General features: G+C 57.3%; 2 protein-coding genes across 2 annotated transcripts; both read right to left on the bottom strand.

The window, feature by feature from the left end:
* Positions 1-16,090: 16,090 nt before the first annotated feature.
* On the bottom strand, positions 16,091-21,983 carry AAR2 (AAR2 splicing factor). The gene is made up of 3 exons (XM_082007266.1): positions 21,007-21,983; positions 19,315-19,544; positions 16,091-16,341 (listed from the first exon to the last, which is right to left on the bottom strand). Exons 1-3 carry the CDS (start codon positions 21,755-21,757, stop codon positions 16,174-16,176), a joined length of 1,149 nt encoding a protein of 382 aa, XP_081863392.1. The 5' UTR covers positions 21,758-21,983; the 3' UTR covers positions 16,091-16,173.
* Positions 21,984-26,169: 4,186 nt separating this feature from the next.
* On the bottom strand, positions 26,170-53,137 carry EPB41L1 (erythrocyte membrane protein band 4.1 like 1; the record flags this gene model as incomplete). The annotated part of the gene is made up of 22 exons (XM_082007200.1): positions 26,170-26,280; positions 26,905-27,021; positions 27,972-28,052; positions 29,068-29,163; positions 30,072-30,134; positions 30,329-30,409; positions 30,810-30,920; positions 32,316-32,714; positions 33,946-34,053; positions 34,611-34,679; positions 43,119-43,310; positions 45,947-46,095; positions 46,518-46,693; positions 46,832-46,929; positions 47,721-47,873; positions 48,208-48,295; positions 48,401-48,619; positions 48,921-48,996; positions 49,661-49,703; positions 49,782-49,886; positions 52,090-52,254; positions 52,961-53,137. The coding sequence occupies 22 exons, from the start codon at positions 53,135-53,137 to the stop codon at positions 26,170-26,172; spliced, it is 2,877 nt and encodes a 958-aa protein (XP_081863326.1).
* Positions 53,138-69,706: the final 16,569 nt, after the last annotated feature.

The following is a 69,706-nucleotide window of genomic DNA, read 5'->3' as shown; positions in this document are numbered from 1 at the left end:
CGAGGCTCAGCCTCGCACTGCAGCTGTGAGATTTCACTCCAGGCTCTGGAAAGCACTTCAAAGATATTCTTAAGCATTTTTCTGCTTCAGAGCTTTAATGATAGTGCATCACTTGGTTGGCAGGAGCTGAGAGCCTCCCTCCTCACTAGCGACGGAGCATTAGCAGGAGAAAGGAAGGCTGCATTATGGGTTGATGCTCTCCATTCAGTCTCCGATTTTCTGGGAGGAAAGATTGTTCAAGTGCAGCCATTAAGGAAGGCAGCAGTTCCTGCATTCCAACCTCAGAACTGGAAGGCTTACTCAGGTTTAAACAATTCAAGAGTTTCTAGAAAAAAAAGGCTGAGGTGCCTGCAGAGGGGAAAGGACAGGGAATGTCAGAGCAGGAGTGCCGAGGAGACACGACTGCTTCACCTTTAATCCCTCTGACAGAGGCTCTGCGCACAGGGACCTCCTAACGCCCAACCTCACGCGCTGCAGAGCCCTCTCCGTGCCTTCCTACCAGCTTATCTGCCGGTACATAAATATGTTGGAAGAGGCACCTGAGCACCAGTCTGGGCTGGCCTCCTGCCTTCTTGGTGTGAGGGCGGGCTGGAAAGAAGCTGGTGTGGTATCCTTCCCTCAGTCCCTCCTTCCCATCCATCTCCTTCCACACCACCAACCTCTCCTAAACTTTGATGGTGCTACAACTTGAGACGTCTTCTCCCCAGCTGCTGGGAGCCCATGTCACTGGGGATGAGGGAGCCAGAACTGGGCGAGTGTTTCCAAAACACAAGGGTGCTTCTCAGCAGGCATAGGCAGAGAGGTCGGTCCACAAGGCTCTGGCTATTCAGTGGATCAGGCTCCCTGGAGATGTTCTCAGAAAAGTTCCGAAGGCAAAAGCATCTGAGAACTGGCCACGATTTGAAGCAATTTCCAAAAGGTTATTGTCCCCTTGGTGGCACAGCCACTGGCACTGGGGTCAGGTCTCCACTTCCTTGGAACCAGCTCCTTTGGGATGGACTCAGGGCAGAAAGCCATGAAGGTCTCAATGGAGCTGAACATGGGAATGGAGGTTCATTACAGGAGACATCAACCTACTCTTAATCCCACCGCATTGGCTTGTACAGCATATTGTGCCAGCTGAGATAATTTAAACAGTGACTATAGAGAAATATACAGCTGCTACACAGCAGCAGGGTGGGAAAGAGGCATCAGGGTAAGCTGGGTCCAAGAGGGAAAAAACCAAACCCCCCAAAAAAGTGGCAAACAAAGCCACTTCTGTGAAAATCTACCCTGTGTCTGGAAGGAAAGGTAGGGCAAGGAGTCCTGAGGCTGCGCAAGGAGCTGTTAAAAGCTGCTTTTCATTGCCGCACGCGGCGCTGAGGCAGGAGCTGGGAACTCGAGCGAGCGCGAGACGGAAGCGGGAAGAAAGCCCTGCTGCTGCCGCTGGAAAAAGGACCTCCACACAGCTGCAGGAGCAGTTTTGTTGCTGATTGTTTTTACAAGGAGTTAGGCTACATTGATCATTAATATTAATGGCTTGGTAAATCATGCATATTATGCATTTGCACGAAGCGTCCCCCCAGGGATGCTCCCTGCGTTGTTAGCCAGCCTCCCCCTGCGCTCCAGCGGCCTGCTCACAGAATCGGTGTCTGCATGTCAAAATGTTTTACACTATTGAGAAAACAAAAACGCAAATGAAAACAGCCTGGCACGGGGAGCCGACCCCTCCCTGCCAGCAGAGAGCGGACTCCAGACAGGAGGGGCAAACCAACACCGTCACGGTCCTGCACGTGCGACAGGCAGGATCCCTCTCCCGGGCAGGCGGTAAAGGAAAGGGCCATCTTCTGCCCACCCATCCTCTCCCACGGTGGATAGAGCCACAGCCCTAACCTAGAGGCAACAATCCTATCGCAGCCTAGATCTCGTCTTCCCTATCTCCTTCCCACATCTCTCTCTAGTTCTTTTCTTCTAAGATGTTTGGCTCCTTGAATTCTGCTCCCGTCTCTTGTTACTGCTTGTATGAGCCCAAATTGTATCATCATATCATTATCAAGCCATGCACCTGATTTTCTGGTACACTGTGTCCTCATCATCCATCCTTCTTGCAGCTCAGTGCTTTATTCGGTACAAGCCAGACAAATTGTGTTGCAATGAGCAAAGCGACACTAACTCTTCTCTGTCATCTGCCACGCGTTTTCCGACACCCTGCGCAGCACCGCGGGTGTCTGGACTGGCCGCTTCGAGCCTTCGCTCTCCAGCCACAAACACGGATTTCGGGCAGCGAGCAGCGCCAGGCGAGCTGCCGAGTGCCGCTCCTCTGCTGCGCGTCCCACGCAGCTCTGCAAAGCCTCGTCCCGAGCTACCGGCGCCGTGCTGCTGAGCTCGCCGAGCAACCGGGAGCAGCAATGGGAACTTGGCTCCTTCCTCTTCCCCTCATCACTGCGACTGTGTCCGTGAGGGGCACCTGCAAGGGACCGGGACCAGAACCAGGGCACGCTGCGTGGAGAGCAGAACACCGCTGGGGCACCCTGTTGGCCCCCTGACCACATGGGGCCACCCAGCCCATGTGGTCAGGTGGCCACATCGGGGCCCTGGAGCTCCCTCCTTGCTTGACCTGCAGTGAGGATGGAGGCACGGACAGAAAGGACTTTACGGTTGAGGACGAGCAGCCTCTAATGGGCTGTGTCGGCGCTGAGCGGGGAGGGACTGCGCCGAGAGCCACAGCTTGTCCTCCACTCCTCACCCCAAATCCCCGAGTCAAGTGCACCAAGTGCCACCCTTTGAGCCCAAGCCCTTTGGCCAAGAGTCAGTCTCCAACCTCAGCGCCGTGTTCCCGATGTTTCACGCAGCCGTCTGTGGCAAAGGGTATCAAGAGACGACTGAGAAGCAGACAATGCAGAGGAAAAAGACACTTGTGTGGGACTGAGGCATCTGGAAGAACCTGCCTAGTCCAAAATGGACAAGCCACCTTTGAGAAACAGCCCTCCTGTTCCACCAGCTCCCATGAGCACACCTAGTAGGGAGGGACAAGGACTCGTCACTGTCACCTGCAAACCCCACAGACTCCTCTCCACCAGGGCACACAGCATGGGAATGAGACAGATGTTACAGTCTCCCTGGCCAGCCACATCTGGGGTGCTTCCTCAGCCAGCTGTTGCAGGTATGTGCCCACTTCTCTTTCAAATATCTTTTCATAGTTCTAGCCTTTACAACATCCTGTGAGAAACCGCTTCACAAGCAAACTGGGTGCAAGGAAGCTTTCAAGGTCATCAGCAGCTCTGTGGAAGCTGGCCCAGGTCCCACCTCTCCTCCACACCTCTCTGCTTTCTCAGGGAGGGTGTTCAGCAGTGGCCGAGACACGGGCACACCCCCACCATCCCCAAACATCATCCCATTGCCACCCACAGCCTCATCACTGCAGAGGGGGTGCATGGACACCGACGTCCATTGGGTCCCCTGGGATCACAAGGACGTGCCGGCCAAGCGGCAGACAGACAAACTGACAGCGCAGAGGGAGGGGGAAGCACTGGCAGGGCCACGTGGGTTGCATGGCCAGGGGCGGTCACGAGAGCTCTTAGAGGGGCACAGTCACCCAGAGCTGAAATCCTCCAAGCACTGAGGTCCCTCCAAGGCCCCGTGGAGGACGGCTGTCCCGCTGTCCCGGCTGCCTGGCCCTGGCAGCCCAGCACAGGCATGAGAGGGGCGGAGGGCCCTGGTCCCGTCCCATGGGGGAGAGGCCAGCGAGCACCCCCAGCAGCGAGCTCAGGCAGCCCTGCCCATGGTCACTGGGAAGGAAGGGATGAGTCAGTGCTGGAGGCCACTCACGCGTGGTGTGGGTGGAGCAGAGCAGCAATTTCTTCCCCAGGAGATTATATTCTTTGCAGAAGTCCTTTTTATTTGTTTCTTCTTATGGAGCACGGCAATTAGCTGCTCCTCAACTCCTCCGCACCTGGGGCTGCTGCCCGTGGGAAGGGGCCAGTCGCCGCTCCTCCCGCTGCGCCGGGCGGGCACGCAGGGACGGCAGCACGGCACGCAGCCAGGGTCAGGAGCTCCTCCCGGGGCCGAAGTGACGCTGAGGGGTCAGGGCTCGACCCCCCACCCTCACCCCTTGGCCACAAGCTGCTCCCATCTGCACCCCCGGTGCCACCACAGTCCTGAGCACATGTGGGTGATCCCACCACGCCTGTGCTGCGTATCTTGGCACTATCAACCACCACACCGGCTGTGGCAGACCGCTGGGTACCAGCGTTGCCCCAACAGCCGGATGCAGCCTTGGCTGGGGCATATGGTGGCACAGAAGCAGGAGAAGCCGAGATGTTTGGAGAAGCCTTGGGTATCCTCCCAGCTCTGTTGCACTCTCGCTGTACAAGCTGAGGTCACACCACACGGTTCACCTGGGTGAATGCAAGCATAACTCTTTTTCAGCTACAGGAAAACAGTACTTTCAGCGCTGGGGCCACTTTAAAGCACTTTCCAGGGACAGCTGCAAACGTAATAGAGCCCTAAACCGCAGCTCAGCCACCTCACTGGCTCTGCCTGTGGCCGCTAAAGGGGAGCGGCCCTCACCGGGCTCTGCAGGACCTCAGTCTACGCAGAGGTGGCCACCATCTCCTTCCAGCTCTGCCAGGCCTCAGCGTGCTGGGTGCTGCCTTGCCTGGTACCTGGGGGCAGATAAAGAAGTGAAGATGTTGTGAAGGCGCTTGCTGAAAGGGCTGTCAGAAGCGGTGCTGTTCACAAGCTGTGCTGTCCTTTGGGAAAAGGACCAGGCCGGGGACAGCACCCAACTCATGCTGTGCCTTACACCGCGCTAAAGTATTAGAGCTGGCTTCGATCAGCATCACGACAAGGGCGTGCAGCTCTCCGCCACTGAGCATCGTCGGGCCCTCTCTCCTCTGCGAGAGAACAGAAAATCTGACAGGTGCTGCCCGGGCAGGATCAGAAGGAAAGCAGAACTGTTCCAGGAAAGGTGACCTCAAGGAAAAGCTCCTCCTGTTGTCCTCCACACTAGCTCTCCTTGCTTGCAAGGACACAGGGAGAAGGATTATTTCCTGAAGCCTTTATAGGCTGCATGGGGAACGGATGGGCAGAGCACTGCCTGGGAGGACTTTGCTGCCCACCAAAAGGGTGACCCAACCGACAGAAGGGCATGGGGAAGCATCCATGCCCCCCATATGCTAACAGGAGGTGCCAACCCCACGGAAGGCTGCACGCCTCAGACCCAGCACAGCCATCAGCCTGCAGGACAGATGGGGAGTTCTTGCTTTTGCATCCACCCCCTCCGCAGTACACGGTGGCCAGGACGATACCGAGGTGCCCAGCGCTGCCGCTCGGGCAGGTCGCTCCTTGCACACTGGCACTCTCCAGCCAGGCAGCTCAGGAGCACATCAAGCTGCAGGGGCTGGAAGAGGGATGTCCCTGCAGCTCTGCCCCAGCTCCAGGCAGGGCTGCACACGCAGCAGCACGGGTTCCCAGCCACCCCTCGCCCTGCTGTCCTTCGGGGGGAACTCCTGCTGCTCAGAGTCATCTTCCTACCAGCGTATTTCCAACCCACGTCAAGCCGTGGCTGCTGGATGCTGGCTGGGTCTCTCGCTGCAGAACTGGGACCTCCCGTGGGCACCCAAGCATCTCCATCCCTGCTGTGAGCTGCAGAGACCGTGCCCCGGTCCTGGTCCCTGCCGAGGTCCTGCCGGGGAAGCCCTGCTGCCAGGGCACGGGCGCCAGCGCTGCTCTGTCCCCAGCTCACGGGGACGGCGCCCATCGGAGGGGCCTGCTGCCATCTGCCTGCATTTCTCCGCAGGGAGCGGGCCGGCAGCCTGCCTGCGCAGCCATGCGCGCACCGAGCGGCCGCCGAGCGCTCGCAGCCCCGATGGAGCTCTTCACTGCTTGGGCCCTGGCCCAGCATGGCACGGGGAGGAAGAGCTGCGGGGGGGAGAGGAAGAGCTGCGGGGGGGAGTGTGGGGCAGAGGTCTTCTTCCTCCGTCCCATCTCCCCAACCCTCCAGCTCTGTCTGATTTTGCCGTCCTTCCTCATCGTACCAAACACAACCTGTCTCACTTCCCCCAAAATCACATGGTCAGCTATCCATCCTACCTGCAGCACCCCCACCTTCTTCAAATGTGTTCCCAGTGTCCTCCTGCCAAATCCCAGCAAGCATTCACATTTCCATCCCCCAAACCCCACTGCTGACTCATGTCTTGATGACACAGGCCACCATCCACACAGGGGAAGGACTTCAGAGCAAACCACTGCTCTCCTCCCTAAATCTGCAGGAGTTCAACCAGCACAGTGCTCTCCTGAGATCCCACTGCATGTTTTCTTGGACCCAGCAGGGCCGCTGTGGCCACACGGGGACTCCCGAGCTGGGAGGGAGCAGGATACTTCCAGCACTGTCTCAGCTCAGCCCATGGCCCCTCCAGTCCTCAGCCCCCTGCACCTTGCCCGACCAGCAGACCTTCTGCACACCCCCGGTGAGCCACGTCTTGCCGGACCTCCTCACTAGCTCAGGCACAGCCCCCATCCCTGCCTCTGACCACGCTGGTTCTTCAGGGCAAGGAGCTCTTCCACAGTACATTGTGTCATTGCAGCGCCAGCCCCACCATCCTGGGCACTTGGCTCACACACGGGATGTCCGGTCACACAGGGCAGGTTCCTGTGGAATCTCGCGTTACAGACAGACAGCACGTCAAGCAGGGGCCAGCTCACAGCCAGAGGAAGGGCTGCCCTGCTGCTGGGGCAGGCAGCCAGCAGTCGAGGGCACTCATCCACCCGCTCATCCTCCTTCCCGTTGGGGAGCTACCGGGTCAGGGAGGCAGGAAAGGCATACGGAGCTCTCCTCCACTGCATTTTCCCGTCGATTCACAGTCGGGTCAGGAGAGGCCAAGATAAGTAGCAAAGGGGAAAATCAGTGGGGAGGAGGAGAAACTGCTCTGAAACCCAGGGCACAGACACAGGACTACGGGTGAATGGCAGTCGTCAGGCAGCAGCTGGGCAGGAGATCCTGTTCCTCATCTCTGCCCTCACCTCCACTAGCTGCAGAACAAGATGCTGCTGGCTTGGTTTCACGGACACAAGCCTTTGACATGGGCACCGCACCCAAGGCCATATGGGTCCTGCTCCACCAGCCAAGCTGGATGCAGCAGCCCGCTGCTCGCATGCCAGACCCACCGATTTCATTGCCTTGCAACGGCGCTGTGATTACCAGGACGTCCTCAGGACACCCCAGGCCTCAGTCGCACTTGCTCCTTACTCGGTGGAGCACTTGCACCGGCGCACGCAGGGGACGCAGGGCCGGCTGCCCTTTCCTAGGCACCTCCCAGCGCACAAACAGCACAGGCTCGAGCCCTCCCATCACCCGCCCTGCGACAAGAGGGAGAGAGAAGGTTTTGAGAGGTGTTTGCAGGAACCAGGGGGAGAAGCGGAACTGTCACTCGAGGGCCCAAGCCCACCCAGCTGCTCGGTAACCGCAGCTCCGCGTGCGTCCACACGCCTACGACTGCGCGTACACACGCCGTTCAGCCAGCTCCGAGCGACCCTGCCTGGTGGCACTGGTAACGCCAGCCAAAAGGTGCTTTCACTGAGTGGTCACCTGAGAGGAACATGGACAAAAAATTGGTTTACTGCTGTCACAAGACAAAACCCGACGTTTCCTTTCAGTACTGAAGCATGGGAAGGCTGATGGAGCTAAGTCACCTTAGAATTGGACTAGGACCCCTGACACGACAAGAGAAGTTATTTGGTCTTCTGAAGCAGCAATAAGCAGCAATTTGTCACTAAAGCAAAGGAAGAGGGAGAAAAAAATGTAAATCAAAGGTAACATTTTCTTTGGGAGTTGAAAAGAATCTTTGCAGAGAACAGCGGATAATAAGGAAGGCGGAACATCTTCTTGCTAATGCGGGAGAATGCTTGACCTGCCTGCTTCTGCTGAGGAATACAGGAACGAGAGCCCCAGAAGGAACATTAGATCACACTGGTTATTGGTCTTGTTAAGAAATAAGTCCATTAAATGAACACACTTGGGCAGCGTGAACTTCCAGCAACAACGAACACGCACAGCACTCCCCCGCGGACTCTTGCGGATGAAATAAAGCCATTAGAGGCCCCGAGTGACCACACACCACAGCCGGCTGATGTGTTTAACAGGTCCCTGCTGGATTGCACGTGGGAGGTCTCTCGGGGGTCTATAAAGCTCACCACAACGATCAGCAGACTCTCGAGTGATGCTTTTTAAAGCCTGAAGTGGCCGTTTGAAAAACAAAACAAAAATACCACCGGACAAGAGGCCGTGCTTAGCACCAATGGCAGAATCGAGCCCACGGGGCCACCCGGCACTTCTCCCGCCCGAATCGCCTCCTCTCCCCAGTCGCTGCGAGGGCTGCCAGCTCATCCCTGCTCCACCACCTCCTGCCCAGACGCCAGGAGTTCACTTCAGCAAGGTTTGCGAATCCCACAGCCGCGGTCAGGCGCGCAGGTGCTCCTGCGGCGGGGCCGGGCTGTACCCCGTGTCGCTGCCCTGCTCCGCTAACGGCGGCTCTCCCTGGAGAGAGGCGTCCCCCGCGGCAGAGCGGCTGCCTGTGGCTGGGCTCAGGGTCCCTCCCCGCACTCAGGGGTTCGGGTCACCCACCACTCAACCTGTCTGAGCAGCTCGCAGCAGTGTGAAGGGCACGAGAACTTACCCAGAGAAGGAACAAGCAGCACGGAGTGAATATTTCTTACTGCAGCTACAGAAAATCCTGCAGCAAACCTCCTCGTTACTATGAACGGTCAGCCTCCGCCTGGGGGGATCAACCGGCCCCGAAACGCAGGTTATCACAGGACGACACGGTGCAAAGCCCGTTTTGTTGCTCCGTGCAGCAGGCAATGCCGGGTACCGGGGCAGCCAGCCCCTTTCCAGACCAACGCGTGACTGCAGGGCCTCAGCACGTGCATGAAGCATCCCGCGGGCACAGTAGACAGAAACCATCCCAAAAGAAAAAAGAAAAAAAAAAAAGAAGAAAGAAATGACACTTTCACCACGTACTCACAGGAATTTCACAGATTTTTCTCTTGTCACTTAAGTGACAGGACTGAGAGATCCCAGGGTCATGGATGGCTACCCTGCAATGCGCTCCGTCCCAGCAGTTTTGGGGTGGATTTTTCAAGCCCTGGCGATGGTTCCCAGGAAGGCTTCTCCCATCTGCTCCCGGTTCCCGTACAGTGAAAATCTATTTCGTAGCATTTATTTCAGATGAGGCACTGATTTGCCCAACGCAAAGAGCAATTCCAAATCAATGCAGTTTCCATACAGTCCAAATTTGATGGCCTACAGTGCAATAACACATAAAATTAAAGGCAAGGCTTGGAAGAATAAACACAGCTTTAAATTTAAACTTAATATTAAAAAGATAAAGGAAACTACATTTTTCAAAAGCCTTTTTATTTTCCTTCACCATTGTTGTTTTACAATACAAATATCACCTTGTGAATACACAAAAACCCTACAGAAGATAACGCTGCTTCACATAAAATACAGAATGGAGATATATATATATTTTTATATATGTTTTCTCTTCTTCATTCTTTAAAAAACCTATTTTGTTCTGCACATTGGTAAGTTTAGGATAGAATACTTCCCACCTTCCCAGCTGGGACATCCAGTACTTGGGATACGTCACCAGCATTCGGTGATGGGGCAGCGCTCCTGGAGATAACCACCTGCTGCTGGCAATTCCTTGGACTGACGGGAGTAAGACTGTCTCCAGCCAGCTGCGTTAGCCAGGCATGAATATTCACTGCTGCCGAGTACTTAAAACATGAGGATGGATCAGGAAAATAAAGTTGTTCATGTTGTACGCGTGGAGAAATGACAATATCCAGTGCCGACCCTGTGAAGATGGAGCCACCCAGAGGTCTTTCTCCTTCACTGAAAACCCCTTCCCTGCAAAGGAGCAACTTTCTCGAGCCAAACAAATTTCAATGGTAAAGTTTGCTTTGAAGCACACGATGAAGCCTGTGCTCCTGCCAGCGATGCTCTCCCCACAGGAACCTCCACAACAGAACAGGCAGAGCGAGTGGCCCCTCCCTCCCAGGACACAAGTAAAGATATTTTTTGGGGAGAAGCTGTAAAAACTCACATCATTAACAGGACTGCTCCTGCAACATTAACTCACAAGCTTCTTACCAGTTCAGTAAAATTATGAGCAACTTTCACAGCAAGGGAGGAGTCCCACAGGTAACCTGTGCCACCGTGAACCTTCCAGCTACAGAATCAGCCTGGGGCACCCAACATAGGCTCCTGAAAAACAATTAACAGGAACTCCCACTGTTTAAACAAAGATAGCTTCATTAAAAAAGCAAGAAACCCACAGGATGAAACAGGACAGATTCTCAAGGAAATTCACGTCCCTTGGCGATCCCTTCCCAATAGACATGGGCACCTCTTTGCTTGCCTCAAGTGCAAGAAGAATCCCAAACTCTGTCCAGTCAAAAGAAACAGCTCTTGTTTCGTGCAACAGCTGATACCTCCAAAGCAAGGACAAAACCATGCCTACTTCGGCACTGAAAGGAAATGCTTTTTCCAAACCTAGCTTTCTCAGTAATAACAACCTTGATTATTATTTCCATTTCCAAACCTCAGCAGCAGCCTGGGTTAAACCTTCCTGGATGCCACCTGCTCTTCCTCACACGTCCAGCTGCTGCCCAGCTGAGGGAGAAATCAGGGACTTTTGAATATAAAACAATGACCATTTCCTTTTAATATTTTTTTTTTAAGAAACACCTTTAAACTTGAAAATTGCCATCTGTATTAGGGTTTAAATTTACTGTAATGTATAAAAATCATAGTAATTACCTTTATGCTGCCCTGTCATCCTAACAAATTCAAACACAGTGATGAGAGCTGGGGAGGAGAAGCAACTTTTGCTTTTAAAATTCAACTTCTTCCAAAATAAATCAAATGTGGCTAAACCTGTCTTTGTGGGAGAAAAAAAAAAGTGCTGAAACCTGCAGCACGGGACAAAACTAACTCCCCTTCTGGGAAGTCCTGCATATGCCCCTGACCTGCAGCCCAACCCAGGGGCTTCGAGCCGCTCCAGCAGCCAGCGCAGCCAACAGCCGACCTCCTTCCGCTCCCCGCTCAACACCTGCATTTTTCACCACTCTTCCTTTAGAAACAGCAGTTGATTTCCTGAACTGTTCATGACTGTGGTGGGAAGAGACATAACTTTTACAGGCAGAGAGACAGTAAGCAAATCGCAGAGGGGCACCGCAGGAGCGCTCCCGGTTGCTGGCACCCTTCTCTCGCCGGGTCAGCCTCCCGTGGCGTCTGTGAGAGAGTGGCTGACCTGCAAACTCCCTTGCAGAGGGGGAAAACATTCAGGCTTCAGGGATTTGAAGTCTGGGAAACTTCTCTGCACTTCAGCTAAGCTTGATGCCATGCAGGACACGGGAGTTGCCACCTGCCAGCCAGGCCACTGACACAGCCCTTGCCATGGCTGCACCAGCCGAGAAGCTAACCCTCTCGTCCTTTCCTTCTGCTTCTCGCCTCCTGCCTGCCCAAAGCCGAGACCTGGCAGGGGCTGCCTCGGCTTGCAACCACGCCACGGCGAGCATGAGCACGAGCACTGTTTCAAACCCACGGAGGCCTCAGGCTGAGGCGGACGAGCGCGGCAGGAGCACGAGCCCAGCTCCGCTGGCCACGGGCGAGGCGCAGACCTGGCACCTCGCTGGCTGGGCTGCAGCTGTGTGGCCGGTTTCTGCTGCGCCCCGGCTGCAGCTCCTTCCTCCTGCAAACACAGAGCTGGAACAGACCCACGAGGCAGGTGGAGCTGCGGGTCGGACCCACACATCTGGAGCAGCAGCTCCGACAGCCTGCGCGTGGATTTTCCCTCCTATTGATCAACACGTTTGGAGTTTGTTTATTTGTGGTAAGGCTGCTTGCAGCTCATTTTCGATATCTTAATGAGGCCTCTGCAGATTTGATGCCTCCTGTGCATTAATTACGGGCTCCAGCACAGCTCATGTTTTACCGGCGTCCTCCCACCCATGCTCCAGCTCCACTCTGTGGTTTGTAGGACGCTTGCCTCCGTGGGACGCACTCCTGCACTGCCAAACCCCAGCCCTGGTCTGCCTAGCAGACTGCAGCCCCACCGCCTGCAGCGGGAGAGGAGCTGCACGTTCCCGGAGGGGGAACAGAAATAGCCATGAAATAGCTGACCACACTGGGAAGGAATGACCATCCACAGCACATCCCTTTTATAGTAACAGGGCTGCAGAATAAGCCACTGTCACAGCTTTGTTGGACAATGAACAGCAATATCAGGGGAAGATTATTTCCTTTTTCAGAGAAAGGGATCAAGATGTTCCATTTAATCTTTTTCCATATTCCAGGAGCTCAGTGCCAGCCGCTCCCTCTGCAGCGGCTGGCATAGCCTATGTCCAGCTGTCAAAGCAGTAGCAGAAGCAAACGTTGCTCTAACCAAAGGTGGTGAATGTCTAAGAGACTCTGAAAAATCTCTCACTCCTGTTAGTTGTTAGAGGCACAAATGGCAAATGGATATCTATCATTTGTTATTTCTGGATTAGAACAATAAGGGTATAATACTAACAAACACTAGAAAAGCCTAATAAAAACAGAAAAAAGACTTGAACTGAAACAAGATGCACACAGAAAGGCTAGGGTTACCATAAGAAAAAACTAAGCAAATAACGAAAAATTCAACTTGCTGTTAAGCAGTAGAAGTGAAAGCACCAAGAAAGAGTTGCTAGTTCCAATAATAATTAACCCTGAGCTCACTTCAGGTTTAAAACCAGAGCACTAACAAGCTACACAGAGTCACCGATTACTTTCTACAGCTTCCCCACCTGCTCCCTTTCATCTTTAGTTTGCATTAAGAGGACAAGAGCTGTGGGAGAATAACACCTCTACGTGTCAAGGTAGCACCTAACACTGTATGAACTTGGTGCTGTTCAAGATCTCCAAGCATTGCTGTCACAGGAGTCAAAGCATTGGTGAGACAGCCGCCACACAAAACCAATTTGAACTGCAAAGCTATGCCATGGACGTTCATCACTGACATGATGAAGTCATCGGCAGCAATCCACCTGAAAAAGGACAGAAGTGATCTGTCTGCTTTTTTGGCAGCTGGGGAGGAGGTGGTAGAAATCGCAAATGGAGTTGCATGAACTGGCAGAGCAAGATGTGCCATTTTCTTTTCCCAATAAAAAAAAGGATGTACTAAAAGACTGGGACAGGAAGGCAGCTTTCTACAGCCCAGGCGGCACATTCCACATCTTTGAATTTGCAGGATCAATGAAACAAGAAGCAACTCTCTTTGGTGTGGTGTGGGACAACACGGAGGCCCCACACAGGGTAAACATCAGTCTCGGAACTCTGGTTTGGCTAACGTTACTGAGCCTATGGGGAAAGTGAAAAGCAAAAAAAGGAATAGCAGCTCTCAGGGTTGACTAAACTCACACTGGGCTTTGTATTGTAAACGCAGTGTGCTGGGCACCTCTGGGTGTATCCAGTGGTCAGCTCACGCCACTGCTGATCCACAAGTGACCAGCTTCACCCAAGGCTAAGCAGGGCCCATGCTCCAACACAACTTGCAGTGAAAGCATGTCACAGGGCAGGAATGACGCCAGTTTGCCTCACTTGCACAATTCTGGCAGCTGGACAACTCTCCACATAAGCAGGAAGCCAATGTACCTCATGCTTCAGCGCCACTTCACAACGCACCAAAAGCTGCTTGTCCTGACCCTAATTCATTCCTGAATCGGTGTTGCAAGCGCATCACATATTACACTTCATTAGCTTGCAGTAACGCATACTTAGACACACACACAATTCCTCTTTTGCTTTCAGATCATTATTTTCTTCTTAGCTGGAAGAAGGGGTAGTGTTATCATAGCCATAGGTGGCCTAAGGCTATATAAGGGCAAGAAAATATTCCTTCTGTTACATGTTACCACTTCCCTTTTGTATCCTCCTTCCTGCTGACTTCAACAGGAATAACAGCACCCTTTCCCCTCCCAAAACTTGTAAACATCCAGCATATGTTGCTTCATATGTGCCAGCTTCCCTTTTCCCTCAGAGTGTGCAATTGATTCATATAATGGACCTGAATTCTGAACACCTCAACCTGTAGTTAGCTGAAAGTTTGCTGCTTGTGTTTCACATCTAACAAAGGGACTGTGTCCCCAAAGGCCTGTTTCTTCCCCACCTATTTTGTGGCTCTAATACGAGATATTACCTCTCCCTATTACAACCTTGCAAAAAGGAAAAAAGCACAATGGAGGTACAATTATATTTTCTTTTCTCAGTTGCTAGAAGTGTAGTTCAATATGGGAACCTGATTATTACACACTTTGGAAGTTCATTTTCAGTTATTGTTTTTGAGATTTAACAAAGACACAGTCAAATTAACCCACCCATCAAACAAGTGGGAGCATTGCCTGGCCAGCCTGCTCTGCAGCCACAGAGCACTGTTCCTCCCTCCCTTCCAGGCAGGCAGCTCCCAGGCTCCAGGCTACCTTGGCCACTTACATCAACGACTGGTATCTCGCTCCAAAGCGACAGAACCAGTCACCAGGTTGGTGCAAAGAGACAACAAACCAAAAGGGTTTCATCGAAGCTGGGACCATTCATTACAAACAAACAAGCAGTTGGCAACTGCAAAGGCAGCAACTGCCTGTGGATACAAAGAGCAGGAAGACCAGAGGAGAGCATAAAGTGCTGTACAAAACATCTCAAGGATGTTAAGAAAGCATGGAAAGAGAGATTTAAGAACAAACACTTGCCAAATCAGAGTAACCTCCCCTAAGGGCTTGTGGTCAATACGGAGTGCATTTAAAGCGGATAAACCAAGACACCAGAGTAATGGAATGCAGAGCCCTTGAGGAAAGGGAGGAAACAGCACTGAGCTGTTTCTGAGAAGACAAGGGCTTCTGACAGCTGATTCCTGTGGGAATTTCACAATTGTCTGGAAACACCTCATCACATACCTTCTTCCCAGAACATGCTGCGCTTTGTGCACGCACCATTTTAGTACGAGTCCTTGGGTGTCAGATGTGATGTTACTTCTGGGGACACTGGACATCCTGATGAGAAAGAGCGGGCAAAGTCACTGTACCATAAGCTTTGGCTAAACAACTGAAAAACTATTTGTACAGATGTTTTCTGTAGGCAAGGCTCTCTTGAGATTTATTTCGAACTATAAAAGACTAACAATGTTATCTTGTTAGACATGCATACAAATTCCTTGAAGGAGTCTTAATAGCTGAGAAGGGAACAAGTGAGTGGTGGGATTAAGTCCCCGTGCAGCTCTGAACAAGTACCACAAGTTTTCTTACAGCCTATCTGTGGGAAACAGGGAGAAAGAAGAGAATGTCACCAGTGAAAATACATAAGATTTCCAATTATAACAAAACAGAGGATCTAGTTGTGTCAGATGTGGAAGTCTGACCTTTTGTCTCATGCTGGCTATCTTCTTCAAGACCTGGGTGACTACTGTGCAACAATTCTATTTCTTTTTACCAAACTGTTAATCTTGTTTTACATCAGGCTAACCTGTGTCTCAGCAGTAAATACAAAAAGCTTTAACAGAATGGGAGGAATAAGATACCTCAGTATTAGAGGTATGAAATGGGAGGAATTTTGCTGTGGCTTTGAGTCCTCCTCCACAACAGATCATTACAATAAATCACAGTAAACAGCATAAGCATCCAACACAGTTTTTAAACAGTTGAGGCTACATCCCTGTAACACAAGCCTAGGCAGAGCAGAACTTCTCAGTTCACAGCCTGGGTTCAGGCTGCAGTGACCTTACACTCCTCGCTCAGGAGGTATCAAACTGGAGCAGCAAAGGCTTCAAAGTGTAAACCACAGATGCTCCCAAACAGCGTGTCAGCTCCAGCCCAGGAGGATGGAAGGGACCAGGGATCTAGAGGTCAACTGAGTACAGAATGAGGAGATGCTGCAGAAGAGCTAGGGAAAAAAATAAGGTGTCCAAAGTAGCCATGTGACAATATTCAAACTCCCCCAATAATTCTGGTCTCCTCACAAACTTAGGAATCCTCCTGGGTTTTCCACATCTGCTTCTACAGCAGAAAGAGGAATCAGCTTCAGAAACAGACTTGAGGAAGCTGGCAAGGTTGGAGAAGATGTGGAGAAAGAGTTATCTGAAAAACCTGTTTGTTTCTAAGCGACCATTTTGCTTAGTCCACCTGCACACCCTCCGGAAGTTCTACCACTACAGGAGCGCAGTCATCAGGCTCTGCCTCAAAGTCCCATTTAAATTTCTTCGTTAGGTGAGCCTTGAATTTTTCAGCCTTCTTCCTTAAGGTCCCATCCACAGCAGCACTGCACGTGCAGGAAAAAAACACCTAAAAAGAACAGAGTAGTGGTTAGTAAGAACTCAGCCAGGGCACAAGCTGTGCATCTCTTTCCTACAAAGACGTCATCAACAGGGTGCACCAGGAAAAATTTCAGGTTAGGCCACTGGTAAGGGATGTAACCACCCTGGAAACCACTCCAGCTTTGGGGCTACCTAAACAAAGCCTACACTTCTCTCATCCCACAGCCAAGACAGGCATCCTGCCTTCACTCCACTGAGTCAGCGACACAAATATTTGTGCTAAGGTTAGTAACTTTGCTTCAAGCAGGAGTATGTATGTAATTAAAGATGTACTATGGAGTTCCGAAATTATCGTGTGTGAGCAAAGAAAAATATCTGAGCAGAAGGAAAAAAAAACCACAAACAACTATCAGTTTTCATTTGCCACATATCCAATTTTATAGCATGTGTCAAAAAGGCCAACAGGTAATTATACCCATCTTTTTCATGGTTGGGTGGACCAGGAGATCCCCCAAAGTATTTTTGTAATACGGTATCACCAACACCTTAGGATACAGAGGAAACTTAACAAAACAAAATTACCTTGAAGGTCAGAGAAGAATGGGAGCTCTATGGAAAACATCCAGTTATCGCCAGTACAGCCATTCCCTTGAGGCACAGTGCACTGAAATCTGGACTAACCTCCAAGGATAGCCCCCTTCCATCATCCAAACACACACAAATCTATCCACTTTTCACAAATTCACAGCTTCTGTTCACACTTTGAGAGCTAAAGCACCTGTGTATGACTAAACAGGGCATTTAGCCTCAGAGCCCATCTCTCATCAGCCTGCTTCTGCTCCTCTTCTGACCTCGTGATCCAGAACTCATTTCCATAGAATGAAACTTACATTTTGAAGCCAAAGGGAAAAAAAAAAAAATCATTGCATGATGGAATTGAAGGAAAAGCCCCCTGGGGAAAAAGCAGGCTCTTATTTGGGAGAGACACTGACAGCTGGATAAAACACTGACAATGAGTAGCAAAGTACCTCGCTTTGTTTATGATCGTTTCCCTTTTCCTTGTTCAGTCTACTGTGAAACTGCCTCTTTATAACAGAACTCCCTTACACAGCAAGGCTGCTATTAAAAAAAAAAAAAAATTTAAAAGATTATACTTCCCACTTCTCCTCAATGATTTGGATATTAAATTAGTTATTTCATCATTTTTTTTCCCCTTTAAACATTGTTAGGGCTGTATAGTCAGTGGAGGTTATGCTGTACTCTTCTTGCCTTAGATCAAACTCCAGAAATAAAGTTGCTGTATTCAAAGCTGAGCAAAAGCTAACACAGATAACACATTCCCCCCCCCCCACCATTTTGCACTTCTTCTGATCCACCTGCCCACATCCAGTTAAGACTCTTAACTCCAGCGGCTGTGTACATAAAGTGACTGGGTAAGGCAAGTCCCAGAGGTTCCCTGGCATTATTTCAGCACATCAGAGAAATCCCACAGGAGCAGAGAAACGGAGCACTTTTAGCAAGGAGAGGCTCAGTTCAACCATAAGGCAAATTTCTTCTTTGTTACTAGAATGTGGTGACTCCTGCTAGAGCTTAACAGTGATCGTTGAAGGCAGCACAGCCACCTAAAGGCATCAGCTTAGAGTGAAAAACAGAGACTGATGAAATCCAAGGGCATACAAGACTTCTGTAAATTGACAGTGCAAAGCGTCGCTCTGTGAGCATGCTGCAAACAGAGCAAAGTTTTCCAGTCCTGTAATGGGATGGAAAAAACACACCAAGAAAAATAAAAGAAAAATTTAAAAAAGAGACTTTTATGAATCCAAATTACAAAAAAGTGAAGAACGTCACTTGATTAAAGCAAATGCTTCCCATGACATTTTACCCAGCAAGTTAAAAACAAACACCTCCTCCCTCCCCAAATTTACAGCAAGAACTTGGGGTTACAAGTAGAGAAATGCAACCACCCTCCAAGAAAGGAGAAGGCATTACCAATTTGCATCAAGCACCTGCAAAATAACTTACTACCGTTTCTGCTCGGATTAAGTTTCCATTGCTGAGCTTCACCAGTGTATCTGGTTTTGGCTTTTTTTTTTTCCACCGAGTTTTGACTAGTTTGTTTGCTGAGCTGTTAGCACTGTTACAATCAGTGGGAGTAACTGGTTTTACCAGTGCTGAATTACATGCCTGTCTCAGTAGCAGCAGTGTTTTCTGCATTTTGGATTAACCATAAATTCCCTCTGGATAAGAACTTGATTATAGGAAATCTTCAGCTTTGCTTAACGCTAACAGGAGTGGAAAAGCTTCTTAAATACTATCACGGCCCTAAGCTTAATAAGGTTTCACTGCAACTTCTCTGCATAGTAAGCATACCATTCAAGCCTAGCAAAAATCAGCATCATTAGTCTTTCATGCCAAAGTTTTGGGTTTTTTTAAAAAAAGAATGAATGGCATTTGGGGGAAAAAAAATAAACAAACAGGCATCGTCTTGCACTTGCTCAGCCTCTGTCATAGCTGTTCAACTTAATGTCGTTGAAGGACTTAGAATTTTTTAGAAAAAATATGCTGGTACAGTCCTGTCACATTAGATGCACCACTCCAGAACTCTAAAACCGTGCCAGTGGGCACCTTCAGCAATATTTACAAGGAAAACATAATAAAAAAGACACGGTCCCATTCTCTGTTGCAGCCATCTTCAGTAGCCTTTCCTCTTGTTGCCTCACTCTGCTGGCCTCTCTGCATGTGGACTAGTTCAATTTTATGCTGCATTAGACTCTTCTAGGCATAGCTTGAGCAGATCAAACTCTGAGATGACAAGCAAATGGCATTTATTTGTAAATAACACAGGGAAAATGTAAAAAAATGGGTTTTTTATACACTCACTATCTCCCATGCAGCTCAACAATAGCTTAATTCTTTTTGCAGCTTCTCCCCAAATTAGCTCTGATGCCCTGCATGCCCTCTCCTCCCACTCCCATTTTTCAAGAGACAGGCGCAAACATACCTGTAAGGTGCTGGTTAAAAAGTTGTCCTGGGAGATGATGTCCACAAAAAAATCAGCTGGAATTTCACTGAGCTGGTGATACAGCACAGAAATGAGATTGACGTAAAGGTCTTGATACTTCCCTATGGCATCTTCAGATCGGCACAGGATGTTTAAGAGTCTTTTCCAGTGCTCAAATGCATCATACACATTCCCGACCAGAAAGCAGATGAAAGCAAACTGCAACTCAGCTGCGCATATTCATCAAAACAAAACAAAACAAAACACACATAAGACTAAAAATATAGCCAGGGTACGTGTCCTTTCAAAAACTCTGTAAACGATTGCCTAAACTCTGGGTTTGCCTTCTGCACATGCATTCTGCCCTTCCAGCGATTCTGCTAATAGCAACCAGTACTCCAAACACTGACTATTTCCTAATGCGCTGCTCTTCAGCTGGAGAAAAAGCAAAGCATAATCCGGCAGGTCCACCTGTAGCTGTAATTATCTTTGGAGAGTGACTTTACCGGCAAACGGAGCACACAGCCACCTAAGGACTTCCAGTGTCATCCGTGTTCTCAAAATGATGCTCAAGAAGGCAAACTGTTATCCTGCAAGCATTCACTTTGCCTGTGCCCGAGTTTCCAGAGCCACACAGGAGTGCAAATGCTACTGCCCTTGAACACAAGGGCTGTGGGAACGCTGGGAGAGGTGAGCAGTACATTAACAGATGCCTTTCCCTCGTTGAATTAAGAGCCAGGGTTCACCTCACTGGACCCTTAGCATCAGCTATTTTGCCAGAATGATGGCATCACCATTTCCTAAGGTAATTTGTTCTTTGTATCCTAGAGTTGTCTTTGATAATTTTGATAAAAAATAAATTGTATAACTTTAATATAGAAAAAATGGAAAAAGGGAAAAACAAAGGCTGATTCCAAACCTCAGCAGCCTTGAGGCTCCAGCTCAGCTGGGTTCCCAAGCCCTCCCTCCATCCTGCCACAAAACAAAACCATGTGTCAGGACCTCCACAGATTTGGTATTTATTCCTATCATAAGTTGTCCAAAAAGGCTGGCAATTAATTAAGACCCTGCGACCGGGAGCCAGGCCCTCGCTGCGGATGTCTCCTGCAGCAGGGCTGGCAAACCCCAAATGCTGCCACAGAGAGTCGCCAGCAGCACACAGCAGAGCTGCCACCGCGCCAGCCGGGGGGAACGGCCTGACACCACTTCACCTCCGAAACGGGAGCAGGAATGCGAACGTTACCGTGCTCAGCCCCATTCAGTGCTCCCAGGGCTCCGAAAGCTCCGTCCTCTGAGGTTCACCTGACAGGCCCCCTGCGAGGCTGGTGCCTGGTGACAGGGTCCCTTTGCAGGGGATGCAGCTCGCGGCCACCGGCGATGGCTGCTTTTAACTTAATCTGAGGCAATCTGGGCTCCAACCACAGCACCCAGCAGCGAGAGAGGCAAACGTGGCAGGCTGGCAGCTCCGGAGCACCACGTCCTCACACCAGTGCAACTGGAACAGGCCCTACCGCTGCTAAAAACGCCACAAACTTCTGTCCTGCCTGCAATTAAGAGACATGCCTCAGGGCGCCAGGGAACAGGGCCCAGGGAGGAGGCGCAGGCTTCATCCCGGGGTTCTCGTTTTACAGAGAAATGACTTTATTCCCCCAAAGCACCCGAGGATTCTACCAGGCGACAGCTGGGACTCACCAAGCAGATCCAGAGGCTGGCTGCCGTATCGCTGGTTAATCATCTTCTCTAGAGCGTAGCTGAGGTCCATGCTGTGCCTGGTTATCTCCTCCGGAGTGGCACCATCGGGGTACATCTGCTTCGGCAGCTCTGTGAACCTGATCTGGGTGCCGGCTTTCGGCTTCATGCGGGGCAGCCGCGCCATGCCTTCGGCATAGCTCCGGCACTCGGCGCCGAAGGGGGGCAAGTGCTGCTCCGCCCGGTCCCTGCTGTGTCTCCCGGCCACGGCCGGCAGCACCTCCGAGAAGGCGCAGATCTGCCCGCTCTCCGGCTGCAGCTTCTTCATCGCCGCTTCGCTGATGAAGCTGGTGAGGGAGACCCACTTCTTCAGGGTCTCGTAGGGGTAGGGCCCGAGGAAGCGGTCCATCTCCTGCAGGCTCTCTCTGAAGGCCTCAGCGTCCCCCGCGGCCGCCAGGCCCACCGTCTCGCTGGCGGCGTCCCACCGCAGGACCCGCAACTCCCGCCGCTGCAGGCTGAGGAAGAAGCCGGTGCGCGGGCCCGTCTCCCGGCCGCCGGCCGCCCGTCCCGCGCTGCAGTGCAGGAAGTGGACGCCCGGCGGGATCATCTTGACGCCGCGGAACCTGGGGCCCACGGCCCAGGTGCTGTAGTCGATGCCGAACTCGGTGCCCTCGGGCACACCCAGCACCACGACCGCGGCGCCCTCGAAGAAGAGCTGCCTGGCCAGCTCAGGCTCCAGCCGCGGGCCCGCCATTGCCCGGCCCGACCGGCGCCCCCGGCCCGCTCCTCACCGCCCGGAACCGCCGCGGCGCCTCCGTGCCCGCCCGGTCCTCTCCGAAAAGCTCCCGGGCGGCACAGCCGTTCCGGGCGCGGCAGTTCCGGGGGTGGCAGTTCCGGGAGCGGCCACCTCCCACCCGCGACCGGCGGGGGGAGCCGCCCGGGGTCCGAACTCGGGTCCCCCGGGCCCTCCCTGCAGGCGACCGTGCCCCCGGCCCCCGGCGGGCCCTGTCCGCCGGGATCCCCACTCATCACCCCCGGCTCCCAAGATTCCAAACCCGGCAGTTGCTCCCCTTTGCCCGCCCGGGGCCCCCCCCCATGGCCGGCGGCTGCTCCGCTCTGACCTGACGTCCCCCAAAGAGGGTCTCGCTCCCCCAGGCCCCCGCAGGTGGCAGCCGTGCCCCTGGGCCCCTGTCACAGACAGACAGGGGCCCCGCCGTGCGACAGGCGGGCCCGGAGCCCCGCCGCGGGACGGAGGCCCGCATAGCACCCCGGCCCCGCTCCCAGGAGGGCAGACAGAGCCCGGGACAGCTGCCGCCTCCTCCCTCTGCCCTTGGAGCGCCCTCACGACCCTCGCTGACCCACGCCTGCGGTCGAGGGTCGGCAGCCGCTGCATGAAGCCGCCCCCAGTTCCACCAGCCGCGACCCCCAACCTGGCGGTATCTTCGCTGTAGACGGAGCAGAGTCCAGTATCTCCATGTGCAGAGACCCCGGCTGCGAGATCCCGCCTTCGCTTCTCCATCCTGGTGGTAGGAAAGAGTTCACTGAGGCCGCCCGCTGATTTAGCATCAAACACATTTATTTCACTTTTATTGAATACAAGAACAGTGAGCACACACGCATACACCACTGAGCACTGAAAAGGAGTATGACCAAAGGGGGGAGAGGGAAAACAAGGGAAGAAAAAAGGAGAGTTAGTGAAGGAACAACAGAGCGTTGCAGTTGGTTGGTAAGGTGCTTCTCAAATAAAAATAAATATTATTATTATTATTATTGTTACCATTATTATTACTCATGCAATCGCAGGCCAGGTTTGGAATGAATTTGTGGGATCAGGTAAAAACAGGCACTCATGTCTCCCACTCCTTTCAACAGAAAGGCCCCTGGACGAAAACAAGCAGTGATCGGCGATCTGAAATGGAGCAAGGTGATGGGCAGGCTGGGGGGGCTGAGCCCATGGGGCCTCAGTTGTTGCTGAGCAGCAGAAACCCACACCTTGGCAAGCAAACAAGCAGTGAGCTTTTTTCTTTCCTTTTTTTCTTTTTTTTTTTTTCTTTTTTAAAGTTTTTAAGCACTACCACCCATTAAACACGCTGCAGAAACCAGGAACTGGATCTGCTCACTCCAAAGGTAACTTGTTTCAGTCCAAGCGCAAATCAAGTCTAACTCTGTAAGGCCACTAATTTTAACAGTAACCTTCGATTTTATAACTGTACACAACTTCAAAAGCAAGTATCTAGTTTCACAGTAGCCTCTGGTGGGTTGTAAAGGTGTCAAAGCTGGGTGGGCTCCGAGTATGAAGCACGTAGCGTGCTGATGGACACCACGTGCAACTGTCTGCCGCCACTGTCCTCCGCCACCCTGCCTCCCTCTCTGAAAGTGCTGCTGTCAATTACAGCTGGTTTGGGTGCATTGAAAAAAGAAAAGAGAGAAAAGTAGCCTCTTTGCTTGAACTCTTTTTTGGTTGGGGGTCTGGTCTCTGTAGCTGAAGGTGCTTGGATGGAAGCTGGGGAGACCCTCACGATCTGGCAGCGCTGGTGCCAGCCAGCAGCTCTGTCCGCTTCCCAAGCAGCCTGTGCTCATGCCCTTCACCCTTGTAGGAGAAATCTCTCTGCCAGAAGGAGAACAGACTTCACGGGGACATACTAGCAAGCAACTGTTGAACCACAGCTGCCGGGGAGCAAGCTGTCTCCTCGGCCAGCAAAGGCGGTGAGCGGGGTCTGCCTGCAACATCCTCACGGCGCAGGCTCTCCTGCTCGCTGTCATCCTCCGAGCCATTGCAGGACCTGGCAAAACGCACCTATTTCTGGGCACAGTCTGTGTGACAGGTGGGAGACTAAAGGCAAAATGGTGCAGAATCGTGGGCCCTTCTGTTTCCGCAGGAGCTAGAGACAATTCCAGGAAGGAAACCCATTTATTTCCTTTTCTTTCTGATTTTGGTTCCGAGTCTACCCTAACTGCCTGGTTCACAGTGTACGAGGCCCTGGGCTTGGCCCATGATCCCCTTCCAAAGGCAGCTGTAGAGGAAGCCTGTGGCTAAAGGCCGAGCTGGGATGAGTTGGGGGAAGGCAGCTCCACTGACATCTCCTTGACACGCGCCTTCTTACGCAGAGGGCTCGGGTTCCCTCATCCAGCCTGGGATGCTGGGGAGGCTCTGCAGTGATGGAGACAGCACGGTCTCTCCACTGCCCATCCCTAGGCAGGTCGGGGGAAGGAATGCCATCGCCCCGCCACCGCTGCCACCAGCCTGCAGCGCCTCAGGCAGCCCCTGCGATCAGTCCCCGGGCAGCGGGGCAGGCAGGGCGGAAACAACCCCTCTGCCTTTGACCCTACTACAAAGCTCGAGTAACTTCATTACTGGGATCTCAAAACAAAGCAAAACCACCCCAACCACCGGCACGGCTCAGTGGGCTGGAGAGGAGCGATGAACGTGGTCCTGCGGCTGCCACCTTGCTCCTAGATGACTCCTGTGGCTCTGGTGGGGGCCGGGGAGACAATCCTGCCTACAGCTGCCGGAGCCACAGCCTCAACCTCCCTCCCTGCCCCTCCAAGTCACCACTGACCCTCCAAATCCAACCACCATACACTGCAGATCAGCTGGCGGGACATCTCCCATCTCTCACCCTCTCCCCTTCCCCCCCAAAACAGCAGTGGCTGAAACCTTCCCCATTCTCTTCTTGCAGGACTGAGTCCCACTTAGTGTGATCTAAGAGTCTCAAAATACACCAACCACAGTCAATCAAAGAGTTAATAATTTAAAAATGTCATCATCATATTTACCAGCACTGTTGAATTATTTCAGTATTGTTCCCTCCCTCCCCCCTCAATTATATATAATAATATACATAACTTAAATGCACATCCATGTGAAACCCCTACAGGCTGCTTTTTTATAAGTGAGAAACCATATACATATCATTTGCTTTGTTTGAAATGAAATCCATTCTCAAATACCTTCAGAGAACAAGACGTTGGACAAGTGCACAGAGAAGAAGATAAGGAATGGAAGGGGAAGAGTTAACAGAACCCCAAAAGATGCAAAAGAACCAGCATGGAATGAGGAGAAGGGCTAAACAACACTTGTGAACTGGAAAATAACTCTAAGGTAATAAATTCAATGTTTTTCTCTCTTCTTTCCAGAGGGGGGAATGGTTTTGCTTCTGCTTGTGGTTTTTTATTTCAGTTTGCTTATTTCTTGCTTTGTTGCAAAGCAGTTTTCCTTTCCATTCAGTGTGCAACAAATGAACTCATGATTGTGTATCCTTTAATGCAACATGCAAGATGGTGGCTTATTGTATTGTTAACAATATTATTGTTGTTATTATTATGAATTTTTTTAATCTTAATTTATCACCAATCCAGTAAATTCTTCAATTTGTCTGCAGAGGGTTGGCTTTGTTTCTTGGTGGTGGTGTTTGCTATTCGTTTCCAGCATATAGCAGCAGTGCAAGGATGCATTTTGTTTCCTGTTTTTATATATATATATATATGTATGTATGTATATATATATATAATATATTTGCTATTCCTTTTTTAAAAATTTTTGTCTCTCGCCATGAACATTGCAGCCAGGATGTCTGTGTCTTGCTGACAAATCCAGCATGAAGGCTCCTTCTCCGCTGTTCTCCGGGTTTGAATACAGATACCGACTTCCATGAACATGGTGGTCAAGATTCCTGTACGAGGCAGATAGAGATGACCGGTCACGGGGGGCTGATTTCTTTGGCTATAAATGGGCTCCTCTTTGTATGAGGGCACTGGGCAGTAAATCTGCTAACACTTGGGGCCACAGTTTGCACTTAATTGCTAGGACCTCTGGTAATTAGCAGGAACTCTTAATTCACTGGGCTGGTGTGGGTGTATGGGGGAGATAATGGTGAGTCACTGCTCCCTTACTTTAAGCCATTCAATCACAATTGGGTGGCTCCCTAAGCAATGACAAAGTGTCTGGGCTTGCTTGTTTGTACTGCGCGTTAGGAGGTAAAAGATTAGGCAGACACAAGAGCCTCTTCTGACCTTCCAAGCTGCAACAGAGCTGGTCGCTTTTCCAAGCTTAAAATCTGCCAGTCAAAACCTTCGTATGATAAAGAAACACAGAATCACACTTCCAAAGAGGCCTCTCAAAATGCACCTGCAGCCTGGCTGGTGACAGAGCTCCTCAGACATTTTTCAGCAGTGAAGCTGCTTTCGGAAGCTGCCCCTCTCCTTTCCACCCCCCGGCTGCTCGGACGCAGAGGTCTGCTGGGCCATGCCACCACCGAAGCTGCAGCAACCCAGCTGCTGGGGAGCAACAGGGTCAGACGTAGGGGGTTAGGAGTGGGGCAGGACTCCTCAAGCCAGCTTTCATTTCAAAGCCAGCTTTGCCCCGACGAAAAATGTCTGGGGCCGTGACTGCTTTGGGACATTGGTGGGGAGGTGCAAACCGTGTGTGCTGCTGCCTGCACGCCTATAAAAAGACAGCCTGGGGAGCTGAACGGTGCTAAAGAAACCTCTTTTTTTACAAACGCTGGTCTGATACTTTGGCTTTGCAGAACCTGTAGCCAAGTTTCTCAGCCCATCCACAAAACTGGTTACCACCTCTTTCCCTCCCCGTCCCAGGGGGACAAGCAGGTCCTTTCTTCTTTACGTGCCAGTGACTCCAACGCCTCTGCTGAGCAGGACAGCAAGGTGACATCTGCAGAACTGCTTTTGGTGGCATGGCACTGGCTTTCTAACCACAACCAGGTGGGCATGCCCAGAGCCACCATCACACTGGAACTGCTGGCCGAGAGCTGCCACTCCCAGCGCCGAGAGGCAGCAACACCTACCAGCACCTGCAGCTGGTGGGGATGAGAGACCCTTGCCCAGTTCCATCCACCCCTTACAGAGCAGGTACAAATCACACCTGGTAACTTCTCCGCCTACCTGAGGTTTCTTGTCCCTTTCCTCTGGAGAAGGTTCTGTTTCTCTGTACACCACAGCTTTGGTTACCAGCATGTCCGGATGCTGGAGTTTTGCCTCTTTGATTGCTAAAGCCAGTGCCTAGAAACCAGAAGGATGAAAGCATTTATCCTCACCTCCCTGCAATCTGGTACACCGCTCTCAGCCAGACAGAACCAGCGGACAGAAAGCAGCTGGAGCCGAGCGGGACTGCAGGATGCAGAAGTTCAAAGCTGAACCCTCAGTAGCCTGGCAAAAGAGGCTGGAGCCCACCACTGATCAGGCGTTCATACACCACTGGGATGCCGTGTGCACCGCCTTTCTCTTGCTGTTTTTTCCTGTAGAGATGCACTATGTCCCAGGCTCCCTACTAACACCCAAGCAAAGGAACAGCAGCAATTCTCTCTGCAGAAAAACCCTAGAAAAATCTACAATAATAATCTAAATTTATTATTGTAATTCTAAAAGAATAAAAAAAATACTTTAGAGCTTTTGAAATACTTCAGCTCTTTAATTTTTCTACTTAAGCAACAAATCCCAAAGGGTTAGGCCACAAGAAAATGACTCTGTGGCCCTAAGAGATTTGTGTCAATGTCTTATTTCATCATAAAAGTTTGTCACTTTTTGTTCCTCTATCACGGAGGCAGATGGAAAAGACCGTCACTTGGAGTGAGTCAACCTGTAACGAGACTATGCTGGAAAGAGAGGAAGAACCTGGGACACTTTGGAGTATTTCAACAGAGAAAGGGCAACTGGAAATGCGTTTTAAGAAAATAAAAAGGTGATCCATCACTAGGCTCTGTACTGGGATGTAACCTGTACCACTGCTTCACTGCTGCAGCGGGCGCCAATGGGAGCTGGGCTGGGGCTTCCCGTGCGTGCTGCTGCATCCCGCGGGGACCTGCACTGCCGGACAGAGCTGGCAGGTTCGGGGCCTCAGGGGTCAGTTTTTGGAGAGAAGGAGTAAACAGGGACAAGCCAGAACCTGAAGCATGCGGTGCTGCAGCTGGGTGCAGCCAGAGCCAGGCAAAGCCAGGGCGTCCTGCTCCTACCTGGTCCTGGTCCACGTCTTCGTCTCCCGTGATAATGATGCGCTTCTCTATTCGGGTCTCCGAAAACCCTCCTTTCACAGTCTGCACAACAAGAAGGAAAGCACTGACCCACAGCTGTCCGACAAGCCAGCTCCCGTAGGATGGAGCTCTGCCCACAGGAGGAGGGACAACGCCAGCACCACCTTAGGAACTCCCCCAGTAATTTAGTGTATCTCCCACTACCCTTGACTCAGGACATGTTTACAACCGGTAAGACACAGCTGGCCACAGGCGGGGAGGAAAGGAAAAGGGCTGGGTGGCAGGTACCAAGCCCCCCTCCTTCCCGCTCAGGCCCCTTGCTGAGCTTCTGCTTTCATTTATGTGTGCTTAATTTGGGAATGAAATGGCCGTGGGTGAGGTCCTCTGATGCAGGCTCGTCTCCTTTGCTTCCTGCCATCACTCCCCCTTGCCTGAGCCACTCCAGCTCTAATAAACCCAATACACCCCACGCCAACACGGCTCCTGCAGCTGACACACGGCGAGACACTCCAGCACTGGTGCTGTGGGCTTCTTGGGCCAGGGGGGCCTGGGGTCTGTCTCTAGGTACATCGGGGAACACCCACACCCCAGCTGCACGGGCAGGGACTCGCACGCACGCTGCTGGCAGCCTAATTCCGAGTCCCTTCCACCCCTGCAGCTGGCTTCAGGAGGTCAGCGACACCGCACGCCGCTCTCCCTTCTCACCCCAACGACCCCTTTCCCTCCCAATCTACCAAGGAGGAGGGGTGGGCACAACGTGCGTCCACGGTCCCGCGGGTGGTATGCAGGTGGTGAGCATCCGATGCCTGGCTGTCCCTGCCTGCAGTCCCCAGCGGTCACGCCTGGCTGGGTGGGACAGGCAGCGCAGCAGGGCTGAACGGGGCACGGGGCGCTCAGGGCGAGGCGTGGGGTGCTGTGCTGGCTCGCCATCCCCAATGGGACAGCGTGCACTTTTTCGGCTTCTAAGGAGGAGAGGGGCATTTTCTGCTGTACCACCCACAATTAAATCCACCCATCCTCAAATTCCAGTGGCTTGCATCGGGAACCCCCCGGCTGCGCCCTTTGGAGCTGCTCTTACCTTGGTAACGTGGGTAGTGGTGGAAGTGGAGAGGGTTTCCGCAGTGGCACTGAATATGCTGGTGAGCACTTCCCTCCCCGCGGAGCCGCTGGTGATCTGCGGGACAGAGAGCAGCGGCATCAGTGGGGCTGCCACAGGGGAGCCCCTAGAGCTGCTCTCCGAATTGCTGGGACCTTCCCACTGGGATGCACCTGCTCAGTCGAGCACAGGAAGGGAGAGAGTGGCAAGGGGAAAAAAGACACTGCGCTGTGCTTCAAACTGGACCTGGGTTTTTTGGGGGGGCCAGGCAGAGGTTTCCACAGCCACCCCAAGCGCAGAGCTGCAGGCAAAGGCCTCTGCAGCGGGGAGATGACTTCAGGGCTGCATTTCGCTCTTCCCCATCCACCCTCAGGGCCACCCTAAGTGCAGAGCTCTCAGGCTGCCTCCAGCTTCGGCCGTCCCGCTTTGCATGGCGAGGGCCGGGCAGGCTGCGCCAGTGCCCCAGCCGCACAGTGCCGGGGATGTTCTCCCTGCTGCGCAAAGCAACGAGCCTGAGGCAGCACGTGGCGTTTGGCCGGGCTTGACGCCATCGAAACGAGGCAGTCAAGCAGGAGACTTTCCAGAGGAAGGCCTGCCACTGCACAGGGCTGCCGACGGCCGTCACCTCCCTGGGAGCCAGGAGACTTTGTGTATGGCCTTGGGTGGCCAGGCAGGACACCCAGGGCTAAAGATAACTCATTCCACTACGAGACTTCACCAGGGACTGGGCTCCTCCAGCAGGTGCTCAAGGTGTGTATCTGGCACAGGAGAAAGGCCACAGGCAGCAGGTCCCCCGCCATCTCGCTCCCCAACCTTCTGAGCATCCTTCTGCTCTTCCCAGGACCAACACACCAGCCAAGCACGCCAGTGCTGGGAACGCGGCGGGGACCTGTGGGACCAACCCTGGCCCAGCCCCAGCCCCACAGGGCTGCCTCCCTCCCTCCCCACCACTTGGCCTGGCTGGTGGCACCGCGTCCCCGCCTCACCGGTGAGAGGGAGCGAAGGTCTGTCGCGGGAACAGCCCCTTTCCCGACCTTGGTGCTGTGATCCTGAAAGAAGAGCAAACGGGTGCTTTGGCTCGGGGGCCATGCAGGGGCAAACACAGCAGGTCGCCCTCCGCAGACATCTCCCGTGGGGCAGGGTCCCCCCCCCCAGCACAGCCGGCCCCAGTCGCCCTCGCCGGAGCAGAGGGACCGCAGGGCACAGTGGCCGCCCCACCTCTCGAGGGGCCAGCCCCACTTACTGAGGTCGCCGGTGCCGTCTCTGCAGCGCCGGCGTGAGCGGTGGCTGTGGTGTCCCTGCTGCCCGGGCTGCCTCCTTCCACCTGCCAGGGCAAAGGAAACCTGGTGAGCCCGGGGTGCCAGGGAGGGGGTGACACTCGCGGGGACATTGCGGCCATCCTTGCTGCAGAGGAAGCCGGGGAGGGCCCTGAGGCCACGGGCACGCGCGGTGCAGCATGTATGGCAGCCGTCACCTTCTGGAGATGTCCCCGTGTGCCAGTGCTGCCCAGCGGCATGGCAGATAGGGCCAGGGACGCATACAGAATACCTCTGGGTGGGCTTTGGTTTGATGTTTTGGGGACTGCAGCAAGACAAGGGTGAGCAGAGGCCCCCAACTGCCCCACTCAGCCCCCTGCCCTCCCAGCGCTGCTGCCTGGGGACGGGTTTTGTGGGACTGCGGCTGTCAGGGAGCAGGGCCACAGGAGGACAGAGCCACCACGTCACCTGGGCTGCGTCTGTGGTGCCGACCCAGTGGGGAGCGGAGCCATCGGCTTCAGCCTTCTTCATGCCCGGCCCCAGGATGACGGTCACAGCATCTGTTTTCGGGGCTGAAGGCTGTGGAAGAAACACAGCAAGTCGGTCACTGGGGCACAATGGCAACAGCCCGGAGTGCTCCTTGTGCAGCAGCCCCCACGCACAGAGCACCCCTGCCCCACTCCTCTGCAAGCACCATGCACGTATGACGTCTTGAAGTGTCACACCAAGCTGTACCCGCCCTGGGCAGTCTGCCACTGTGCAAAGCGCCCTGTGTGACTGACATATCCCAAAGCAGACCTGATGCCCTGTCCCTGGGCTTTTCAGGGATTTTTTTGATAGATTTACAGACACCATGGGTTGGGTCAAACTGGTCTTCAAAAGGTGGGCAAGACCCACCAAATCCATTTCACTCGTGACCCGCAGCAGGGTTATGATCCGCACCAGCTCCCGGCGGCTGTGGTTACACCCTGGGTGTCAGAACCTCAGGGGAAAGGTGACAGGTTTCCAGCACTCCCCCACTACGGGAAACTGGAGCTGCCAAGGACGCCGGCACAGGGGATGCTTAGCCAGTGCTCAGTGTTCCCGAGCCGACGGCCTCCCCTGCCCAGCGCTGGCCATGAGGCACCGCGGAGCTCATCACCCGTGCTCACGGCCCCTGGACCCTGGAGCTCACAGCATCGGATGCTCCGCACAAGGGTTTCCAGGCTGGCTCAGAGAAAGCTCCCTCTAATTCTGCAGCTTTTTCCTGGCTCCGGGTCTGGACTCACCCCGGCAGCTCCAGGCAGCGTTGGGGACTTACCTGCCAGGGCTGGAGGGCTGCCCCGGTGCTGACCGGGCAGGAGATGGCCCTGGCCTGGCGCAGAGGCAACGCTACGTTTCGTCTGAGCTGGGGCTGGCTCTACCGTCCTCTCCCTGTGGCATACACTCAACTTCCAGGCGCATGCCACATGCATTTTTCTTAGCCCTGTTATAAGCACTCCTGGCATAGGAGGGACCCTCCACGAGCTTTGGAGTGGCTTCCACAAGCTATTCCGTAAATCCCTCCCAGCCCCGGCATGACCAGAGAGGTTAGCTGGCAGCACATTTCTCTTCACCACACAAACTGGTCACTGACTTCATGCAAAACACAAGGGCAGAGCCTTGGTTAGTGACACGTGCCCTTCCCAGCCGCTGACATGCTGTAGTGGTGTGAGGGACACGGTAGGCAGCCAAACACAGGGGATTAAGAGACGACGATGAGTTCTGGTTAGCAGGTGCACAAAACACACGACAGAGCCATGCAACACAGACAACAGCGTGCATCGGGGCAAAACAGCTACACTGGACAAGAACCTGGGGATGTTTGAAAGCTAGCATGCTCTTCCAAACCAACGTGGGAGCGCACACCACCGAGGCAATACCGAGCACCGGGACAGGGAACATGGAGGCGTGATGGCACCGAGATAGTCTCGGTGGAATGGTGTCCCCGTGTACCTCTAGCTGGGAGACATCTGGGCTAGGTTGGGAGACCTTCTCCCCGCCTTTGACATCCTCTTCCAGTCTGGAAACTACTTTGTCAGTGTGCTGGAAGGAAACCAGGCCCTCGTCTTCCGTTTCACTCTTGTCCTTGTCCAGCTCAGGCAGGCTCCGGGAGATGTCCTCAAAGGCTGTGCCATGGAAGTCACCGATCACTGTGAAGTCCACCTCTGCTTCCAGGCTGGAAGTTGAACTGACTGTGATGCTGGAGCACTTGCGCTCGATGGCCAAGTGGTTGTCCTTCAGAAAGACTGAGTCCTTCTCCTGGTCCTGCTCCTCATCGCCAGTGTCACTCTCGGGAGCCCTGTGCCGAGGTGGCTTAGCTTTCTCCTCGGCGCCCTCCCTCAAGCCCGCTCTCTGAATGAGACACAATGGCGGAGAGAGATGGAGACAGTGAGCACCGCATGGTGCGGCAGTGCTGGCAGTGCCGACGGGGGAGAGGGGAGGAGGAGGAGGAGAAAGAAGGCTGTAGCGAACATCACAGAGTAGAGTCAAACACAACTCAAGCATGGAGACTGAAACCTTTCTGACAGCAGCGACTTTGCAGGGGTGGGGTGGGGGGAGAAGGGTTATTCAATCTGATTTTGCCAAAAGTCTATTGGTAATTAATCATCTCAAAAAAGGGTCAGTCACACAGAAAAGCTTGGCCAGCTTGGAGGCACATCAGTGTGCCCGGTGGAAGCAGGTGTATGCAAAACAACAGGTCTGTTAAGAGACGTTCAGAAACAGCTCAGACACCAGTGCTATCGTACGTCAGTAAGGTTGGGCACTCAAAAAAAAACAAACGAAGGGAAAGGAAGAGAGAAGAGTTGGAAAGAAAAGGGCCCCATCAGCCACGCACAGTGAAGGAGAAGCAAAGGAGCGTGCCAATTCCACTGAGCACCCGCGTAGGCCCTGCGGAGCATCGCCCCAGGGGGAGGAGGACGAGCCCCGTGGGGGCCACCCGCCAGCCCCGCGTGCCAGGGCGACTGCGGGCGCCGGGGCGTGAACCTGCCCCACCAACACAACGCGCCCCCTCCAGAGGCCTCAGGGGCTGAGGCTCGGGGGTGACCGGCCGAGTGTCTGGTCAGTGTAATTGACAGCACGGTCAGAGCCAAGGGGTGACCTCCCTCCGTTAGCCCTTCTCCAGACGTGGACATACCTCTCAACTCTGCCATCAGAGGGTACACTTCCCCTCACCACACTTTGCTGTGAAGCCATGGGAAATCTAGACCCATGCTGGACTTTGCATCTTGCTCTAGGCAGTTCTCCCTTGGGAACAGCTCTAAGCCCACTGATGCCAGAGAAAACCCACCTCCTGGACTCTGGTCCAAGCATTTGCAGCCAGAGCCATCCCTGCAACGGGCCAGGCTGTGCCGGCACAACCTTCCCTTGGCACTGCTGGGAGGTTGAGAGGTATGAGAAACAGGGTGTCAAACAAACGCAAGAGGAACACACCTGCATACATGTTTTTGTGTGTGTGTGTATGTATAAGTATATACATAACAGCTCTGCAATGGGGAGAGGAGCTGGAAGCACACAGCCCTCAGCTGGTTAAGGTGAGCTTTCATACTACGGTAAGAAGCAGTTAGTAAAACAGCACTGAGACCTGGAAGACCACTGGAACAGCAGTCTTTAAATTCTCTTCTTTCAGCCTGGATTTTACTGATGGGTCAGATAAATCCTTGTCTTCCCCACTTGGTTCCTGAGATTTGCTCTGGATTAGAGAAAATGGTTAGTTGTAAGGAAATGAACTCTACAGGAGCTGATCTAGCGCTTACAAGAGCGAAGAAAGCTATTTCATCATCCAGCCACCAGCTTGCCGAAGACAGGGGAGGGCGGGTGAGCCTGGCGAGCTAAGCAAGAAGGGATATCAACGTAAGAAATGCAAGGGTGAAGCTGGAAGCAGGGGCACGCTGCTGCTAGGTGTGCGTGCGTGTCTGTGACAGAGTCGCAGCTCCTTCAGCCACCCCCCATCTCCCCTTCTTGCTCCTGGACATGAAGCTTGGGTGCCCGCTCTCAGGTTTAGCGAGTGGCATTCTCCAGGGAGCCAAAATGTTGGGGGGGTCACAAAACAAAAGCTGATGAACCAACTGGCCAGCAGGTCTGCATTCAGCAAATAAGCCTGACCACACAGACATACATGAAAGGACAGGGGATGCAAAGCGACTGCTGTCAGTCAATGGATGTGTGAGGAGCCACTGAACATGATAATAAAGAGCCACACAACATGCGCATGAACTTTCCGTCCGGACAGTTCATTGGAAGAGTTACCACGGCTTCTGCCAGTGTGAGTTCGCAGCCAGAGTCGGGGGAGGCCAGGTCAGCACTGTCTTCTCCTTCATGCTCCAGGTCAACAGACACAGCTTCCTTCAGAGACAGAGGCTGGGAGGCGTCTTCCGAACCAGCCCCTGGCCCGAGGGCCAAGGAGCCCAGGCTGGACGCAGGTCCCACCGCAGCGACCGGCACCGCTGGCAGCGAGGCAAGGCCTGTGTTCAAAAGCGCATCCTGTGCCAGGCCCGTCTTCCCCTTTGCTTTCGCTGATGCCTCAGCTTCAGGCACGCGCTCTTGTCCCTCCTGGGCCGCCCTTCGCACTGCTTCGCTTTGCTCAAACATCTTAATCTTAGAGGCCACTGAGATTTTCCTGTAGCTCTCGCTCTCCTGCCAGCTACCCGGGGCCACGGTGACATCTCCCTGCTCCGGGGACACGTCTCCTGTCCGCCCAGCCACGCGCATCAACGACCCAGACCCTATTTGATGTGTCCCACTGCTCGCTTGCCGCTCTCCCCCATCTTCGCAGATCAAGGTAGAGAGTCGGTATGTCTTGCTTCCCTGACACCATCCTGCTACAGGGGAGTGGGAGTGCGGGACATCAGCAGCTTCTTTGGGAGGAGACTTATCCTGCGGTAGCTGCCCTGGAGCAAGGTCACTATCCCTGGCAGTTTCTCCTACTGTAGGGCTCCTGCCCTGCAGATCTTGTCCCGCATTGAACTCCAAGTCCCAGGGTGGCTTTTGTGCTTTGGGATCTGCAGCATGGAGCAGCCCTCCAGCCCTGGGACCCTCTTGGGGCAGGTCTTGTATTAAGACCTCAGTCTGTTGTTCTGGTTCTTCTGCCTTGGGAAGCAGCTCTTCCACACAAGGGCTTTTGTCATGGGACAGTTCTCCCATCCCACAGCCTTCACCTCTGGTCAGCTTCTCTGATGTGGGCCCTATGTCCTGGGAGAGCTCTTTTATCATGGGCTCCTCCTCCTGGAGGAGCTCTTCTGTGGCAGGGACTTTGCTCTGGGTTGCCCTTGCTGTGGCAGGGTCCACGTCCTGGGCCGGGTCTCTGACCTGGATCAGCTCTGCTGCAGCGTCTGTGTTTTCAGGTGGTCCTCCTGCAACAGGACTTGCACCTTGCTGTGGTTGCCATGTAGCAAAGTCCCTGTCTTGGGGTTGTTCTTCAGATTCAGGACTGGCGCTCCTGGGTATTGCCAGCCCTGTGACAGGGTTCACATCCTTGGGTGCTCCTTTGCCCTCTACAGGGCTTGCCTCCTCACGTGCCACCTCCGTTGAGGGGCTCACATCCTTGGGTATGCCCACGTGTCTCATGGGGCTGGTGCCCTGGGACAGGTCTCTGCCCTCAGGCTCAGCACCTGGGGCTGGCTCTGCAGGAACAGGGCAGGATTGCTGGGGAAAGGGCGCAGGGGCAGGGGTGCTGGGTTTATCTCCCTCCAACCTCGCAGTGCTGTGAGGGTGGCCCTGCCAAGGCACGGCTGACGGAGGCGACCTGGTCTCTATCTCTTCCATCTGAAGAACCACTCTGGCACCTTCCTCCTTGTCACTGTCTGCTCCAATCCCTCCCAAGAGCCCCTCCGCTGCCGTGCTGGTGTCCGGGCTCTGAACGGGGCTCCCTCTGTGCTCCTCAGCCCCATGGCCATCCCCTGCCAGGCCACAGGGCTTCAAGCCTCCCACTGGGCTCTGCAGATCCATCTCTTCTGGTCCCACCTCCCAGGACCATGGCAGGGCTTCACCTCCCTTGGGTGCTTCGCAGCCTGTCAGCCCAGCAGATGCTTTCTCTTGCTTGGGCAGCCCTTCTTCCCGCCCCAAGATGGGACGTCCCACCAGGCTGGTCCCATCACAGCCTGTTCCGGGCTGCTCCAGTGCTTCAGCAGGTTTTCCAGAGGCTGCTCTGTGTTGCTGACTTGCTGAGGAAGGGGGTTGGAACCCTTCTGCCACAGGTGCTGCATGCTCAGATCCCTCCCCGGAAGTGTTCACAGTGGCTTCTGGTCTCTCCTCCAAGCCAATCCATCCACCGGTCTCTGAGAGCAGGTGTGTTTTACTGTCCTTCTCCTCTCCCTCTGGATCTCCTAAGTAGATGATCCTCTGGGTTGCAGAAGTCTCCAAGCTGTCATCACTAGCCTTCACTTTAATTTTAACGAGGTCTGTGGCTGCAGCCGGCACTCTGGCCTCCTGCTTCCTGGAGGCAGAAGCACGGTCCTTGGAGATCACCTCACTTTCTCCCTGGGGAGGCTCTGGCCCCAAAATCTTGGCCCTTTGCCTCTCTTCAGGCTGCTGACATGGCTTGGGCAGACCTGGCTCACTGGTGGTTGCCTCCTCGCCCTGCTCTTGGGGCTCCTCTGCACTCTCAGCTGTCAAGGGCTCTGCCTCCTGGCTGGGCTTGCCCCTGGTCTCCTTCTCATAGATCTCATCCTCCCAGACAGACTCAAAATCCTCTGGACTAGCGATCATTTTTGCTCTCATCCGGGTATCCAGGGCTGCATCTGCTGGCTCTTCCTGGCCTGCCACTTCCTCGGCTTTCCCTACTGCCACCTCCACTGTCGATATGTTTGCGCTCATTTTCACCTCTGAGGTACCTGCACGTGCTTCTTCTTTCTTGACTCCCAGAACTTTCTTTACAGCTACCGCTTCCAGCCTAGGAGTTTCTCTCTCTATAAATACCCAATGCTCCGAGCCCTGCATTGCAATTGGAGCAAGAAGAGTTAGCATCAAACATACTTTTACCTAACTGCTGATGACTGCTGTCATGAGTAACAGAAAGCTGACCTGCCTTGGACAGGGCTCACTAAATTATTTTTGTTATTCATGCAAGAGTTGAGGCAGGGTCTATACAAAGAGCCTGGCAACCCGCTGATGGAGAGAAGGGACGGAAAATAAGGGGGTTGATGCCATGACGGGGCCTGAGCCCCTCTATCCCCCCCAGGGACCACGTTTTGCCCTGGGCGGTGGCTCACTGACACACCTGCAACACCTGCAGCTTTGTTGGAAGTACAGAAGCGGGAGCAATGCTCCCAGCAGACACATGAACAGCCATCGCGGCACCTCTCATGAGGCAGGGGAACACAGCTGGTTAAACCCAACTGGGACCCCCCGTCTGACCCCTGTTTTCAGCTGGCTCTAGCGATCTCGAGGAGCAAAGGGTGAGATTTCATCGTAGGCAACGGTCTGTGTTTTGAGTAGCTTCGCTCTCAGCTTCATCCACGTGCCCTAAGACTATGTCAGACTGCCAGGAGCATGACCAAGAAAAGAAAACACCTTTAGGCATCAGAAAGGCCCTTTCCCCTTGCTACCAGAGCTCAGATTGACTCCAAAGTCCACTCTTCCTTTCCAGCTCTCCATGGAAATCTCATCAGAAGCAATTGTTTGGCAGAGGTTTCCAGCAGTGCTGAAACCAAGCGGTTCAGAAAATGTAACCTGTGAAAGGTGACCTGTGAAATGTAAAAGACGACCATGGGCTTGGCAGCTGAGACAGCTATGGGTACTGCAGCAAGGACCAGGCAAAGGCTGTGGAGCACCCTGCAGCAAGGACACGGTGGGTGTGTGATAGACCGCACAGTGCATCTGTGCAGCTGCGCAGGGAAGGATGCTGGATTACCATTACTGTGTACGCTTTGTACATTCACCTCTTTGTCCTGCAAAGACTTGGCAAGTGCCAAGAACAAAGCATTGCTAAAATTCCACCACTTCTGGAACAGAAGGTAGAAAATAACCCACAAGAAGACAGCAGCGGGAAAACATCTGCACCAACGAGGAACCCCAGCAGCCTCCCCAGCCACCCTATGACGAGGCAGCGCACGTGCGAAGGGCAACGCTGCGGCACGGTCCCGCGGGGCTCACCACGGGGCAGGCACCAGTCTGCGGGCAGAGGCAGCGTCAGTGCCGCTGGCTGGGCCAGACTGACCCTCTGTGGCTCCAGGATGCACTCCAGCCCCAGCGAGGGGCTGCCCGCTCCCTGCGCGAACTAGGAAAAATAATCCGTGAAAACGTGAGCCATGCCCCAATGCCCCACCCGGGGAGCGTCAGGGTGAATGTCTGGAGCGGTTGCACCCGAAATGGAAACCTAATAACTGATACTGAACGAGGGGAAACGGGGGGGCAGAGGGAAGCAGAGCGAGAGGGAAGGGAAAAGAAGATGGTATTAGAGGAGAGAGAGAAAAGAGGAAAACCAACTACTAGTGGAAGGGCTTCCACAACGAGGGGACTCACAAATTGGTGAAAGTCCCTGGCACAAAAATGCCACCTCCCAGCTCCTGCCTCCTCCACCAGGTGCCAAAGAGAGCGAAGCTCCCGAGGCACAGTGCCCCAGGCGTTGCCCTGGCAGCACCCGGGCAAGCCGCAGACCTCACGCCGGCCACCGGCCACCGGCTCTGCCAGGAGCATGGCTGCCCCCTGAAAACCCCCCCAGTGCCAGCAGGGCCGTGCCTGGGTGGGAAGCGCCGTGGGGGCTGCGCGCAGGTACGGCCCACCGCTGGCAGCCGCAAGGACACTGAGCCACCTGAGGGCAGAGGCGGGTGCGGGCTCCTGGCGCTGCCAGGACAGCCGCTGGGATGGCACGTGTACGCTGCAAGCCATGCCACACACAGAGCAGTAAGGGCACCCTCCTCCGCAGGTGGAAGACAGATCCTTGTCAGGGACTCTGCCATGGCATCTGCATCCTGCCACAGCCAGGCAGCCCCGCGCACCCGCACAAGAGGAGCCAGGTCTTCAGACCTGTCCCAAGCCAGCTCCCTACAGCATCGCTCGCACAAGCCTCTCCGACATCCCTTGACCCTACGCTCCCAAGTACCGTCTGCGCTCCACGTCCCTTCCTCCACACCCGCCTCCAATGCAGGCTTTACTTCTTCCTAGTCCATGGAAACTGCAAGAGTTGGTGACTGCCAGGAGCACCAGGTTGCACCTACGTCTTTCACAGCTGGGTTTGACCCATGAAAGCAACCCATTAGCACTAACTCGGTGGCTGTGTTGGGCCTGCCATGAAGCCCAGGTTGGTCTCCGGCATTCCCCCAACACCGATCTTCCCGTTCACCAGCGATGCTCGTGGGCAATTCAACCAGACGACTGATTACTTTCCTCAGGGTACAGCAGTTTCTCTTCTGCTCCTGCACTGCAGTCTCATTGCTGAACCCCTTCTGCAGCCAGGGCAAGGATGGACAGGTTGTGAGCACATGTACAAATCTCTTCAGTGAAGTCCTCTCATGCCCCTTCTCTGGCTGCAAAGCAGAGTCCTTTGGAGGAGACCTTGCCGCACAAAAATGATGAGTTTCTTCAGGCTCCTTCTCTGAGTTAAGGCTTGAGATAGACGTTGTACATCAAAAGCCTTAAGACAAGTCTTCTGAAGCCTGGAACAATGTGTTCATCCATGGCAGCACCTCTTAACCAGAAAGCTCCAGATTTCCAAACCAGCTTCCTTCTCCTCAAACTTTATTGGGATAAGCACAGCAAACACCAAGGGAACAGCCAACTACTCTCTGGTGTGATCTGAACTCTGCTCCAGAGGGCTCAATACCAGCTCTGGCCACAGCCCTGGTTCCACAGCTCACGGCAGCCCTTGTGTCTCCAGAACTTAAGGACTCTCGAGGATGTTCAAAGCAAATATCTGGATACTTGGGTATGTCCTCCAGGAAAGAATAGAACTTCTGGAGCTTTGGAGCCTTGGAGGTCAGTAGGCTGACAGGAACCAGAGTGCATGCCAAGACAGGAGTTGAGTCTAAGAAGTGATGATGCTGGGCAGGGTCTGTCCATAGAGCAGACTTGACTTCCCAAGGGATAATTTACTTTCACACTTCCTCCCCATCCCGCCAACGCATCTGCTCTAGGAACAGGAACATTTGGGAAAGCCATTCTCACTGTGGCCTACACATCACAAGAGGGAGCAAGCTGGTAGAAAGGAAAGAAATGAAGGCATGGAGAAGATACAGCCTTCTGCCCCTGCCAACAAGGCCCATAACCTTGGCAGAGCCCAGGGCAGGCAGGAGGTTTCTCCCTTTGGCATCCTTCAGTGTCCCTGACATCTTTCTTTGCTCCTCAGGGAGACCCAACACAGCCCTGGCACCCCGAGGGTCTCTGGAGGGCAGAGGGGAAGACTCTCTGAGATGTGTGCGCACCTCACTTCTGCCGCTTCTGTCCACCAGCTCCCTAAATACTGGCACATAGAGGGTCCCAGCATGGACCAGGAGATGCTGCTGCAGAGCTCAAGCTTCGCTGAAGGTGCCTGTATCCTTGCTGAAGCTGTGCCCAAGCCCTCACTCACAGCCGTAGGTGCCTCCTGGGGACACGTCCTGCAGCCGGCCCAGGTTCAGGCTCCAGCTGTGCTGGCGGGGCACAGCCTGCCGACACTGGCAACTTCTGCAGCGACTAAGGGACATGGCAGGGAGCCAGAGTGGGACCAGCCTCGCCCCGGCCCCGGCGCCTGCCTCGCCTCCCCCCTGCCCAACGCTGCTCTGGCTCCGCTGTCTCCCCTGGGGGCACCGCACTGCAGCATGGCTGGGTGCAGCCACACCAGAACAAAGCCTCAAAGACCAGTTTTCTTCTGCTCGGCGGTTCCCTCGGCTGTCCTGGGAAACAATCACCATCATGTGAGAGAAACCCTGCACGCACGCAGTTCCGAGAGCCCACAGTCCTCACCCGTGGGTGCTGCGCAAGGACGTCGAAGGCATCGTGACCCTGCTTTTCACAGGCAAAAGTCCAACATTTCTGGTGCCTGCAGAGATGCCCTATCTCAGGGAGCCTGGGCCTGGGGAGCTGTAACTGCAGCCAAAGTGAAAGGAAAGCACCAGGGATCGCTGAAGACAGCTATAGGGTCAGCACTGCCTCGGGACCCCCAGCACTGGCCGCCAGCACGGCCCCCTCTCCCACACAGCCAGCCCTGGGGGTGCATAGCAGAGCTCCACCAGAAGTTCTCTCCCAGGACCCCTGTCTCACAGCCCAGAAGAAACATCAGGGGAGCAGATTTCACCAACAGCCCTGTCCTGGCGAGGGACCCTGCCCATCGCTACAGAGGGAACCCACCCAGGGGGGCCAGCAAACGGGTCAAGCTCTGCTCAGAGGGCAGGAGCCACCTCGGCAGGCCGGAGCGCCCCACGGGAGGGTGAACTGCGAGAGCGAGGGGTGGGGAGGAGGAGGAGGATGGTGACAACCTCAGGAGAGGAGACAAGGCTTTTCTGCGTGAAAGACTCCATGCTTAGGGAAGCTCCGTGCTCAGATGCAAAATCGTCTAGGGTGTCCTCTTCCATCGTCTGTGCCAGCACGGAAACCCCAGCACCCACAGGGAAAGACAGAGAGAGAGAGACAGAGAGAGAGAGACAGAGAGAGAGAGCACACATGAGAAGGAATGAAGGAACAAATGGTGGGTAGGTGGGTGGGTGGGTGGATGTGTGGGTGGATGAGCAGAGGTCACAGCTACGCCAGCTCTAGATGCTCCATTAACATCTCTGCACTTTATATATTTGCTTGTAAAGGAGATGTGGGGTGAAGTCCCTCTTCCTCTTCCCAGCTCAGTGCTTTGAGGAGGGGCTGTGAGCTCAGCTCTGCCCGGGTCACCCGGCAGCCCCAAGTCTCTGGCCAGTGCTGGGGACCAGCGGGCACACATGCACATCACGAGTGCCCCGGAGAGAGCCCCTGGCCAAGCCTCACGTCCTCACTGGCTCTGCAAGACTGTCCTGGGAGGGAGCCGGGGCAAAGCGGGCCCCGTGCGTGGTACCCACCCTGCCTGGAGCCCACGGGGGCGGCACAGGAGTGGCTCCGGAGCCCCCCTCGGGGAGACAACACTGCGGAGGGGAGCGCAAGGAGGGAGGGCCTCTGGCAGGGAGTGGGCATCCGGGCTAGCAGCAGGGATACCCTTGCCACACGCTGCCTGTACCGAGCCAACCAGGAACCCAGCGCCACAGAGCACCCAGCTGTGCCACATCCGCACCCCTCACGCAGCACCGGGGGCTCTGCATGTCCTGGCACTCCCAATTCCAGCCCCCCAGGTGCCTTCCTTTCACACTCGCGGTCCCACCGCAAAGCCAGCAGGCAAAACGGCAAGAGGGGAGGATGTGTGTGTGGGATGCCAGCGCGGCACCGCTCACCCCCCCGCCTCCTCTTGCCACACGGTCCCGGCTGGTGAGAGCACTATGGGGCACCTCTGCGCAAGCGCCTCTGGTCACCCCTCGGGCAAGAGTTGTACCGGGTGAGGAAAGCCCCATGTCATGGGCCAACGAAGCCACAGCCCAACTCTAAGGTACCCCCAAAACACAGCCCTCAGGAGAAGGATGAGAAGTTCAACACCATGCAGTGCCTGGGCACAAGGGGAGATCACTACCAGCAGGGTGAAAATGGTTAGCTCGTTACAAAACGTGGAGACAATGGCCTAGCCCAAGGCCCCCTCCCTCCACCCCATGCCCCCACCACATCATTTCCACCATGGGTAGCACAGGAGGCAGAGACCCAGAGCCCAACAGCTGAGGAACACCTGCCTGCAAACAACCCGATCCCCTCCATAAAAGAAGCAGCAGAACAAACCTCGCTGGCCTTTTCTGGGGTTCCCTTTGGTGTTTCATCCTCATGCTTGGGTGAGGAAGAGGCTGGTGAGGAAGGCAGCCTCCTGTCCCGGTCCCTGTGAACCAGTTTGCTGTTGGGCTCCTTCAGGGTCCGTTTCAGCTCATTGATGCTGGCCTGATGCTTCAGCAAAACATCTTCCGGCTTGTCTAAAAACTTGGGGAAGGAGAGAGGAAGGTAACTATGATTAAAGCACCAGCCAAGGCAGAAGAGATGAGCAGGGGCACTGGGCGGGGGTTGCTTCATATTGGGCTTGAATTTAGGGTCTCAAGAGCCAAATGAACAGTGTGTCAGAACACCACAGTCTGCAGTTCTCACTAAGAAAGACCATTGCAGGGAGCAGCAAAAAGGCAGTACATGGCCGAACACGCGTGACAGGCTTCCCTCCGTGAAGGGCACAGCATGCCCCTTCGGTATCTCCAGCATGGCCTGTTGAGGACAAGCTAAGCCACCTGAAGGAAGAGAAGCTCTCCCCTGGGATGAGCAAGGGATCGGGCCCTACTGGAAATACCAGCATCCTCCTCTGCTGCTCTCTGGTGCCAGGCACAAAGGCAGCCCGAGTCTCTGTCCCAGCAGGGCAGGAAACCGCCGTTTCCAATGGAGCTCCGTCTGAGTGGGCTTCTGCCAAAGGCAGGAGGTCAACGGCTGGCCAGAGACGTCCGGCATGGATGCAAGCCTGGATGACCATGGACCAGCCTGGGCCCAACGGCAGCCGGGCGTGGGGTGGGGTCTGGCCTGCTGCGGAGAGAGGACAGCTCAGAGCGCTCAAGTGCAAGGTGGGGTTTAGGCGTTAGAGCATCGTTTTGTGATGGTACAGGCACCAGGGGGGCTCCCCTCGTCCTGCCGCAGAGGTGGGCAAACTGGCTCACAGCACGAACCAGCAAGAGCAAGAACCCTGGCTTCTGCTTCAAACTCAAACCCAAACCTCTTCTGAGGTTTGAAAGAAGTCACCTAAAATACCTCCCCCGTATTCCTCCTCAGCAACAGCCCAGAGACCCTAGAGAGTCCCATGAAAAACCCTGCCAAATTTTCCAGACCCTGAAGGCTCAGCGCAACTCATGACAAAACTGCCCCTGTGGGCCACGTGTCTGAGCCGGGAAGCGCTTCGCGGTTTGCCCACCTCTGGGCTCGGGGTGCGCCGGGGGCCGGGCAAGCAGCACATGCACATGCAGTGGGGTAAGCAATGAGGTGGGCAGGGGAGGGACCAGGACCAGCGCCCACCGCCCCGGCAGGGTCTGCCCTGCGGTGCCGAGCAGGACAGCGAGGGCCGTGTGGTGCCAGCGCGGCAAACTCCATCGCCTGGCCGCGTCTGGCCCTGCCAACAGCTCCAGCGAGGACCTACGCCCCACTGGGAGCAGAGGGGAAACCCCCGGGGAGCAGCCGTGGATTTTAGGCTGGGATGACTCGTTCCTGATGCGGGACCACTACGGACACGGGAGGTCGCGCAGGGGAGGGCACAGCCTCCCTCTTCTCTGCGACGCCACTCCCAGGCCGGGCAGAAGCCGGCAGCTGCCCTCTGGCACGGGGCGTGGGCGCCGGTGCCCACCCCCACAGGCAGCTGAGCGGGCGCCGAAGGCAGCTCGGACCCTCGTTTGCCCCCGGTGGGGCGGGACGGCAGCTGCGGCGCCGCGAGGAGCTCCAGCCCGGCTCTCCGCGGAGGGGAGCCACGCTGCGGGAGCGAGGGCGGCGGCAGAGCAGAGCCCCGGGCAGGGCAGGAGACGGAGGCAGTTCGGGTCAGGCAGAAGCAGCGCGCGGGTCGGGGCGCCAGCGGGGCGGCGGGACCAGCCTCCAGGGGGGAGCTGGGGCCACAGGGCTGGACGGGGAGGAGACACGAGGCGAGGACACGGTGGAGCCAGTAACACGAGCGGAAGCCAGGTCTTCCCAACGGGCCAAGGGCTCAGCGCGGGGGCCTGGCCTGGCCGTTGTGCCTTGGGAGGGCTCTTGCTCACACGCACGATTAGGACTACCTTACTTAGTGGGATAGAAGATGCCGTGTGCGTGATGGGCAGATCCCCAGCTGTCTGCTCATCGGGCTTCTCTAGCATCCAACCCCCCCACCCCGGTGCATCTTGTATTCCAGTAAATAGGGTGACACACAGTGGTGTTTTGGAAAGGATGGACAATATGATGCACCGATGAGGACTAAGATACTCCAGAGAGAGAATACCTCCTGCTTGTGCCTGGGGGTTGTTTCGTGCTCCGGCTGGCAGCAAAGAGAGGGTTAAAAGTAACCAGCAGGGTCAGTCAAGGGAACTTGTCACAAACACCACAGTTAAGTTGATGGGCTAGAGTTAAGTTGATGGGCTAGGAGGGCACATGAGGACTGGACCCCCCCTCCCCTCACAGTGTGGGGCTGAAACGGGCTGGGGTGTCCCTGGGCCAGCCAGGGGACCGGGCAGAGAGTGGGTGGGCTGTGCCTGGGCAGTGGCGGGCACCAGTGCGCCTGGCCTGTCCCCATCTCCATCCCCTTCCCTGTGCCAGAGTGGGGCTGCTCCCCGGTCCAGCCCTGCCCAGGAACGAGCCTTGAGACCACCTGGAGGGTGCTGGGGAATCAGAGTTGAGCCGAGCCCCTGTGACAGCCCCATTTCCACCGGTGAGGCCAGGAGCCATGTCCCAAGGGTCCCACCAGCCTTGGGCATAGCTGGCAGGGAAAGGGCTGCAGGGAACCGTGCCCCAGGGTGATCCCGCCTGCCTGCAGCCCAGCCCCGCTGCCTGTGCCTGGTGCCCTGCCTGCCCTCTCTAGGGGTGAGCCAGCCCACCCAGCCACCCTCCTCCGCCCGTCCCCTCTGTACCTTCAGCTCCTTGATTTTCGTTGGGGTGGTCACCTCCTCGTCCTCTGTCTCAGACCGTCTTCTGCTGCCAAACTCACCATCCTCATCCCGCTTCTTGCCCTCCGCCCCGGCGTCGTGGTTCTCGCTGACGGAAGCTGGGCGCGAGAACTCTGCCCGTGGGGGAGAGACCAGGTCACCCCAGTCCTGCCACCCCAACCCCCACTGCAGCCCCCCAGCCCCTGCCCCCACCCTGCCAGCTCAGACCTGGGGGCTGAGGAGCCCCAAACGCAGCAAGGATGGCTGGTCCCAGGGGTCCCAGGGCACAGGGAGCCGGGGGGAGCCCCATCCCCAAGCTGCCCAACCCCAGCCCTGCCACGTCCCCCTGCTCACGCGTGGTCTGAGCCATCACCTGGGGTGGGGACAGACCCTCTGCCATGGGGATGTGGCTGGGGACAGCCTCCAGAAGGAAGCCTGATGGCTGCTGCAATCCTGACAAATGAGCCCACCGGCTTGCAGAGAAGAGCCGAACAGCATCCCCCCTCGCTCCCGCCAGCGGACCAATCTCCCTCCCCCTCCCCAATTTGGGGCATACCTCCATCAAGGCTGCGAGACATGGTGTACCGTTTGCTGGAGGAGCGCTCAAAGAAGGGAGCCGGGCGGTCGATGAGGGCGCTGGCCTGCCGCGTCTGCGCCTGCGTCCGCCCGCTGTAGCGAAACTTGGAGCCCATCACCAGGAAGCCCTTGGGGGGTGGCTCTGGGGACACCAGCCTAGAGGTGACAGAGGTGGAGTGCCATCAGCGAGCCCCAGCCGTGCCCCCCAGCGCTGCCCCCCACTGCAGCAGAGGCAGGAGCATGTCTGCCTCCGACAGGGGAGGCATGGAGAAGGTCTGGAGACTGTCTCCTCACCTGAAGAAGGTGTGATGCTCTATGCAGACCTTCCAGAGACGCTTGGCAGAGCGGTGGTTGGGCAGTTTGAAGCCAATGGTGCTCTCAAACTGTTCGTACTTGGGGGAGACAGAGACACACCGTTACAGGCAGATCCCACCCTAGAGGACATGATGGGATGGGACCTACCTTGCCAAGGCCCTCAGGCTCCCCTGGCAGGAGCCATGACCATGCAAAAATAAAAGTCTTCTTCAAACCACTGCTGGAATGGTCCATGCCCAGCCCCACTGGGTGGTGGGATCACGCCCCCACACTCTTGGCCTAAGCACTTTCCTCAACTGTAAATGGCTTTTCAGTGCAAGAAAAATTCCCTCAAGAAATAAAAACCTTTTACAGCTTGTTTTGGTGAGAGGGCATCACTCTCCATTTAAGATGCACTGTCCTTGCCCTCCTTCCCTGCTGGAAAACGTGGGTGGAAATGCATTTTCCCGTCAGTACACATAAAAGTGAAAAGAGTGAAAATAAAGTCGGAAAATGAATGAAAAAGCCTCCTGATGCTTTTTTGTGAAGCATGGAAGACACATCAAAAATGGCCTTCAATCCCCTTTCCTGGGCAACCTCTGTGAGCCACCAGGGTCACGGCGTCTGGCTGGTAGGGCAAGGAGCCTGGGGTGCCCTCAGCCTGCTGAAGTCACTTCGCCAGTGAGAAAATGAGAGCAGGAACAAGAAAGCACTTGCTGAAAGCCTCCTCGTGCCCCAGGAGACGTGGTCTCTTGGCCAGCGTCATCATTAACTTGGGACCCCTGGGACAGAAGCTGGAGCCAGGCGAGGACCTCCCCACCAGGCAGCACCAGCCAGCACAGCAGGCACCCTGCCGTGCCCCGGGGCCGCACTGGCGCATGGCACCCACCTCACCCGGGCGGATCTTGATGTAGAAGTTGCTCCTCTTGTAGGAAATTTTGAGAATCTTGGGCCAGGCGAAACGGTTGATCCTCAGCCGGTCCCTGTAGATGAGGAGGCCATTGGCGCAGACACCCAGCATGATGTCGATGCCCTCTGAGTCCTGGAGGAGGCAAGAGGGACAGGAGGGGACTGCTCAGTTGCCCAGTAAGAACCAGTCTGGCCAGCAGCGCCACATTCCCTCCTGCTTGGTGCTCTGCCTTGGGGGACCGGCTGACAGAGAGGTCACTGAAACACAGACTGGTTGAGGTTGGATCTCTGGAGGTCCTCTGGTCCAGCGCAGGGCCACCCAGAGCCAGCTGCCCAGGACCACGTCCTTACTGAACCTTACTGAACCTTATCGTGGGAGGAAGGGTGTGGGCAGGGAGGGGTGTGCCCACAGCATGGCAGGATGGGGTGGCACTGGCCATTGCTGTGGCAGCCCCACGGCCCCGTACCTTGGCGTGGTGGAGGTCCACCCCGTACATGGAGAGCTTCTTGGCATTCTCCAGGAAGTGGATCTCCGCTTCCCCGGGGGTCATTCCGCTGCAGGGAGACAGAGAGGGGGACATGTGGCCGGGCACCCCACCAGGCATGGGCCAGCTGTCTGGTGCCTTCCTCGCCACCAGCCTGTCCTCTCCTGGAGCTCACCGGTAGGTCTTGTGCAACTCCATGATGCGCTCCTCCAGCTCCCGCGTCTGGTTGGGGGCGAAGCGGAGCTCGCTGACGTAGTTGCCCACGTGCTCCTCAGCATCATAGTCGCCCAGCTCGGCCTGCACGGCGTAGGAGCCCAGCAGGGCGTGCGTGACAAAGGAGCAGGGCAGGCGCCCCGTGATGATGTCCGCACGGAGCTGCAGGCACAGGTAGTATCTGCAGGAAGGGGCAGAGGGTGAGAGCGGGGCGGAGGCGCGTGCCTGACGGAGTGGGCTGGGGCTCCCCGGGAAGCAGCAGCATGCACCCCACCTCGCACTGCCCTCCGCGGGGACTGCTGCCTCCCACGGCTGCCTTCCTGGCCCCGCTCTGCATGATTTAGACACGCCACATGCAGCGGGTGGGCAGCGAGCCCCCAGACATCCCCTGGCCCACATCTTGCCTGAACCCTGCCCCTCCCCGCGCTCCCAGCTGGTCCCCGGGGAGCTGTCCCGGCGGCTCATGGAGGGGTGGTCCTCACCTTGTGATGTCCTCTGTGAGCTGGGCAGGGTCTGGTGGGTAAAACTTCACGGTGAAGGCGAAGTTCCAGGGCCCGCCTAGGGAGAGGAGAAAGCAGTAAGTGCAGCACCCACTCTGGCTGCACGCAGGTGTGCAGGAGCGTCCGGGCGTCCACAAAGGGCCCCCTGACTCCCCCCAAGCCCAGCACGAGGCAGGGACAAGGAGGCTCCAGAAGCGGCCGGGAGAACAGCCATCAGGGCACCGGTACAACTTGGTTAATCCTCCCCCAACAGCTGGGTGAGAAAAGCATCACAACTTCAGGAGCCATCAGCTCAGTGTGTCCACTAATGTCACAGCAAAAGCCCCGCCTGTCCCCGAAGGCGACACCTTGGGCTACAGCCCTTCGGCCGCCCTAGCAAGGCAAGTTCATGGGCAAAGGTACCCCAGGACCTGCCCTGCTCTTCCCCTGTCCTTCCTGTGCAGGGCAGGTGGGAATGGCGCCCACAGAGGGACCAGGTCTCAGCCAGCTCTCCAGTGGCATAGACGGGGTCCTTTGCCCCCCATGCCTGTCATAAGTAAGAGGAGAGGTGGCTAACAGACAGCTGAATGAGCAACAGCATCTCTGTCCCCATGCAGCTGCCAAAGGTCCCCTCCAGAGCACGTGGGGAGGGGACTCGCCGGAGGACAGCTACAACCAAGCCATCCAGGAGCCCCATGGGACGCCCCAGGGCTGGGGAGGGTGGACCCTCCCTCGGCACTTACTGCGGATCTGCTTCTTGATCTCCTTGGAAGGGTCCAGCCAGTTCTGCAATGAGGAGACAGCAGGTCAGGGGTGCCCCCCACCACAGAGCGGGCAGCCGCAGAGGGACCCCCCCGTGCTCACCTTCTGGCTGTCCGAGTCGCAGAAGGTGAGGCCGAAGTAGTCCTTCTCCAGGAGGTTGAGGTGCTCGCACACCATGTCAAAGAGGACCTGGCCTCGGGCGTGCTTCTGTTGGAGACACGGAGAGGCTGATGGTGAGCTGGCTCCCTTGTGCTCCTGGGACCCGGCAGGCACAGGCAGCACCCGCTGGGTGCAGGCAGGGGCCACTGGGGAGGGTCAGGGCAGACCTGGCCCTCCAGGTGACCAGCAAAAGGTGCCGGGCTGCCTTCAAGAGCAGCCCTCTCACCCAGCAGACCCGCTCTGGGGACACCCAGGCGGTCCCGGGGCTGCGGGGACGGGGCACGGTCGAGCCCAGCCAGCACGGTGCAGGCAGCAGGTCCAACGGGACAGGGGGACCCGGTGCCCACCCGGCTCATCCCCCATCACACCAGCAGACAGTGATGCCAAACCAGCTTTTCTACGCTAAACCCTCTCCCCTCTGCCCCAGGAGGCTTTCTCAGGGAGCAGCAGCTCTCTAAAAGTTGACTCCGTCCTCTGCAGCGCAAGAGCAGAGAGCTCGTCCCCACCCGTGCCCGGCGAGGGGCATCGCTCTGCTCGTGAAGCTGCCAGCGAGACCGTAACCCGGGCTTCCGCGCGCACGCCGGGCTCGCCTGGCCGCCGCTACGGGGAGAGCCAGGGGAAGGACGACCCCACCGGGGCTCGCGCAAGCCGCTCCTGCGCCCCGCGAGCCCCGCGCGGTCCCGGGGGTGCTCCGCTCCTTTTCTGCTTCGGGAGGGCTTTCATCTTCACGGCAACCCGTCTTCCCATGGCTTTGTGACAAATTTTACCACTAAAGCAACAGTCAGGGCTGCTGGAGCGCGAGGGTCAAAGGCCCGGCCGCCTGTGCCACGGGCAGGGGGCCAGACCCCCCCCGCCGGCTGCCTCGGGGTGCTCGCTCGTCCCAGGCAGCCACAGCGAGCAGGCAGCCACGCTCCTTGCGCTCATCAGTCCCACGCAGCCGCGGCCCAGGGGAGGCAGGACCTGCGTACAGATGCAGGTCCGCTCTGCGCAGCCAGCTCCGAGCTGCTGCCAACAAAAACCCGTCTGCCCACTCGCCAGCCGCAAGTGCAAAGGTCTCCCTGGCAAAGGCTCCGGGATTTCTGCTCCCGAACAACCTCAGCTTTTGTATTTTTAAGCAAAGCTGCCAGTCCTTAAAAATGTCCCTCCCAGCAGGACGATGCCGCAGGTGGGCGCGGCGCTGCCTTCCCCGGCATGGAGGCAGGTGAGAGCAGCGGGTGCTGGGGACAGAAACAGGCGCTCCCGGCAAGAGCCTCTCCTCCCCGCTGCCCCTGCCCCGGCGGCAGGGCCACAGCACCCTCCCACAAAACCCAGCCTCAACCCCCGCTTTAATCCCGGGTGTCCCCCAGGCTGTCCCAGGAGGGGTCCCCGTGCCGGCAGCCCTGCAGCACCTCCCAAAGCCAAGGCAGCCACCCACGGGCGCCAGTCCCCTCCGTCCCTCCCTGCAGTGATGGCCGCCACCAGGGAAAGGCACTCCCCGGCGCACCCGTGCGGGCGCTCGCGCTCGCCCACGCCGCACGCCAGCCACGCCGCACAACAAGCGGGTGGCCCACACGCCCAGAGCAGGCTGCTGGACCGCCTGCCCGGGCACACCGCCCTGCCCACAGACATGAGGGTGCAGCTACAAGGACGTGCACGTCTAGCACCCTTACGTATGCGCGCGCGCACGCACGCACACGCATGACGCTGCCAGGCTCTGACACACCTCCCCGCGCGGTCCCTGGCCTGCCGGCCTTACGGGAAGGGACAGCAAGGGATGAGAAGATGAACACAGAGAAGATGGATGTCAACCTGCCTGGGGTGGCCCTGAGGGTCCACGCGTATCAGTCTCTTCGCGCCAACACGTACACGCACACCCTTCACGCTAAGGCATGCGGACAGCCGACACGCTGCGCTCTCGAGGTGTCGGCAGACAGGCTGGCACATGGGTGCGTCGTGCACATACTGTCAGGCAGAGCTCTGTCCCCCTTCTATTAAGCTTCTGCTTTTTAAACGCTGTTTTCTACCGTGAGTAGCTGCCAGATTTGGATTCACTAGGCTGAAATTCCCTGCTAGGCTCTGTCTATCCAGCTTTTTCCTTATTTTGAAATTTCAACTTAAACAGCTATTTCTGTGGATCTTTTTCCCTCGGAGAGAGGTACTACAAAGCTGTCCTTGGAAGAGCCCTGACATCAGGGACTTGCTGGGCTGGGCAGGGTCCCCTGGGCAGTGTCCCCTCCGGGTGCCAGCGCAGCCCCCTGAAGCTGGGACTCACCTCCACCTCGCATTCGTACTCGGAGGCGTCGAGCAGGGTCACTCTGCAGAGGGCACTCTTCATTTTCTTGGTGGTTTTCTGGGGTGACTTCTGAGTCTTGCTGGGGGTTGTTTTGTCAGAGAGCCCGTCCGTCTCGCTGTAGTCCTTCTCCTCCATCTCTGTACCCTGGAGCGGGGAGACGCACAGCGTTACCTGGCACCACTGCCAGGATGGACAGACAAACAGACGGGGAAAGTCCTCGAACAGCAGGCAGAAGCGGGCAGCTGACGGGGGGGAATGCTGATGGGGGTCTACAGCCAAGCCCAGTTCCCCCACCTCATGCCACCGGCACAACCAGGGTCCGTGAAAAATGGACACCCATGAGCCCAGGGTCAGGTCAGCACCCAAAACCCCCCTGCCCAACCGCCTGGTGTGGCAGGCAGGGCCAGGGCAGCACCATGCGGGCTGGCAGCAGCGCAGCTCCCCGGCAGCTCCCGGGCTGGCACCGGGGTGCAGCCGCTGCGCCCAGCCCTGCCCCGGGCTTCTCAGCACGGGGCCACCTGCCTCCTCGCCCTGCCCTGGCTGGTGGCACAGTCGGCACTTCGGGCTGCCGTACCACTCCTTCTGCTTGTCCCGCCTGCCAGGACCCATGCGGGCAGCTGGGAGGCTGCCGGCAGAGCCCGTCCACCACCCCGGCTGCAGGGGCCTCCCGTCGGGGATGTTCCCCTGGGGCCGACAGCGCAGGGGAGGTGCCCACCTCACCGGGTCCCTGCAGCACCCGCGCTGCAGCAAGGACACGGCGATGGGCAGCAGAGAGTGGTGGCACGTCCCCTTCCTCTGCTGCGCCTTCCTCTCTGCCGCATGTCACGGCACCTGGCTGTCACCCACTCACCGGCTCCGTATTTCGGGCATCAGACTGTGCCCCAGGCTTCTCATTGGCCTCGGCGTCCCGGCCGGCAGGGTTGGCGGCTGCGGCAGTGGGGCCGTGCGCGGCCGCCTCCAGCTGCTGCTGCGGAGCCTCCTCCTGCGCGTTCTTCACCTCCGACCCGGGGCCCGTCTCCGTCGTCATGGCCGCTGGTCACTCTGCTCTGCCACCACCACCCACAAGAGAGACAGGAGGTGTCACCCAGGCGCACAGGGACGGAGGATGCCGGCGGGGCAGCCGGGGATGCCCCAGCCACATGGGCAGGCGTGGGATCTGCCCATCTCTGCCCGCTGCCTGCACGCACGGATCCGCTGCCAGGCACGCCGCTCCCTGCCCGCGCCACGAGGTGGCTTTGGAGGTGGCTTTGCAAAGGGCCGGGGGCAGCGGCACAGAATGTCAGGACTTTACACTCAGCTGGAGGGGAAGAGCCAGCGGTGTGAGGAGGAACACCGGTGGCAGGGACCCACCGTGCTCAGGACGCGGGGCTCACGCCCCATCCCCGCGCTCACAGAAGGGAGTGGGGATGGCCATAACCCACCGTTTCCCCCAGCCCTGGGGCCTTTGGTACCTTCACTCATGTTTTTTTATGAGTGGAAGGGTGGAAAGGAGGTTTTTCTGGGAGGAAAAACCAGGCTGTGAGTCTGGTTAAAGGCTGCACTGACACAGGAAATTACAAACATGGACAACTCCACACATTGCATCCGGGATGGCTGTTTTTTTTCACCTCTGGACTTCCCAGCAGCAGCAGCATGCTGGGTTCCCACGGCCGGCAGGACGAAACCTGCCTCTCACTCCAGCTGCCTGTCCCACGCAAGATGCAAAAACCAGCCCAGGGCCAGGAACAGGGGAGGGGAAGGCTGTGCTGGGGTGCTCAGTACCATGTTTTATGTTTTTGAAACCTTTATGCAAATGCAGCGCAGGGCTGGCGAGAGCTGCTGGGACGGTCCACGCACACACAGGTCAGCGAGCACCCTTTGTGACTGTCAACCATCCGCCACGTGGGCTGCTCAGGCCCCACCAGCTCCCCACGGCTGGGCCCCCCGGGCCGTGTCCAGCCGCGCAGGACCCGCTGGGATCGCCGCCACCAGAGTGCCTGAGGACTGTGGCTGCGGCTGGGTGAGCTGGCTCAGCTGGCAGCATCTGCCTGCGGTCACATCACCCACCTTGCCCACAGAGCAGTCACATGAGCAGCCCTGAGTGGTGCCTGCAACACCAGAAAAACGGCACTTTTTTTGAGTGTGGAAGCCCATATGGGGTATTTCTGATCCCAGTTTCTTGAATGACAGCACACGCGGCATGGGCAGGGAGCCAGATTCCCCCCGAGCTGCCAAACCCCAGGCTTTGCCCCAGCCCCGGCAGCACTAATGCAGGGATGAGCTTCCAGCACAGCTCCTGGCCATGGACCCAGCCACCCTGGGGCTGGAGGAGTTACTTGGTGACATGACATCCCACCACCATCACCTCCTGTAAGTCCCAACTACCTGAATGTTGTTCAAGCAGGTATGGGACAGCAAGAGCCTGGTCAGCACCACGACCTAAGGCAGGCAGGGAAAGACCACTTTTAGAATCACAGAATGGATTGGGTTGGAAGGGGCATTCATGGACCATCTAGTCCAACCCCTGTGCCACGGGTGGGGACATCTTTCTCGAGATCTGGTTGCTCAAAGCCCCGTCCAACCTGACCTTGAATGCTTCCAGGGATGGGGCATCCACAGCTTCTCTGGGTAGCCTGGTCCACTGTCTCACCACCCTCATTGTAAAACATTCCTTCCTTACGCCTGGTCTAACCCTACCCCCTTTTGGTTTAAGATCGTTGCCCCTTGTCACTACAGGCCCTGGTAAAAAGTCTGTCCCCATCTTTCTCCTAAGCCCCCTCTCAGCCCCGGCAGCTGCAGTGAGGCCTCCCCGGAGCCTTCTCTGCTCCAGGCTGAGCCCCCCCAGCTCTCCCAGCCTGTCCTCCCAGCAGAGCTGTTCCAGCCCTTGGAGCATTGCTGGGGCCTCCTCTGGCCCCGCTCCAACAGGTCCATGTGTGTCTTGCGCTGGGGACCCCAGAGCGGGACGCAGCCCTGCAGGGGGGTCTCGGGAGGGTGGAGCAGAGGGGCAGAACCCCCTCCCTCAACCTGCTGGCCACGGTTCTTGTGATGCAGCCCCGAATATGCTCGGCTTTCTGGGCTGGAAGTGCACGTTGCCGGCTCACGTCCAATTTGTCACCCACCAGTAGCCCCAAGTCCTTCTCGGCAGGGCTGCTCCCAACCCACCCGTCCCCCGGCCGGTGCTGGTACTGGGGATTGCCCCAGTCCGGGTGCAGGACCCTGCACTTGGCCTGGCTGAACTTCATGAGGTTCACGTGGGCCCACTTCTCCAGCCTGCCAAGGTCCCTCTGTACGGCATCCCGTCCCACCGGCGAGTCGGCGGCACCACTCGGCTCGGTGACCTTCACAAACCTGCCAAGCTGCTCACATCCCACCTCTGCCTTTCCGGCATCCTCAGCACAATGGGGAGATGTGAAACCTTACCCAGCAAAACTGCTAAAGCTGGCTCCCGAGGGCAGGAGGGGACGGACAGGAGGCAGGGGAGGGACTGGCAGCGAGGACTGAGCGAGCCAGCCTGCGCCTCCCGCAGCCGGGCTCAGCCTGCCCGGGAGCAGCCCAGTCCCGTGGCCCGGAGGGCAGTGACACTGCTGGTGGTCACGCTGGCCGTGCTGCTGGCCATGCTGTCACCACAGAGGGACTTGGGTCACACCAACAGAGCCAGGATTTCACCCCCCCAGGGCCACGCTCTCCTGGCCAGAACAGCCAGGACAACCTGCCACCGGCCCCCGAGAAACATCAGCTCAGCTTCTCCTAACAAACCCCAGTGCTTGGCCGAGGGCACGAGAAGATTTCAGAGGTCACCAGTGGTTTATTTTTTCTGCAGTGGAAACAGGGCTGCTGTTTTTCCACTGCAAATGCAAGCAGTTGCACACTCCCAGCTCCAATGCCTGCATGGAACATTCCCAGCCACTTCCATTTGGATCTCAGGGTGTGCATTTTTTAATTGACATGAAATCTCTAAAATGACAACCATCACTTTGGGCCAAAAACATGCTGAGTTTTTCACTCGAGGTTTCTAAACTTTCTTCCAAACTATTTTATCCCTGCACCGGGAAGCACCAGTGCCTGAGGAAATGATGGGGGTTGTTTGAAGGTGACAGGCTGGGAATTCATCCCACCTCTCCCAGACAGCCCTACTTTTGCACCTGAAGCTCCAGTTCAAACCTGACGATGGGCAAGGAGCCTGATCCAGGGACCATAACTTTCAGCTGAAGCAGGTGAGAGCATGACAGAGCAGTGCCGGAGCGCCGGCAAAGGGGTCTGGCAAGCCCTCAGGGACCATCTCCCTGCTCCCATCGTGGCCCGACTTCTGCCACCCTGCTTTGGGATCCCAGCCACTGCCCCCCTTCCCCAGTCCCGGCACGACTCAGCGCTGCCGCACGCTCTCCCTCCTGCCCCAGCTGCTGCGGGCGCCGAGGGGTTCCCCGGCACCACCCGTCCCCGCACCTCGGGGGGGAGACGAGGCTCAGCACGGGCGCAGAGGAAACCCGAGCGCCGACGGGCCCCAGCCCAGCAAGGGCCCATTGAGCCCATCCCTGGGGCGTCGCTCCTGCCCCAGCAGCGCGGATCACGGAGGAGGGAGAAACGAGCCCCTCCGCGCTCCCGGGGCAGGACGGGCTGGGGGAGGAGCAGGAAGCCCCTCGGCGTCTCGGCTTGCAGCTCTGCTGGGAAGCTCCCGTCCCCGCACGGGGCTGCAAACTCACTGGGGTAAAAGGGTCTGGGCGATGCCCCGAGGGAGACGGGGCTGGCAGAGGAGCCGGCGGCCCCGGGGGCACAGCACCGCTGAGCCCTGCAGATGTGCACGGTGCCGGCACGGGCAGCGCAGGCGGCTGGGGGCCGCGCCGGCACAGCCACACGCCCGGGCACAGCCACAAGGGCCGCATTCAGGAGCCGGTGGGGCACTGGTACCGCGTCCGTGTGGGCAGCGCTGCCGCCTGGGGTTCTCTGCCCACCCTCCTCCTGCCCGCGGGGGAGCTGAGCAGGGAGGCCAGGAGCCGGGGCTGCCCGCAGCAATGCGGGCGGGGGGCCGGGGGGCTCAGGGCCGGCTGGGCACCGAGGGGCAGCACCCAGCCCCCAGGGCTCGGGCCACCCCCCACCGCAGCCTGGTCACCTGCACCCGGCCCTGGGAGAAGGCCACCGAGGCCGGCACGACTGCCAGCACCCCGACCATTCCCTCTGCCAGGCTGGGGGGGCCCAGCACCCCGGGGGTGCCTGCAGGGACCTGAGCGGCACCCAGGGCGAGGCAGCCGCTGCGACCTGTCCCAGCCCCTTCCTCCCCGGGGGGGAGCTTGTTTTTTTTCCCCGTGGACTTTCCTACACCACTCAAGAGCTTCAAAAGCAGAAGGTGTTTATTACTGGAGCATCTCCGTGCCTTGAGCAGGGGCTACCCCTGCTTTAAAGGCGGAAAGCACACTTTCAGACAGCGAGCAGCCGGTCGTGCAGAGCGCTTGCCGTCACGCAGCACCTTCCGGACACAAAACTCAGCTCCTGCTGCCCCACCTTGCAGGACAGCCCCCAGGAGCCCCCGATGTGGGGGGCTATGGGTCGAGAAAGGACATGGGGCCCAGCACGCTGCCAAAGGGACAATTTAACTGACATATTTGCTGTCACAAACCTTTAGAAAAGGTTTAGTCCACAACGGCAGCAAACTTGATTGAGACCAGTGGAAATATTGTCCCAAATCTTTGCGAAGATTTGTCCCAAAGCTTTTTTTCTAAGTATCACCCCCGGCAGGAGCAGACCTCACCCTGCAGGGCAGGCAGCCTACCCAGGCTGTCCCAGCACCCAGCCTTGCTCACGCACGTTCCCTCGGGAGCGAAGCCAGGGCCAGAGCCGCTCCCACGCCAAGGCCAGCGGAGGCAGGAGACAGCAGGTGCCATCCCTCCAGACCCTTTCTCTGTGCAGGGCGCTGGCTGAAGGACTCCTCCACGCCCACGGTCCCCAGGGCCACGTGCCAAACGCATGCCCGGTTTTCAGCAAGGGCTGGCTCACTTCTGCTGCATCTGGACCCAAAATGGGGCAGGGGATCTCCTCAGAGCAAACATCAGGTGAAACGGCTGGAGCCAGTTGGAGCTCCAGGCTACTGAAACAGGCAGGTGGGAACAGTGACTGCAAAGAAAGCCTCAGCAGGATCAGAGGTAGACCTGCTTGTCATGCCTATCATCTCCTCCTGTCATCTCCCTCCCTGCTCCTCCTTCCCTTGGTGTTTTCCTCTTCCCCCCTTCAAGCTGGAGTGTGGTTTCACGGCTTTCCCAGACGCTCTGCCCCCACATTTCCCCAGCACAACCCGGCTCCAGCCCCCGCAGCGCTCCCCGCCCAGAGTCGTTCCTTCCCTGCCACCTCCAAACCGGGTTTCGCCCAAGCCTCCTCTCCCCTTCCCCCTGCCCACTCCCCCCCTGCGGCTGGGCTGGTTCTCAAGGCTGAGCATCCCCCTCTGCTCCTGGGCTCTGCGTCCCCTGCCTCGCTCCCTGCTGAGGATGCTGCCCGTCCACGATGCTTCAGAAGGGGCATGGGCAGGCACGAGTCTCTGTGCAAAGCCCAAACAGGGCTCCGGTGCAATCGGGGTGCACAGAGCTGGGTAACGACCTCCTCTCTTGCCACTGCGTTTGGCAGCCGCCAAGGGTCCCGTGGGGCTGATCGTGGCGGCAAAGCCCACCACTGCCACACAGCGGGACGGATGACTGTCCCGGAGACAGCCGGAGATGGGGAGCAAGCTGGGTGCCCCGTGGGGGAGGCAGGAGCTGCGTGACGCTGGGCAGGGGGTGCAGGTGTTTGCCAGCCCCCAAGAACAAGTGAGGAGCTCACCAGGGCTGCGGCAACCAACGACCCTGCCGTGGGGCAGTGGCTGAGCTGGCAGGGGACAGGCAGGATGAGAGCACAGGCAGCATAGGCAGTGCCTGGGAGCCATCCTGGAAACACGGGAGGAGCCCCGGCAGGGAGTCCCAGGTATCCTCCAGGGGCACGTAAAAAGCGAAGGAGGAAAGCGGTCCCCGAAGCCCCGGCAGCGCGCAGCACCCCGAGCCCCGCTGCCACTCAGCCCTCACGCCCTGGTACTGGGGGATGTGCAAATCCCCAAACGGCTCTGCAGTGCCGCGGGCAGCCCGGAGAGCTCTCCTGTGCTGCTCTGCAGCAAGGCCAAAAAATCAGATGAGCTGCCCTGTTTATGGTGAAGGGGGGGGATCAGAAACACAGGGTGTCCCCAGCTCCTGGGACTGCACACTGCTCCTCCTCATGCGGGCCTGACAGGGGCAGAGACCTGCACTGCCCCGAGCTGCTCCCCAGCTGGAAAAGTGCCCCATGCCCCCGGCCTGGGCTCCAGGACCCGCATCCCACCCAGGCTGGTGCTCCCCACCCTGGGCACCCGCTGCCAGCTAAAGCCCAGAGTCCTGCGGGCAGCCAGCGGCGCCGCACGGCATCCCGCGTAGCTGCCTTCTCCGTGGTGGGGCCGGCCCTACCTTGGTGCCAGCTCCCCATGCCTCCAGCACCGCCCGTCGCTGCCAGGCTGCCGCCGCGTCCGAGGCAGCGCCTTCTGCAGAGCCGCCTCTTCCCCAAGCCCAACGCGCCCGCGCAGTGATTGATGTGTACCGCAGCCGAGCTGGGAACTGGGCTGCCTTCCCATCCCACCGCCGGGTTCCCCCCACACCAGGAGCTCCGTGCCCGCACCGCAGCCCCTTGGCGTGGGGAGAGGGTGCCACGTGGGTGCTGGTGCCAGCCCCATCCGCCCCCCTTGCCTGCAAACACCTGACTCATCCTGGGCTAGGCACCAGAGAGCCGGCACAGGCTGCGATCCTGCCAAGATCCTTCCCCGTGCACACACCGGCAGGGAAGGAGGGCTCAGCTCCTGCACTGGCTGCTCAGCAAGGAGCTGGACCCACTATACATCTTCACCCCAAATTAATCTGGCACTTTCCTGCACCACCGCCCCCATCTCTCACATGGGTCCCAGGGCAGCACGCACTGCACGCCTCCGAAACGCGTACCCAAGCACCCCGCTTGAACCAGTCAGCTTGCAGGTGTACCAGCAGCGAGAGCTGAACAGAAGCTCTTTCATCACCCCCGTCCACAGTGCAGAGCGGGACACCCAGCACGCCCCTGCCTACAGGGCACGTGGCTCCTTGTCCCCCACCTCGTCCCCTGCGAGGGACGACACCACAGAGCCAACGCTGGGGCGAGGTACCGCACCGCAGAGGTGCCTCAGAGCCCTGTAACCCAACGGCACGAAGTGCCTGTAAAGCACAGCGCTGACCCGCCGCGGCAGAGGGGCGGATCCTGCCTGCAGTCAGCAGCGGGAAGCCCCCCGCGCAGGCAGGGGCACTGGCAGAGCGGCAAGTGCTGCCCAGCAGCGCAGGGGCAGGCAGGCAGGGCTGGCTGCAGGGCAGGCAGGCAGCAGGCAGGCAGGGCGTAGGTAATATTTACTGGGTGTAGGCAGCCTGCTGGGAGGAGTGGTGCTTGGGTAGCGCTCACCATTTTGGCCACACGCTGATGAAGACTCCAGAGCACGCCAAGCCGTCAGGAGCCCCAGGGGAAGAAGCACAAGCCAGGCAAAGCCTGGGGATTTGCCGGCCGACTCCCGGCAGGCTCCTGCTACCAGAGTGCAGGCACCCACCCACGTGGTCCGGCCACGCAGAGCCTGACTGTGCTGGACGCAGAGGGAGAAAACCCCACTCAGCCCCAACTGCCCAGTCGCTCACCAGTATGAGTTCTCCAAATAGTGCCCCTGGGTTGGGATGCTCAGGGACCATCTTCCCACTCGTGACCATCAGCCCTGGGGTAACTGGCAGGGCAGGGACCATGTCACAGCCCTGACACTCCTTGCCACGAGCCTGCTGCAGAGCCAGGCACAGGGACACAGGGACTCCTGAGCTGCTGGAGCGGGACAGCCCGGGGTGGTCTTACTGGAGCAAAATGCGGAAACACGCATGGCAAGGGAGGACCAGTCATCCCACATTTCCCAGCAAGTCCCTCTCTTCCAAAATCCTTGCCTGGTCCGTTTTGCATCCTAACCCGACACCCCGACCTTGGCAACGCAAACCCCCGTGAGTTTAGCTAGGCCGGGGACAAGTTGGGCTCACAGCTTCCCCAGCTCCCAGTGGGGTAGCAGTGCAGGTGTGGGTCCCCGCAGCTCCCATGGGAGCAGCTCTCGGGCAGCCCCACGTGCAAGAGGGTCTCAGCCTGGGCAGCCTTAGCACCCTCGATGGCACTTCCAGCCTTGAAGCCCCCCTCGCACTCACCCTGGGGGGCTGCAGCCACAGGGGTATGTGGCCAGGGGCTACCAGTTCTCAGCTGCTCTGCACCCCTCCCACTGTGGTCGGGGCTGGTGTCACCAATCTCTGAGGACTCACACCCATAAAACCTCCTTGTCCGGAGCTGCTGCGTGAACAAGGAGGAGGAGACACATAACGCGGAGGAAGAGTCACCCAGAGCCAAGAGAAGATGCAACACAGACGGGAAAAGGAGGCGGAAAGGGAGGGACGGCGGCAGATGAAGACCCCGAGACCTGAGCCATGCCTCAGACTGGACCCGACATGTGATAGCAAAGACGTAATTTGTCGTGTTGTGCACACACTCTGGCCCAGCCAAACTGCCCAGCCCGAGGCAGGAGGGAGGCAGCAGGAGCGGCTGCTGTCCCACTCCTGCTTGCCCCGGGCAAGCGAGCAAGCCAGCCTGTGGGGCAGGCAATGACCATGGGACATCCCCCCCTCTCTGATCAGCGCTGAACCCCACGAAACATCCCTGTGCCACCTCCATAAGGTGGCCTAGGGAAAACAAGGGCAGAAAGGATCTTCCCTCTACCCACGGCAAGAAGCAATGATGCACCCAGCTGGGTGTGCTCGGGCCCCAGGCTGCCAGGCTGGAAGGGATCCACTGTGCCCACTGCCCACTAACAGGGACGTGGAAATGCTCTTCTCCCTGGCTGCAAAATCTGCCACTGCTGAGACCCAGGGAGCGCGCACGGCACTGGGGAGACCTGAACAGCAGTGGGTTTCAAACAGGGTCCTCCTGGCACCTTGGTCCCTGTGGCACTGCTGCCTGCACCGCATCCCTTCGAGGACCCCACTGCACTCCGCTGAACCACTTGCACACTGCCCACGCTACAGGCCACCGCGCTGTGCTTGAGGACTGAATCACAGAATCACAGGCTGGCCGAGGCTGGAGGCACCTCTGGAGGTCACCTTGTCCAACCTCTGGCTCCAGCAGGGCCACCCAGAGCCAGTGTCCAGGCAGCTTTTGAGCATCTCCACACCCCACCACGTCCCTGGGCAACCTGTGCCAGCACTTGGTCACCCTCACAGTGGAAAAGTGTTTCCTGGTGTTCAGAGGGACCCTCCTGTGTGTCAGTTCGTGCCCGTGGCTTCTGGTCCTGTCCCTGGGCACCACCGAGCAGAGCCTGGCTCCGTCCTCTTGGCGGGAGCCCCGGCAGCGGCCGCGGATGGCACAGGCTGCTGCGGAGCAGGGTGAGTTGCATATGGACGAGCTCCCCCACTTCTCACTCTAAGGAGAGCAAATGAACCCCACAGGGTGGCACAGGTCAACTCGTGCAGCAGATTTTTCCCTTTAAAAGGGAGGGGACGGGAGAGTCCCGGTCTCAGCACAGGGTTCGGGCCAGCAGAAAGATGTCAGCCACGGTACCACCCCACAGAAGAGCACCCCTAACTGCCGTGGTGCCACTGGGCCCAGCGAGCACCCAGCTCGTGCCCGAGTCATCCCATGGAGACGTGACTCATGGGCTGGGCCTGATCCTGCACCTTCTCACCCTCCAAAAAAACACACTGAGATCCCTCCCGTGGAAGGGAGCAGCCTGGGGACCCACTCACGACCCTGGGGGGGGTCCCTCCTTGCTCCCAACTACCCCTGCTGACCCCATGGCACAGTTTCCTCACGGCCTTGCGATCCCACCCGGCACGGGAGGTGACCGTTTGCGTTCCCCACTGCCACCCAAAACGCGATTTGATGACTCAGGCACCAAACCTGAGCCAGCTCCCTGTGACCACAGTGGGACACAGCTCAACTCTTAGAAGAGGTCAGGGCTAAGCTGGGCTTAGGTTTTAGTTCAGCATCACAAGTAAGTTCTTAGATGCCAGGAGGATGCTGTGGGGGCGGAGGAGTCCTGATCTTATCCCCCGCCACCAGCCTAGCAAAGCCGGCATTTGCAAACCCGGAGGAGGACAGGGAGGTGGCTGCTGCACGGAGCAGTTCTAGCTACAAGTTGATTCAAAGTTTCCTTCATTCCCAGATATAGCCTCTGATTTCGAGCATCAAAATGTTTCTGATTAAGTTGGCAGTAATTAAACTGGGGAGGGAGGGGGGCTGGCAAAGCCAATACCTGCCCTGGAAATGCTGGAAAATCCATTGAAAAACTTCACCCAAACTTGCTTTTTTTTTTTAAAAAAAAAAAAAAAGTACCTTTTGATGACCACTAGCACCGGGCACATCCCTCACCTGAGGAAGGCTCGCAGAGGATGACCCTCCCCGTGTTCCAGCACACACACGCCTGCCCGCGGGGACGGAGGGGAGCAGTGGGGTGCAGCCGGCGTGCCCCCCGGCCGCTGTGCCGCCAGCCCACCCAGGCAGGGGCTGCCCCGGCGCCCCACAGCCCCCAAGTTGAAGAAGGGCCGGCATCGCTCCAGGCCACTGCCAAGGGCCATCTGGAGCAGCAGCAGCACGGTGCCAGGCTGCACCAAACCCACGCTCGTGGCTGGCTCTCCGGCCCACGGGGGCACAACGGCTTTCCCCACTCAGGAACAGGACTGTGGGGCCAAGGGGCTGCAGGGATCAGGACGCTTGCCAAGCACTTCTGCAGCGTCAGCCCTTCACCTCATGCCAGAGCGAGAACACCTTTCTCCCTGTGCCGGGCCCCAGGACTGCCCCACCACGGGGTCCGTGTCCCCCGGCCCCGAGCCCGCACAGCAGGAGCCAGGCAACGTGGTGCCCAGCACGCCGGGAAGCGCAGGCGAGGAGGGAGGGCAGCAGAGCTGTGCCGCTGCCTTGCTGCTGGGCTTCCCGCACGCACTGCCAGCACCCTCCCCAGGCTGGGAGCTCGCCCGGCCCCCGGCAGGGGAAACTGAGGCACGCAGCAGCCACGGCAATGCTCCCCCTCCCAGGGCATGGGCCTCATCCTACAACCATTCCCCTGCCCAGAGCCTGCACCCAGCTGCTGAGTCAGGCCTGCCACTCCCCGAGAGGGGCAGCCATAGGAGAAAACACGACATTAATCTTCAGAGTGCTTTAAGTCTAAGGAAGGACTAATCATTACTTGTAACCTACAGCCATCAGGGGCACCTGCAGGCACCCCACAGCTGGTCACCCCGTGCGGGGACACCATGCCCCTGCTGGCCCCTGCTGCCCTCCACAGCCCAAGCAGGAGGGAGGATTCGGTGGGCCGGGGGCTGCGGTGCGGCACGCCCGGACCATGCCTGAAACAGTCTTTTCCCGAAACACCCCACTTGAACCACTTGTCCCTGTCACCGCCTGTTCAGCTCTGTCCTCGCATTAGCGAAAAAAAAGTTCGGCACCTACCTCGGAGGTTCGCGCAGGCTGAAGCAACCGCTGGAGGGGCTATTATTAGAATATTTGTGGGTTTTAACCCAATTCCCCTGCTTTCAGGGTGCCTGGCTCATGCTTTCCAAATGCCTAAAGACACCAGCGCAGGCTTCACTCTGGTTTCTCCCCATTTCTCCCAGCCACGAGGAAGGTACGTCCATGGGAGGGGAGCAACGGCAGCCCTGCGGCTGCGCAGCCATGAACCACATCCCCACTGGTGACAACAGATCGAAGCAGGATTAGGACCCTAAGAAACCCCAGAGCATCACCAAATAAGACTAAATAACAAGAGCACGGGCAGCACGTGCTGCCCATCGTGGGGTTCAACACCCCGCTAACGCGCCAGGCTGGGGGCACCGACCCACCGGACGAGGCCAGTCCCGTCGGGGCGCGAGCAGCCGGGGCAGGAGCAAACCAGGGAGCAGCTTGTCCGCCGGTGGAGACCAATAGCTCCAGCGAGGAGCAGGAGGGCAGAAGAGGAGGAACCCTCTCCTGTGCACGGAAACACCCGCCCCGGTCCCCACCGTGCAGTGGCAGAGGAGGACACGCACCCTCTGCGGGTGCCCAGGCACAGGGAAAAAGAGCTTTTTAGCTTTTTCCAAGGCAAGGACAACTCTGTCCAAGCCTTGCAGGCAGTTATCAAAGATAAGAGACAAACGTTTTAAAGGCCAGAAGGGACGGAAGAGGGATAACAGAGGGTGGGGAGAAGAAAAAGCAAGTCAGCTCGGAGCTGCAGTGGGGTGGGGAGCAGCACATGAGCTTCCTTCACTGGCTCTGACCTTCCACACAGAGGACACCATGGGACACGATGGGACAAAGCGGGGACTCGGGCCATGTGGGCAGATCTGGGGCTGCTCTGGAGGAAAAAAGTGGTGTTGAGGAGAAGGAACCTCAGTCCTGCCCCAGGACTGCAACTGCACCGCGGGGTGCACCCCAACCCAGCCCAGACCCCCTAGCGCTGCCCACACGGGTGTCCCGCCACCTCCTGCCATCCGAGGGCAGGACATGCTGCGCCATGCCCTGGGGTCCCGCAGGACAGGGCGGTGCCCTGCTTGTCAGGGAAGCCTCCAGGAGCCTCCCACACTGGCCAGACTCGCTCCTGCCTATCCTCACGTTTTCCAGTTTGGTCGGGACAGTGCCTGGGGTGCCCAAAGACCCCGCCCTGGGCAGCCCCGGACCTGATACAAAGCTTGCCAGGAGATGTGCTGGCTGGATCTGGGGCCCTGGCAGGCACCCAGCACCCCACAGGCTCGGTTGCCCGGGGTAAGCCTCGAGGGCAAGGAAGAAAGGGGCCCCCAGCCCTCCCCACCCACCACGGAGGAGACAGGGAGGGGGCAGGCCATGCCCCCAAGCCTGGAGGAGCAGGAGCAGAGCTGCCCCAACACCCACGCTGCCCCACACCCACCTTCACAAGCCCCACGTGCTCCTGGCCACCCTCTCCTCTCCCATCGGTTCCCCACCAGGTCGTGTACCCCAGGAGCTGGGACCGCCGCCTCCCCCCAGCCCTGCCCCGGCTTCGCCGCGAGACGTGCCCACGCACTAGACAACCAGTTCTTGGGAACAGATTTACTCCGATTCCTTCCTGCTTAATACCCTTTATCCATCCCTCGTTTGTCTTTCAGCAGCAATTAGCTCTGCCCGGGCTGCCTTCCCTGCCTCTTTTATATTCAGGATATATATATAGTATATGTAGTATATACATTAACGCAGCAGTGTCATCGCGCAGTCAAACGTGCTGTGCACCATCACTTCAGAAGGTCCGAGTCCCAAAGCCACCATGACGCCGGTCCCCAGCCGTGCCTGCAGCAACCGGCACTGCGGTGCCCGTTCCGACACCCGAGTCCTAAAATATACGTGCGGCATAGCTGGATTCCAGCTGCTGCAGGGAAAACTGTAACTTGGAAATTTCCATGCTCTGAAGCATTTCACAGATATGTGAAAGGACCAACAAGGTGTCAAAGGAGCTTGAACAAGTCACACGGCTGAGCAGGAGCCAGAATTAGCAACCAGGAGCCTGGCTTACACGTGCTGGGAGGGACCACAGCGTGGGCGGCCAGATGCCCCCCGTCAGGCTGCCCCACAGCAGAAAACAGCCTTCAGATGGTGGCCTTGGTGGAGATGGATGGCAGGAGGTTCACGTCCTTGAACAACTTTTCCTACCTGGCTCTGACTCTACTTCACTAAGAAAATACTTCACTAGTCTCACTTAAATACATATTTGCAAGCAACAGCATTTTTCTCCCTACAGAGCTGGGGAGAATCCATCCCTCAGCATCCAAGTGGCCGGACACTACAGACACCCAAACCAGGGACAAACGGAAAACTACTCCTCAATGACTTGCAAAATGCAACCAAAAAAAAAAAAAAAAAGCAAAAAACCCACTGCCATCAGGCTTCAGCCTGCTGCAGGGCACCTGGTCTGAAAAATCCTTCAGAAGGAAATCAGAGGCTGGAAAGCGCGGCCCTGGACACGCGTGCCCTGAGGACGCAGCACTTCAGTTCCAACCCCGCTGTGAGCTACAGCATCGAGAACAGGGCCAAGCCCCCGAGAGGATTATACCTTTGGGCAGTTCTGACAATTTACATCTCAGGTTGAGGGTACCTGAGCCCAGAAAGGACACCGAAAGATGCCCAAATAATATTTTTGAAGCGTAACAACGGTACTTGTCTGCTGTCCTCAAGTTGGTTCAGAATAGCTCCATGGATTTACAGTTGTGCCAGATGTGCTGGGGGTCACCCGCCTCCCACTAGGAAAAAGAAGGCAGGTGACCCCCACTTTTAATCTGAATTACAGAAACACCTGCTCAGCAAGAAGCCCCACAGTGTGGCCCGCAGGAACCAGAGATGCCTCCCCACGCACGCACCAGGAGGAGGGAGGTGGTCCCGTCCTCCCCGCCGGGTCGCGGGAGGGCAGGGGCTGCCTGAAGCAGCAGGCCAGGAGGTCCGGCCAAGCAGGGGACCGTGCTCTGGGGTTAGGACAATGACAGCTGGCTGCAGCCACCAGCTCGCCAAGCTGCCGGGGCACCAAACCCTGTGCCCCGGCCGCTGCCAGGGAGGGGACCGAAAGGTGGAGCTCCCTTTGCAGGCAGAGCACATCTCTCTCCAGCTCGGTGCTGGCGTACCTCACAGCCAGGCTTGGAAATGCTGATGAGATGAGGGAAAACATCTTCTCTCCCTCCCCTCGCGCTGCTCTCCTTCCAGACAATTAATTTCAGCCCCGCACCAGCTCGTGGCTGTCTTGCAGCGCCGCTGTGAATCATCGGCAGCGAAACGCTGACTCACAGAGGTGAGGCTCCGGATGCGGCTGACGTGGGAGCCCTGGTCCTGCAGCCTCCCGCCAGCTCGCTCCCGACAGCCCTCCTCCAGGTCCCCACGCCGCCCCTGCGAGCCCCAGGGAGCCGCAGCAGCTCGCCACTGCGGCAGGGAGATGATGCTTCAGGAGGGCAATTAACCCCACTCAGCTCAACACGGGGAGCAGCTCCATCCGTGCCGGTGCGACAAGCCTTTAGTAGTCTCCTGCGGTGGAAACTCCCGTCCCCGCACCACCGCCTGCACCAGGGCTTTATCCTCACCACATTAGAGAGGCACTCTCCAGCATCTCACCAAACCTCCTTCCCTGTAGTTCTAGGCTGTGGTTGTCCCAGTCCGGTGGAGCCAGGGCAGAACTCCTTCTGCCTTGCCACTATTTCAAGCTCTGCAGCTCGCCACCGTCCCCAGGCCACCACCACCCCTCCATGGGAGCAGCCCTGCAGAGAGCCAGTGGCAGCTCAGCCCTGCATGGAGAAGGCAACACGCGTGGTAGCTCAGCAACCCCCTGCGGCCACCGCTCAACCAGCAGGACCTGCATCCACCCCGATGGGAAAGTGCCTTCTCGGGTCCATCAGGTTCCAGCCTTGGTCCTGCCCAGAGGCGATCTGGAGGCCCTCAGAGAGCAGCAGGTCTACAGAGCCACTGAACCAAGGCCAAGACAGCTGCCCAGGGAGGTCCCTGCAGGACCAGCCCCACGAGCTCCTCTGTTCTCAGCCCATGCAGAGTCACGGGCAGCTGGGCACTGAGCACTGCTGGGTCCAAACCAAAAGCATTCGGTTCCTCCTCCTGCCATCAGAGTCTTGGCTGAGGAACGTCTAGCCCACGTGCTCCTGCTGCCTGTAGCTGGATGGGCCTTGGGGTTCACCTCTCGCCTCTGGCTCCTGCAGATCCCTGTTAGCCGGAACAGCAAGGCTTCGCCATGGCAGCACTGCGATTTGCCACCTGGTGCCTAACCAGATCTTTCTAAGACCCCTCATGCCCACACACTTGTCTCAAGCCCCCTCTCTGCATTCCCTCCGCACGTCTCGCCATTTTATCTCTGTTGCTCAGATCAGTCACACAGCCGGACGTTTTAGCACCCAAGCCTTTTTCCAGACAATCACAATCTCTTCCGATGCTCTCCATTTACAGTAAAGCAGTTGCCCCTTTGCCTCACACCAAAGACATCCTCCAGTTCCCCGTGACCCGGCTCTTCTGCCCAGCCAGCACTTAACGTGCAGCAGCAGGCGGGACTAAAGCACGAGAGCACGGGCACCGCATCCCATGGGCACCCTGCGCGGCAGCGCTCTGTTTCCACAGAAGCGGCAGGGTACTGGGAGCTGGGAGAAGCTTTATTGCTCACCCATCCCCTGCCACTACCGTCCACCCCAGCCAGGCCTCCCTGCAACCATGAGGTGCTCGCAGGCATCGTCCCTCCACCCACCCACGAGCCTCGCACCGCACGTCCATCCACGTGTGTACACGTGTGGTCTCACAGCCACGCTGCCCATAACTCACCCTCTTCCCATCACCTCCACGCCTGCTCCCTCCCACCCACTTGCCAGGAGCATTTGGGAAGGCGACGTCAGACCAGAACTGTGGCGTTCCCCTGCCCAGCAGGACGGTGTGAGCGTGAGCAGGTCACACTAGGAACATGAAGGACAGCGCGAGCGTTCCCTCTTCGCCTCAGGCGCCTTTCTCAGCAGTCCGTGAGCAGACCTCGCGCCGGCCCCGCTGAGCTCTGCTGCTTTGTCCTTCTCACCAGACCAGGGCTGGCCCACCGCACGACAGC

The sequence above is a fragment of the Phaethon aethereus genome (genome assembly GCF_964289735.1).
Source record: "Phaethon aethereus genome assembly, chromosome: 16".
NCBI classification, from domain to species: Eukaryota; Metazoa; Chordata; class Aves; order Phaethontiformes; family Phaethontidae; genus Phaethon; species Phaethon aethereus.
Note: the sequence above shows the minus strand (reverse complement) of the source record. Positions and strands in the feature narration are given on the sequence as shown.

Excerpts from the sequence above, each read along its gene's own strand:
- AAR2 (XM_082007266.1), bottom strand. The coding sequence starts at position 21,757 with ATGGCGGGCCCGCGGCTGGAGCCTGAGCTGGCCAGGCAGCTCTTCTTC. Across the intron at positions 19,545-21,006 it reads CCAGCCTCTGGATCTGCTTG|CTGAGTTGCAGTTTGCTTTC; the intron begins GTGAGTCCCAGC and ends GAATATGCGCAG. Across the intron at positions 16,342-19,314 it reads TTTTAACCAGCACCTTACAG|GTGTTTTTTTCCTGCACGTG; the intron begins GTATGTTTGCGC and ends TGTTCTTTTTAG.